The sequence below is a fragment of the Camellia sinensis genome, chromosome 4 (assembly GCF_055761805.1).
Source record: "Camellia sinensis isolate YWXY chromosome 4, ASM5576180v1, whole genome shotgun sequence".
Lineage (NCBI taxonomy): Eukaryota > Viridiplantae > Streptophyta > Magnoliopsida > Ericales > Theaceae > Camellia > Camellia sinensis.
In genome coordinates this window covers 52,895,291-52,960,110 of record NC_138964.1, presented here as the reverse complement: position 1 = coordinate 52,960,110, position 64,820 = coordinate 52,895,291, and the positions used below count along the sequence as shown (strand labels likewise).

The window sequence follows — 64,820 nt, the reverse complement described above, 5'->3', positions numbered from 1 at the left end:
AAAGAGGGGTTTGTTTAAAATTTCTCTGGTTTGGTTAAAATAATTTTCTATGGTTTAAAATTGTGAACAAACACAGAAATTTGTGAACAAAGCCATAGACATTTCAATTTTCTCTGGTTTGAACCCAGAGAAATTCTTTGGGAAGTCCATAATTTCTCTGGAGAAGTCTAGAGAAATTCTGGGAATTTTTCTGGACAGAATTTTTCTGGGATCGAAATTTCTTTGGATCGATGTTGAGAGACCGTAGACATTATGAAAATATTAGATGTCCTTTATGCTGTAAAATCTTAATATCAGGGACCCTAAAAAAAAAATCCCTTTGAATTTGTTATTCATTAAATATGTATATCTTAATTCAAATTAAATATTTTGAATCCTTTTTTATTCACAAGGACCTGGATGAGAAACTCTCACATCCGATTTTGTAGAAGAGATGGAATTTAGAAAAAGACCATCAACTACAACTGTGATATACTCTTAAGGATCGCCTCATATATCCAATTATTACCTCTAAAAACCTCTCTTTCTCTCTCTGAAAACCTCCTCCCCGGGCCTCATTTTGGGCCGGCCGGCCGCCGCCTTCGGCTATGGTGGTTGGCTGGCCCAGTTCTTTCTTGTGTTTGTTTGTTAATTTCCTTTAATAAACTTGATTTCCCCCATTATTTTCCCACCTTGGTATGCTTTGTGGGCTGCTGCGGAGTTGTGGTGTGTTGTTATCATCTAGGAATGCCTGGATTAAGGGTCATTATAGAGGAGGAGGTTGGTTTGGACTGGCTCGAGGACGTCCAAATGTGGTTAGGATCTTCATTCGTGCGCTCTTTCGCGAGTCGGAGCTTGAGGGGTGAACTATGGTTCAGAATTATGTAGTAGTATCGATGCTTTGTTTGGGGTATCATAGGTGTCATTCTGCTTCTACCATAGTTCTGTCTGGTGTTCATTCGAGCGCTCCTCTTCGAGTGGGAGTTTGAGGGGTGATCTTCGTCCAGATGTTTGGAGGTGTCTCAACGGTTGATCGGTGTTTGGGTCGTCATCTTACGAGTTTTGTAACGGTTGTGTGAAGGGAGGAGTCGGCACAGAGGTGGACATTTCGGAGTAGTTGGCCAGCAAGGGGTTGGACAAGGAGGCGTGGGTGAGTTTGGGTTAATCAATGGAGGTGTGGCCTTGGTTGATTCCGGTGGTGTGGCCTTGGTCATTGGTCGTTGGCTATGGAGTTTTTCCGGTGGGGTGGACAGCAGCATTGGCGTTGGTCAGCAGCATTGTGTATGAGCTGTCTTGGCGTGGTGTATGAGCTGTGTTCAGGTGGGTGGATGGCCTTGGGAGTGCAGCATCATAGGCGTGGGTGTAGGGAGTGCAGCAGCAGGTGTGTAATAGCATGGGAGTGTAACAGTGTTGTCTGGAGTGTAGTAGTGTTGTAGCTGTGTAGCATGGGCGTGTAGCAGTGTAGCAGGTGTGTAGTAGCATGGGTGTGAAGCAGTGTAGCAGCGTAGGTCTTGGGCTATTGAACTTAGGCGAATAAAATATTCAGTTTCATAGGCGTGGGTGGTTGGCCTTGGGAGTGCAACTTGGCTGTTAGAAAAGTTTTTTTAGTTTGTTGTTTAGAGGTATTGCTAGAGCTGTTTGGGTTTTTTGGTGGGTTGATTTTGTGGGGGAATCATGTATTTTAATTTCTGTTAAGTCCTTCTTAACTTTTATGTTTAAAAAAAAAAAAAAAAAAAAAAAAAAATCGTGAGGCCAAGGGGTTGGTTGTATGGTTGCGAGTAGCAGTAGTAGGGGTATTTTGTACCTTCCGAATCTCTCTCAGTGCATTTCATCTTCCTGTACCTTTAATTTCATATTGATTAATGAAATTTTTCTTTGCTGATCAAAAAAAAAAAACTATAACCCCAAAAGAACTAGATTCCGTAAACAACATAGAGGAAGAATGAAGGAAATATTTTATCGAGGTAATCATATTTGTTTCGGAAAATATGCTTTTCAAGCACTTGAACCCGCTTGGATTACATCTAGACAAATTGAAGCAGGGCGTCGAACAATGACACAAAATGCAGATAAATTAAGGGGCAAAATTGAAAACAAAATTTCATTCAAAACAAATAAAAGGACTTCTCACTAAACTATTTCACAAAGGGTGGATCTCTCACCAATAAAAAATATATACTGGACCTAATGTCTTATACCATCCTTAGATTAGATTTATCACCAAATTACTATTTTGTTTATTTATTTATTATTATTCATTTAGCATGGTCTTCAATAAAAAATAATTTCCTAGAGTTCAATAGAAAAAAATATGCACCATGTAATTATCTACACGGTAATTAAACTTCAGGAAAAATGTAACCACACCACCGAACCCAATTATAGTTTCCCTCCAATGATTATCACCCTTTGGGAATCTCCATAATGCATTTTATTTGAAAGGCCAAATTTTATTTTGATCCATATGCAGATTGTACTCCTCTTATTTGAACATAATCATATAGTCCTTTTGTAATTTGTAAACTGAAATATACTATTAAAAATTTAATTAAAAAAACTAAAATATTCTTATATATAAGTAATCTAAGTATCTAAACTACAAATATTTTTGTTATTAGCTTTGGAAGCAAAATACACTTTAACCCCTTATCCTTTATTCCATATGCTCCTTAAATTTTGAAAATGAGTATATAATCTCTTTATATTTGGCATATGTTTCACATTTACAGTTAAGTATATTTAACGGTTCATTTTGGTTCACAAACCATAAAGGGTTATGTGGTTATTTTTGAATGAGATGAGTAATTTGTACATAGACAAAAAGATAAGAGAATAAAGTGAAATTTATCATATTTAAAAATAGTTATAGTTGTACATTATTCTATAATTTCTACAGTGCAATTATGTGCAAGGTAATTAATTATTTTTTTTCTCTCATGCATTTTTTTTTTCTTTTTTCTCAATTAAATTTAGATACAACAAAGTAGAAAACTGAACCTCACCACCATCCGTAACAGAAAGCTTGGAGTCGAAAACCAATTGAAAAATCTAAAAATTCCCGAGATGTTTATTTGTGAGTATGTATCAATTTTAATAAGTAAATAACAATCCCAATCAAACAATTAAAGACAAATCGACACAACGATTCAACGTGGAAAAATCACAATTGGAGCGCTTCCAATTGTGATAAAAAACCACAGGCCAAAGCTACAAAACAATCCACTAAGAAGACAAAAAGAAATTACACAAGTGTACTCTCAATTACCAAGTGAATCCATGCCCAAATTGAACTGATCCCAATGTGCCTCTTCCACCACCGTTTTCACCTCGGAATTGTTTTGTCCAACGTTGAATCTATAACGCCGATGTCAAATCCACGACAATGAGCCACTCCAGAATCCACCAAAACTTCAGGCCCAAATTCCATAGAATCCACTGAAGAACAACTCTTTCTTTTGTATTGAATAAATAAAATAACCCCGTTTGATATAATCTACTCAATTCATGATATAAACTCTTATAGATATCAAAGGAAATAAGCAAAGAAACTCTAGATGAAAACCCTAATACCCAAAAAGAAGATCTGGAAGCCGTACCCTAGAAACTGACTTAATCGCAGATTTATAGCAAACAGAATCGCAATCTCCACTCGAGCGCAGGAATGGCCGCTCGAGCGGTCTGACTAAAACGCGTGTTTCACAACAAGGATCTACGCTCGAGCATAAAAATACAGCTCCTAGTATTTTTGCAGGTGAGTGAAACTTTTCAAAGGATTGCATCTTCGCTCGAGCGCACAATCGACCCCTCGAGTGGTCAAACAACCGTTGAATGTGTAGAACTCGTCGAGTACTATATATCTGTAAAACATCGCGTTGATCGGATATCGATAGCTACGTGATCAAATTAGTTTTGTATATAAAAAAAATGAACGGTGAAAAATAAACGGTTGACAGAAATCTGATCCGATAAAGTAACTATTGATATTCGATCAATGTGATTGTTCACAGGCATATAATACTCGACGAGTTCTTTACATCGAAGGGTTTGGATTATCAAAACGGGACTCGTGGTGGGCCCCCACGGGCCCAATAGCACCCTCCAGACCGATCACGGACTAGAGGGAAGCCAATCCCTTAAAATTATATATATATATATGCAAGAATAATGTAAGAGAAGACGAAAGAGGATATAAACGACTTTTTCTTGTTAACTTTAACCACGTTAATGTTGCAATTTCTCCCAAGTTTATAGAGAAAGTCTCTACTTATATTTGAACAATAAAAAGGTAAACTGCACTAGGGGTGGACATCGACCCATTGGCCTGCCCAACCTGCTCCGCTCAGCCTTATTTTTCTAGGGCTTAAGAAGGTTGTTTTAACCCATGAGGCTAGGCTGGACCAACATTTTTAGCCTGAAACATTAATGGGCTGGGCTTGGAATTTATACTTTCAATCCAGCCCAGCCTGGCCAGCGCGCTGTTAAATTATTTATTTATTTATAACACATTAATATATATATATTTTTTTGTTAGGATCTAGATTTTGTTTTTGTTGATTTTATTGAAACTCACATTTATGGTGATGTGTGATTGAATTTATTTAAGAAATCCTTCAATTTATACACAAAATCCTTCAATTTATAATGATGTCAATATATTTATTTAAGAAATATAATGTGTGATTGAATTTACTTATGGAATGATTTAACTCTTTTTTAACATATAGCCCGATGGGTGAGTTCAGGATTTATAATTATTTTTTTGGATCGGGTTTGGACAGATCATGAAGGCCCGATGTTAGAACTAGGCCAGATTTGAGCAAATACAAAATCCTTTATTATGTAGTGCCGGTCTGGTTCGAAACTGGCCCGGCCCGATGTTTGTCTACCCCTATTAACCACAAGGGGATAAAATTAATTTTATCCTAATTTTTATGTTTACCATACCAAATTTCAACAATAATAAAATATAGGGTTAATTCCACTTTTCACCCTTGTAGTGTGATTCAAATTTCACTTTAGTTCCTATAGTTTGCAAACTTCACTTTACTTCCTATAGTTTGGGTTATGTGAGGTTTGCTCCTAACGTTTGGAAATGACCACATAATTCTCACGTGATTTGTGGACTGAAGTGCACCGTTAAACATTCCATCCAACTTAACAGCAAGTGTGAAACATGTAACATAAGGGGGTTATATGCTCATTTTCAAATTTCAATGGGGTATATTGCTTGCTTATTTTCAAATTTCAAGGGGGGTAAATTGCACATCAAATAAACAAATTTCAAGGGGGTAAATTGCACATAAAATAAGTACAAGGGGTTATAGTGCACTTTATCTTCCAAACAAATGTCGAAAATATAGGGGCATTTTAGTTTTTTTATTAAATCGTTAACGAACCTAATGGTACACTTCAGTCCACAAATCACAAGAGGATTATGTGGTCATTTATAAATGTTAGGGGGTAAACCGCATATGGTCCAAATCACAAGAGGGTAAAGTGAAGTTTGCCCTAGTCTCAATTTGAATAATTTGATCTCTACACGTTAGGTCTAGTTTTAATTTGGTTAGTCCGTCTAAATTTTTGACAATTTTGTCTACGTGTACAACTTAGAAATTTGATAAATGTTCCAAAATTATTAATTTTAACATTCAATTTAAACGGAAGAACCAAATTGAAACCTTAAAAAATTGACAATTGTTCCAAAATTATTAATTTTAATCTTCAATTTAGACGAAAGTACCAAATTAAAACTAGACTTAAAATGTAAGAACTAAATTATTTGAATTAAAACTGTACGGATTAAAATAAAATTTAAATCAAATTACAAGAGTGAAAAGTGTCATAAATCCTAAAATATATAATACACTGCCGAAGTTGCCTTTCAAGTTACAAATGAGTCATATCTATAAAAAAAAAAATTACAATGATAAGTCATAATTAACCCAACAATAGGTCATAATCAAAATATCATAATTAGAGTTGCATATGACACACCATATAATTTTCCTACTAATAAACATTATCCATTTAGGTGGACTGTCAAAAAAAAAGAAGAAGGGATTAATTGGTGATAAATCCAATATAAGGAGGGTGTAAAGCACTAGATCCAAGAGATATTTTTTTATTGATGAGAGGTCCACACTTTGTGTAATCGTTTGGTGGAGAACATTTTGTTTTAAATTTTACCCTTTGACATTTTTTAATATTTTTTATTTTTTTTATCTATTTGACTTTTCGTTGACTATACGTTGAAACTATTGAAATTATTTTTATCTATTGAAATTTTTTATCAATTAAAATTCTTATTTGTTCAAATTTTTTATCTGTTCAAATTTTCTATCTGTTCAAACAACAGATCATCAACGAAGAAATCTTTTCCTTTCAGATTTAGATCTAGCTAATTGCTAATCAGAGACCTCCATTGACAAAACAAAAAAAAATCCTAAAACATCTCTAACACGCTTTCTGTTTCATCTCTATCAATCTGCATATCAATTTTATCCAAAATAAAATTGACTATTCCATTCTTCCCTGGCCACCAGAGAGAGAGGTAAATTTATCTACATCAAAACAATGGTGGAAAGAATCATGAAATTCTATTATCACCTCGGTTCAATTACAGAGCTTCCAAAGACAAATGCATACTACTATATACAAGGTTTTAAAAAGCGGCCGCAATCGTTACGTAACGTCGTTACGTAATGGTTGTGGTGGTTTCCGCCACCCGTTACGGCCGTTATAGTTGTATGATGGAAATTCACATGTGTAACAGTCGTTTCGGTATTATGTAACGGCTACAACGGTACCATAACGGCCATAACGGTTTTTTACACACCATTACACCCTTTTATAATATTTTGAATAACACTCGAGTGATTCAAGCTCAAATTTTTTTTTATATGAATTTATTTTCTTTAAAAATTTTAAAAAATTTTATTTCAATACATTAGCCTGTAAAATAAAATAAAATTAAATATATAAACAATAGTTGTATTTATTTTTACAATCATTTTATTTAATATTCAATTATAAATATTTTTTATTTTGTTACTGGAATGTGTTGTTTAAAAAATATCTTTAAAAAACTCAAAAATATTTTTTGTTTATGGCACAATTTTTGTTTTTATAATCATTTCATTTAATACTTAATTGTAAATAATTTTATTTAGTTGCTTGTAAAGTGTTGTCTAAAAAAACGCCTCAATTTTTATTTATTTATTTATGGCACAACTTTTATTTTTAATCATTTTATTTAATAATTGTGAATATTTTTTATTAAATTAGTTCAAATATTGGTCAAAAATAATTTGTAAACAGTACATTAGCATGTAAAATAAAATAAAATATATAAACAGTAGTTATATTTATTTTTACAATCATTTTATTTAATATTCAATTATAAATATTTCTTATTTTGTTATTGTAATGTGTTGTTTAAAAAATGTCTTTAAAAAACTCAAAAATATTTTTTGTTTGTGGCACAATTTTTGTTTTTATAATAATTTCATTTAATACTTAATTGTAAATAATTTTATTTAGTTACTTGTAAAGTGTTGTCTAAAAAAAGGCCTCAATTTTTTATTTATTTATGACACAATTTTTATTTTTAATCATTTTATTTAATAATTGTGAATATTTTTTATTCAATTAGTTCAAATATTGGTCAAAAATAATTTGTAGACATTTAAAATCAATTATTCTTAAAGTCATTAACTTGAAATAAGATGTAAAAAACTTCTTTTGTAGTGATTTGAAAATATGAAATATATTGGATCATACTTAAAAATTAACAAATATTGATCAAAATCTATTTTAAACTCTAATAAAAGTGATTCTAGAAACAAAAATATGCGTACCGGTAAGTTTTCTTCAAATTGTACGAAAAAAAAAAAAATCACGGTTCCGATCACCGCAACCGTTATGCTACGGCTTTTATATCCTACAACAGCAACTGCATCACCGCAACCGTTATGATGACCGCAATCGCTTTTCGAGACCTTGACTATACACTATTATTGACCAGCTAATCATAGAAGTTACAATCCCAAAAGTCGAAAAACAGAATATAAAAAATCACTCCCTAGTCTATGAATCTCAAGAGTTTTAAGGCTCCAAGCAACTACTATTAAGCACTAAAAACGAGTGATTTTACCATATAGGAGTGTATCACCCGCTCTTGTTATTCCCTTAAGAGCTTTCTAAAATAATGCATAAATTACGAGTTTATCAATTTTATCTATTGCTTACTGATTATTCAAATACACAAACAACTATTCAACAAATCAGATATATATAAACATTTATAGCACTAAGGTAATATATTAGATCTATACACATATTTTTCTATAAATGGTGGTGGTGGCCGTGGTGATGGCGGTGTGGTGGTGGAGGTGAGATTGGTGGTGGTAGTGTGGTGACATTAATAAGATTTTAGTTTGAAAAATATTTGCTACATTTTGAAAGTGAAACATTTCATGCCCAAATAAGCTTGTTTTTTGTTGACCATGAAAAATATTTTTCGTTGATTTTCATTTTCCATTATATCAAACTCCAGAAAATATGGACCAAGCAATAGGCTCGAACCCAAAATCTTCAATATGAGAATCATCTTTACTACTTGAGCAGCACATAACATATTTATTTTTAAATCAAAATTAAAATTTATATTTTACAGATTTAACAGCACACTTGTCGATAGACACACACCTATTAATATATATATATATATATATACATTCTAATCTTTGATACTGTATCTTCAACTTCCCAGCATTACGTAATACATCAGCTTGACCACAATTCACCATGACTCCAAAAGTTGCGCTGCCTAGATCACAAATCAAAGATAGCTCCAGTTACTAAATTCCGTGAACATGCTAGATTTGATGCGCATGTCAGCCAAATATATTTTGAAAACCATATATGCTTATTAGATAGCTTCAATTAATGAATGAAAACGATGAAAAAAAAAATAAAAAATGAAAACAATGAAACCACTTATGGTGTTTCTCAATTTTAATGGGGAAGAATTTTCTTCCATCCACTGTTTTACTAGAGGGCTGTTTTACTAGAGGGGTGTTTGTTGGGGTTTATAGAGCCACCACATGTCTTATTTTGATATATAATTTTAAAAAATTGGATTTATTCGATAATCATAATTATATGTTTTCATTACATTTGTTTGAAGAAAATGAATAATAGGTATAATTTTGAAATTATCCATTCATTTTTTTAAAGACCAATATGAAAAAAATTATATGGATAAAAATATGGTATCAATCTAAATTTTATCGTGCATGATTTAGACAAAAAAATCATACAAATTATACGATTTAGATCGTCGAAATGAGATTTATAATGTATCTGACGAACCAATTATCACACTTGTATTTCAAGAGTAAATTAGATAGAACTCCTTCCCATATTAATAATAAAAAGTAAAAACATGAAAGTGGGCTAGTTTTCTTCAAATTTTAAGAGAGGTCTATATAATTTACTCTAAACTGTACAACCAAACACCTAGTTGTTTTATGCATTATTTGAGAAGAGGGGCAGAAGGGAATATAGGTGTTTGGTTGTAGAGTGTGAGCTGTCTAATATTGTTTAATATAGTGTGAATAAGAGAATAGGGGTTTAGTTGTACCATTTAATTTTCTAAATTCTTAAATTACTATTTTTACACATTAGATTAAATTTTCACTGTACTGATTTGCAGAGATTGTCTTCAATTAGCTTATATGAACAGAAATAAGAAGCTATAGGGACCAAATAGATGCATCTATTAATTTAGGAATGAAGTAAAAAATGTGACTATAGTTTAGGGTATAACAAAATATGACAATTTAAAAAAATTTCATTAAATACAGCAAAATATGAAAATGTATTGAATTTTCATATTTTTTTTATTATTTGGTGAATTTTTAAAGTTTTTGTTTTCACAAATATTACTCTTTTTAAGTGTATATAGATTTGGTGTATATAAGAAATAAGAAATAATAACAAAATATTAAAAAAAATCACTAAAAAGGAAAAAAAAAAAAAAAAAACTCAAATTTCTGAAAAATAAATTAAACCAAATAAGGTAAATATAATTTTTTCATTCATATAACTAATGAATACTGATGCAAATAAGCTAAGTATAACACCCACTGTAATTAGGAGAGGTCGGTGTAAATTTACCTAGCCAAGCTCTCATTCTGTTATTCATTATTTGAAGTAGAGAGAAAGATGGGGGTTTGGTTGTAGAGGGTAAGTTGTCTAATATTGTGTTAGTAAGAAAATGGTTATACAATTTAAGTTGTCTAAATTGTAAAATTATTTTTTTAACCATTAGATTAGATTTTTCTCATTAATGATTCGGACAAATTGTCTCCAATAATCAGACCATATGAACTAAAATCTATATGCAATTAATAATTTAAGAATGAAGTAGAAAAAGTGACTATAAAGAAAATTTCAAAAAAAAAAAAAAAAAAAGACTACTAAAAAAGTGCCCAAGTCTGATACCTCTTTCAATTCCAGCCATTAGAGTCAATAGCAAACCTTTATTTTCACTACTCATTTATTACTTCCATGATTTTACTTTATTTTTATTTTTCGCAAGATGATTTCCAATCAAGTGCTTTGTATAAACATCAAAGGAAATAAAATAGCTTTATTTTGCATGATACAAATATAGTGCTAAGAAACTGAAAAAAGACTAGATAGCAACCATAACCAAGCCATAGTTTTTCATGATCAAGCAAAAGAATGGAGAAATTGATTGTAAATACTTACCAAAGGACACCACTTGCATTGGCTAATTTCACCTTGCTCTGTTCCTGTGAGAATGCTTTTTAAATCTCTTTCCACTTTTGTTTCGTTCACCTTCAAGGATCCTCACAAGCCATTGAGGTTTTCCTCTAGAGAACATAAAATATCCCATAACAAGTCCCCACACCAACCCACATATATAACCTGGTACTATGACTTCCCAATTGAATCCACTTGAAGTATTGTCCTCTTGGTAAAACATCAAGGGTGGTGGTTGTGGTGTCCTTGGATTGCATGCATTTAACAATGGAGGTCCACATAATGCCCAGTTGTCAATGTAGGAATCATTTGAAAATGTATCAAATTGGTTGCCTTGTGGTATCGATCCTATTAGTTGATTCCGCGAAAGGTTTAAGACTTCAAGGGATTTCAAATTCCTTAGTTGTTGAGGGATCTCCCCAGTGAGGTTGTTGGAAGAGAGGTCTAACCATTCGAGCATTGTCAAATTAGCAAGAGATGCTGGTATATGACCAGTAAGGCTATTGTGAGACAAGTTGAGCCCTCGGATTGAATTTAGCTTTCCAATGATCTGTGGAATTTCACCTTCGAAATTGTTTTTCGATAAATCAATTGCAGTGAAAATGGTTAGGACTTTTACCATTTCTAGGATTGATCCTTTGATTACCATAGTCAAACAATCATTATAGTAATATGTTGAAGCTGAATGACTAGGCGTCCCTAAGTATTGCAATTCAAAACTAGCTTCGTCGACATTCATCATAGCATTGAGATTCTTGAAATATTTTCTTGGCAATTGACCAGTAAAATAATTGTTTGATAAATCCATAACTCGCAAGTTGGGGAAGGGAAATTTGAACTTGGAATTCAGTATAGGTCCATGGAATTTGTTAGATCTCAAAATTAGAACTTGTAGAGAAGTTAAATTTCCCAACCAATATGGAAATTTATCGGAGAACTTGTTATGTCCAAGGTCTAGCACTTGTAGCATTTGGCAATTCTCTAAAGATTTTGGTACTGGCCCCTCAAATCCATTGCTATCAAGGTTGATAGTTTCGAAGGAATTTTTCTTCGCAAATGTATTAGGAATGGTGCCAGAAAAATTATTCTTCCGCAGATCGAGTACAGAGAAATCTATGCTGAAATTTCCTAAACATTGTGGAATAGAACCATTAAAGCTATTACTAGATAGGACAAGAATTTGAAGGGAAATTGCATGACAGAGCATGTCTAGCTCACCACTGAAATTATTTGATGAAAGAATGAGACTAGAAAGGTTCACGAGTTTGAAGGTTGAACTCGGAAACCTACCATGTAGGTTGTTATTGCTCAAATCAACAATAGTTAAATGAGTGGATTCGAACTCTTTTACATGGCCAGTCAATTTGTTATTACTGAGGTTGAAGTAATCCAATGCTGGTAAGCTGAAGACCCAAGATGGAATTGTACCGTTGATTAAGTTATCACCTAAACTTAACCACGTTAGATTTGGAAGTCCAATTATTTGTGATGGAAGAGGTCCTCTTAGCTGATTATTCGACAAATCTAACTTGGCAAGTTTTGTTAGGTTTGCAACCAATGATGGAAATGGACCGCTGAAGCTATTTGAATCAACAAATAAATAAAGAAGATTTTTTGCATTAGGTAAAAAATCTGCGATTTTACCTTCAAAATTATTACACTCAACTCCCAAGTAGACGAGATTTCCAAGGTTTGAAAGTGAAGATGGGAGCATGCCAGTGAAATTGTTATATTCGATGCCTAAATAAGTCATTTCCGTAAGGTTTCCGAGCGACGTAGGGATGGATCCATAAAAATTACAACTATAGGCAGCCAACGTTTTCAAAGACTTCAAATTCCCAATTGAGTCCGGTAGTTCTCCAGAGAAATTAGTGAGTGAAAGCCCCAAGTACTGGAGAGGACTGCTCGAGTTTATAAACTCTGGAAAATAACCAGTGAGATCTGAATTATACGATATACGCAGCTTATTCAGATGTGGAAAATGGAATATTCCGTCAGGAAATTTTCCAAGCAATCCACACAAACTAAGATCGAGAAGTGTTAAAGAAGTCAGATTGAGCAAGGAATTGGAAACCACTGAAGATATGTAAACTTCATCAAGATTAAGTTCTCTTAACTTGGTTAAGTTTTGAACAAGTAATTCAAATCCAGGTTCTTCCAACCTCAAACCATCATTGTAAGCGAGATCAAGCGAGACCAATTTGTTCAGAAAGGAGACTTCTATAGGGACTTTGCCAGAAAAACGAGAGTCAGAGAGGTTGAGGTGTGTCAATCTGGTGAATCGACTAAATTCAGATGAGATTCGAGACATACCAAAGTCATTGAAAGCAAGGTTGAGGCTTTGGAGGTGAGGAAAGTAGTAGAAGATGGTGGTATTGGGGTGGATGGTGCCGTTGAGCCAGCTGCAACTGAGGTCGAGGCCAATTACTTGACTTGTGTTGTTGTCACACTCGACCCCATCCCATGAGCAACAATCAGAACCCTCCTTCCACGACTCCATCTTCGGGTAAGAAAGGATTCCGACAGAATCACAGTAACCGTAGGAAGCATCATTATTGAAGGAAAATTGTTGCTTAAATTGGAGCAATGCAGAGGTCTGTTCTTGAGTGCAGAGTTGGGCATGCAAACAAGTAATCTGGAAAAAACAAAGAAACAAAAAGAGGTGAAAGAGTTGATTGTTAGAGACCATCTTTGCACCTAGATTTAAAAACAAAGGTTGGAATGCTTGCTGACTATTAACAGTGGAGAGGCCAAATGCTTTATAGGCAAATGTAGGTGCCCTGCAAAGCCTACAAACAAGTAAAGACTTTGACTAGTCAGTCTTTCATTGATGTCTACAGAGCTGGACCCCCTAACGCGTTTTTCACTGATCAAGGAAGACTTGACTTCATAAAAGTGGATAATAATCAATGGCTTAAAAGGACAATACATCACAACATATTATACATAACATAATTATAATGTTTTGTAATAAACATCACAGCATGTTATAATTTTTATCACTGAATTAATTTGTAACATTTCTTATCACAAATAATTTGTAACATTTACGCTACACCGTTCATAACATAACCATAATAATATGTAATTTTGACTTTCGGATGTATGTCATAAATTTGTTCATTCTTAATTTTTAGGCAAAATGACATAAGACACTCCCCACAAATTATGTGACTTTTACTATAGAAAATCGTAATTTTGTTATGACAAAAAGGTAGGTGCATACTAGCATTTTGTTAAAAATTGTGTGAATTACTAGCAACTTTTTTAAATAAGGATCACTATATATCACTTGTTCTTTTTTACACATTTTTATATCACCAGCCAAAATACATGACAAGGTATCATTTGTTTATATTAATTTCTTAGTAATTATCTTCAAAAGTAACTATTAATAAGTATTTGGCAGTACAAAATGATAATAGATAATCTACAATATATAACATTTCTCTTTTTAAAAGGTATCATTTGTTTATATTAATTTCTTAGTAATTATCTTCAAATAAAGTAACTATTAATAAGTAACTGACAATAAAAATGATAATAGATAATCTGTAATATATAACATTTCTCTTTTCAAATTCACTTGGCAAGTAGCTAGTAAGTGAGAGACCATAGATAAAATGAACTTTAAAAAAAGTTGGAGCAAGGAAAAATCCTCTCCAGTCCAATTTTTGGACTAGAAGATATTGTTTGCACCTTTGGGGTCTATTACAAATCTAATTTTAGTGATGTAAGTTGTTCATCTTGTATGCTTTAATTAGTCAAAAAAATTAAAAATTGATATGATAATTGAAGCTACATCAATTTTTTTTTTTTTCTAAAGGAACATTTAAGAGTTGATTATGAGACAGCATAGTTGATTAGATCCCATATTTGGAAAAATTATTTGGTACTTCATGGGTGCCGCCTATCTATGCTCCCCATTAATCATCATACATCATATCCCTTGCTATTTCTCAATTATTCAATACAAAATCATGAATTTCACCTTCTTCTCTACACAAAATTTAAAAAGCACCACATCGCCGTGACACCAACAAATAACTTCTCTCATATTTGCAATGCCAAGCCTACAAAACTAAACTAGTCTTCACTCATGTCTATAGAGCCCCTATAGTGTGTTTCACGCGTCAAGGAGCACTTTGACTCCATAAATGTTGATCATAATCAATTGCTTAAATGCAATAGTGGGTGTTTGAGGTTTGTTTATTTGGTCACTATGTTTTTAGTTTATTTTCATTTTTATTGAATATTTTAATTTTTTTTTTTAAAATTTTAAGTTTCTAAATTTAACTTGATAAGACGAACCATAAAATTTAAAAAAGTCAAAAAAAAAAGAGAAGACTTTTTGGCTTTTTTATTACTTTGGAATTTTTTTATAAAAAATTATTTTTTAGATTCATTTATATAAGACTGTAACGCCCCGAAAATTGGGCATGCTATATCTATTTATGCAACAAAACCCACTTGATAGACAAACACATATATATAGCTAACTAATCCATATGCCCATTCCCATTAAATCCCAAATGCCAATTCCAATCCCAAACATGCATTTTACAACAAGTATGAAATGGAAGTCAAATAGATAATAAGTGTCCTACAGGCTTTCAAATTTATCCAAGAACATTCTTGGTTACACAAAATAGAGTTTCAACTCAACACAAATACAACCCTGGGCTTACATTCAACAAATAACAATAAAACAAAAATGAAGCCTCAGCTCCGAGTCCTTCCAAGTCACTGCCTTGATGGAGGCATAGCACCTGTACCTGAAATGGTTTCCTTTATAGGGTGAGCCACAGCCCAGCTACACAACATATGAACAATGACAAGACTAAAGAGGAGTATGCTCATGCCATGCTCATGATAAAACAGTTTATCTCTCTTTTTATAAAGCATGCAATGCTGAGATGCAACAATAAATATAAAACCATTTCCATTTTAAACCATATCTGTTACATGAATATGGGCCTTATGAATTTCTAGGTGAGTGTCTGCAAGTAGGCCCTAATGCACTACCACTATCATTTTTACCAGTAAACTGGAAGACTCGACACCTAACTGCGCGGTTCTATACCCCCTACCCAGATTCACCAAGTATTCATCTTTTCGCAAACAGATACATTTCCAAACATTTCTAAAAAACAGATACATTTCCAATGAAATGAATGTAATGCAACAAATGAGGAATGTGGTTCAATTTACCTAAGTCTCATGCATTTATACAACAATCATGGCTATCCTCCACCGATAGCCCAAATCAGATATTTCTAAACAAATATTTAAACAATTAAATTCCAAAAATTTCGATAAATACAATCTATTCCACATCTCATCAAATATGAACAACTACACTAGTTTTTATATCACAATCACATCCGGTAACCTCTCAAGGTCCATTTCTAACTGTATTGATTTTATTCTAACAGATACATTAAGCAAAATAATACCGTTAATGCCCAAGAAAACATCATTTTCTTTCCAAACTCATTCTCCAAGCATTATTCAACTATGACATCCTATTTTGATCAAAAGCCCCAAAAGTTAAACGTAATTCTTTTGTTTTCTTTAAAAATGCTCTTTTGGTCGCAAACCGGTAAAAATTTCAAAACCGATCGAGTCGAAGTCTGTTTTTGTTCAAATTTAAAACATAGCTCTTTCATAACCTTACAAACGTATTCCAAGTTTACAATTTTGCAATTTGGGCATCAACTCTTTATTTTTCTCAAAATTTCTCTTTTAAGTAAATAATTCACAAATTTTCCAAAAATTCTAATTGAATTATATACAACTCTAAGCTCCGTATAATCAAGTAAAAGTGCATAAAGAAGTGTAGGAAAAATCCCTACCTCAAGCTAGAATAGAAAACAAGCAAAACCCCAATTTTCGATTTTGTCAGATTTTAATCTCCACCGGTCAAAACGTTGCTCTTACCAAGCTTTTCACTTTGGTCTCAAGAACATGGGTTTAAAACCTGAACAAGTGGAATTGCAGCCACACATGCAGCAACATTGTGTGATGATTTCTCACATTCCCTCCAAAGAAGATTATGAGCTGGAATGTCTCCATAACTGAAACCAAGTTCAGCCAATCTCTGTGAACACTAAGCAAAATGGCGACTCTCATCATCAGCAACATGAGTAAAATCAGCAAAAAAAAAAAAACCCTCTCCAAGAAGTTCAGAGTGTGGCGAAAATCGGCCAACAGAATCCCTGCCAAATCAATAGCATTCAGCTCCACATGAGTAAGATTATGGAGCATATAAGCATTGAGAGTATATCTGTGATTCCACACTAACACAAACAGCATATATGCCCCAGTTTTTGGTGTAATTGTTGTACAGATGAACTTTACCAAATCTAAGACGAGGTTGTCTTTGACATGTTCCATCAAAGAAACAATGGTGAATGGTCACTCTAATGCATCTGTCACCAAACTCATTCTCCCCATTATAATAATGGCTCTATTTATTCAACAAGCAATTTGAAGGGCATCATGCAGTCTAGCTCTGTGAGTTCACCATCTTCTGGTTTAGGAAGGAGCACAACTTTGAAGAAACTGTCTGCTTCAAAATCTGACCAGGATTTGGCTTCTCTTAGATCTCCACATTTTGGAGTATTTCTATAATGTATATGACAAGGTCCCTAAATTTTTTCAAAATTCTTTTGGTTTTCCTACATTTCAGGAGTATTTTTACAGTGTATATGGGATATGGGATGACTATTCATATATTAATATTATATAATAGCATCAGTGTGTACTTTGGCACCAAAAAATATAATATAATATGTAAAAGCATTTTTTTTTCAAATATAAAAATCATAGAGGTAGATTTTTTTCATTCGTTGCAAAAATATAAATAAAATACCAATTTAGAACTTTGACATAGGCTCTGATTGATTTGTGAATATGCTATTTTGTGGTTAATATTAAAATACGATTTGTGGATATGTTATTTTGTAGTTAATGGTGGTTGGATATTAAATTGAATGAGAAAGTGAATTAATGTTGCATTTGCTATTTGAATAGGAGTTATTATTTCATATTAGTGCTATTTTTTCAGTTTTAATACAAATATTTTTTTAGTTTAATCACATAAAATTAGCATAATTTAAAAAAAAGAAAAGAAAAAGATATGACGGTGTTTAAAAAACGTCGCTAAAATCATAGTGACGTCATAGTACCGTTAGGGTAGGACATTTGGTGGCATTTTTAAAAATGCCGCCTATTCTAATATAGCGACATTTTTTAAACGCCATAAAGCTATAGCGACGGCTGCGTCATCGGCGTTTGATACTAAATGTCAATTAAAAAATTAGCGGCGTTTATAGCGCCTTTTCTAATATGTGAATTTTTCAGCAGTGTGTGTATAGCATATTGAGAACAATCAGCCCCATCTCTCTCCTCTAGAAAATATTCTTTACACCTTTGACCCTACTCCAGCACCTCCTCTTTTCTTTTAGTAGACCACACCACCTTTTCTCTACAATCTCTCTTTTTTTTTTTTTTTTTTAAACATTTTCCCACCGAAAGTGAGCAAGTCCCAGCTAGCCACTCTCCCAAAGAGAGAGAGAGAGAGAGATATACTATAAAAATCCTTCCCACTCAAATTTTTCTTAGCCTCCATCTCTCTCTCTAGAAAATATTCTTTACACCTTTTGACCCTACTCCAGCACCTCCTCTTTTCTTTTAGTAGACCACCCCACCTTTTCTCTACAATCTCTATTTTTTTTTGTTTTTTAAACATTTTTCCACCAAAAGTGAGCAAGTCCCAGCTGGAATGTAACCACTCTCCCAAAGTGAGAGAGAGATATATTATAAAAATCCTTCCCACTCAAATTTTTCTTAGCCTCCATCTCTGTCTCTCTAGAAAATATTCTTTACACCTTTTGACCCCACTCCAACACCTCCTCTTTTCTTTTTAGTAGACCACACCACCTTTTCTCTACAATCTCTCTCTTTTTTTTTTTTTTTTGTTTTTTAAACATTTTCACACCGAAAGTGAGCAAGTCCCAGCTGGAATGTAGCCACTCTCCCAAAGTGAGAGAGAGATATATTATAAAAACCCTTCCCACTCAAATTTTTCTTAGCCTCCATCTCTCTCTCTCTAGAAAATATTCTTTACACCTTTTGACCCCACTCCAGCACCTCCTCTTTTCTTTTAGTAGACCACACCACATTTTCTCTACAATCTCTCTTTTTTTTTGTTTTTTAAACATTTTCCCACCGAAAGTGAGCAAGTCCTAGCTGGAATGTAACCACTCTCCCAAAGTGAGAGAGATATATTATAAAAACCCTTCCCACTCAAATTTTTCTTAGCCTCCCTCTCAAATAATTTTCCACCACCCCAAAAACATTATCCTCATGCTGACCATACACACCAAACAATCACTACCACATTTTTTTTTATTTGATTTGATTTTTTTATTTATTTTTTGGTCTTTACAAAGACGGCCCAAAAAATTAAAAAATTTTGACATAATTTTGAAAAAGAAAAGGATGAATTACACTAACGGTCCCTGTAGTTTGACACTTGTGTCACTTTGGTCCTTAACCTTTTAATTGTGATACATTTAATCTTGAATTTTGAATCACGTTCCAAATAAGGACAATTGAAGACATTTTTACACCATTTCAAGGCAAAGTTGTCAATAAAATATAAACTAGTTTGACAAAAGTAAATGCCAAAAATTATTTTTAAATTTTTAAAAATTATTTTTACTCACCAAAGATAAAATTATATAAAAATAATAAATCTTTTTTTATTTTTTATTTTTTTATTTTTTTACCAAATTAATTTTTAGTATGTTTTTGGATGATGATCATGTAATGCGTGGTTATTTTTGTTGATATTTTTGGATAGTTATCATGTAATAGATAGTTATATTTGTTGTTAACAAATATTTTTGGATGGTTATCATGTAATGGATTGTTATTAGATTTTTAATGTATAATTGATATGTTTAATATATGAAATGCTTTTAATTTTAGATTTTTTTATTTAATGGATTGGTTCAATAATGATATCAAAGTTGTCACTATATTTGATTTTTGAAAAAATAAAACTAATTTAATGAAAATAAATGTCAAAAAAAAAATATTTTAAAAAAATATTTCTACTCTCCCAAAAGATAAAATTATAAAAAAGATGTGTTTTTAATTTTTTTTCAACAATTTAATTTTTAGTTTTTTAGAAAAATTTTATGAAAATAGATTTTGAAAACCAAACTAAACAAAACTTTATAACCAAAAAGGTTCCAACATTATTATTAAAAAAATGACATTATATTTCAAACAACATATAAGTTAACCAATACAAAATAAGTTGTATGACAACTTTATCTTTCAAATTGAACAACAATGTCTTCAATTGTCCTTATTTGGAACAAGATTTAAAATTCATGGTCACATGTATCACAATTGAAAAATCAATGATCAAAATAACACAAGCCCCAAACTATAAAGATTGTTAATGTAATTCGCCCAAAAAGTTATTAAAGACAAAAAAAAAAAAAAAAAAGGAAAAAATTTGAGGCTTTTTTATGACAACCTCATCCTTAAAAAGACATACACCAAGACCTGGAAAATTCTATAATATACACTCATTTTTGGGTATGTAACTCATGCCTAGTTATAACTTTTGTGATTTTTTATTTTGATCTGTTGTGGTGTTAGTCTCTTGTTTTTTTTTTTTTGGTTATTACTAAAGAGTTTTTTTTGGTTATGCCTCAAGTGATTTTGATTATAACTCATTGTGATATTAGTTATGACTTATTATGGTTATTATTTTGGTTACAATCGAAGATGTGTTTTCCTATACCTCAAGTAGTGTTTGGTTATGACCTATTATTATTTTTAATTATGACTTGAAATGATTTTGTTATGACATTTGTGATGTAGAATAACCCCAAGGGAAATTCTATAGTACACACCCATATGCATCTTGTTACGCATTTTTGTGGTGTATGTTACGTAATTTTTGTGATAAATATAATGTAATTTTTTAGTAGAGTTATGATAATTTGTGATTTAAAAATGAAGTTATGTGTTTTATGGTAATGTTACTGGTAATGCTACACATTTTTTTTATCTAAACATTTTTTAACAAACAAATATGTAACATTATCACAAAAATACGTAACATTATCACGAAATTCGTAATATTATGTTTCAACTATAAATTGTAGTAACTCTACTAAACAATTATGTAACATGACCATAGAAATATATAACATGCATAACAAAAATATGTAACAATAATGCGTATACTGCATATAGCATGCATTAAGTGAGCGATGACTGGTAAAAGACAAGCTCGAGCGGAAAAATCCTCTCTAGTCCACTTTTTATGTTGAAAGATGTTTGGATATGTGAGATTTTAACGGGTCAAATTTTGGTGATTTGCATTATTTATTTTGTACGTATTAATTAAAAAAATTAAATTAATTTGATAATTGACCACATGACTTTTTGATATTTATTTAAAAAAATAATTGTCATTAACATTTATTTTCTTAAAACAAACATGATAAAATTATTTGGATATAATTATCATTTTTTTTTTCATAGAGCATTTGACAACCCATAATGTGAATAATGGAGAAAGCAGAATGCCTTATACCCAACATGGAAAATGCTATGGTGTGCACTCCTTTAGAGGTGTATACCATATGCACCCTACTATAAAATGTATAATTTTATTTTAAAATTTTGTAACATTAATTATAAAATATATAATCTCGTCACAAATTAGTGTAACAAAAAAAATCGTAATCAAGCCATAAAATATTGCAATATGAACCACAAAATTTTGAACATTTTATTATGTTAATTTACGACAAGATTATACATTTTGTAATTGATATTACCAAATTTTATAATAAAATTATATATTTTTGTCATAAAATACATATGGTATACACCCTTAAAATAGTACACACATGATTTTCCTCCAAAATATTGATGCAATGCAAAACCAACAAATGACTTTGACTAGCTAGTCTTCATTGATGTCTACATCATGATTATCAAAATTCCAATTATGATACTAAATGACTTTGACTAGCCAGTCTTCACCAATATATACAGTATGGTTATTAGAATTTCAATTTTACTAGTAGGATTTTAAAATTCTACAATTGACACAATGCAAACCGACAAGTGACTTTGACTATCTAGTCTTCACTGATGTCTACATCATGATTATCAAAATTCAATTATGATATTAAATGACTTTGACTAGCTGGTTTTCACCGGTATATACAATATAGCTATCAGAATTCCAATTTTACTAGTAGGATTTTAAAATTCTACGATTGATGCAATGCAAACCGACAAGTGACTTTGACTAACTAGTCATCACTGATGTCTACATCATGATTATCAAAATTCCAATTATGATGCTAAATGACTTTGACTAGCTAGTCTTCACCGGTATATACAGTATGGCTATCAAAATTCCAATTTTACTAGGAGGATTTTAAAATTCTACGATTGATGCAATGCAGGCCGACAAGTGACTTTAACTAGCTAGTCTTCACTAATGTCTTATCAAAATTTCAATTATGATACTAAATAACTTTGACTAGCTAGTCTTTACTGATATCTACAATATGGTTATCAGAATTCCAATTTTGCACGATCTTAGTTAGATCAAATGATTCGAATCATCCTAAGATTTTAAATATTATAGAATCTTAAAATTATTACGATTCTAGTTATAAAATCATATAGAATTACACTAGGATCTTGAGTCTATTATGATCTCGATCCTATCAAATTTTTTTCTTGTTAGTTATTTCCTATATTTATATATATGTGTGTGTGTATCTGTACGAGCATGAAATAATTTGTCTCGTATATTCCTGTTGATCAAGTTTGCACTCCTCCAAATGTTGTCGTTTTATCACTTGAAAAAACAAACGTGAGCTAGTCGGCAGGTGTATGCCGAAAACCCCTCCAATGCCTATGTCAGCAAGTAGACAATAGACAAAAAGCTCTTTGTATTCGAGAGTCAGAATTGCAATACCTGAGATTGAGGTTTGGTTTGAGCTTTTGTAGATTCTGCATGGCACAATCCTAATAGGACTCTAACTCTCCAATGTAGAGTGCTCCTAGGAATCACATTCCCAAAAGATCATGCTTATCATTTAACACCGTCCTCATTGCAAGGCAAGTAAGATGGCACAAGTCTTTGCTCGACTTTTTGCTATGCAACTAGACTATCTTTGCTCTATCCACCAATGGCTTAGCCATGCAACACACAGCGCTGTGAAAGCTGACATTACATGGCTCTCCTCCTAGCTCGGCTCTCCTCTCTGTTTGACTACCTTGCTTGGTAGCTCGACCATAGCGTTGACCGCCACTAGGAAGTAGCCAGGTCCCGTAGCTAGGTCCTATAGCTAGGCCTCGTAGCTAGGTCCCATAGCTCGGTCCTCTAGCTAGATCCCGTAGCTAGGTCTTGTAGCTAGGTCCCATAGATAGGTCCCTTAGCTAGGTCCCATAGCTAGGCCCCATAGCTAGGTCCCATAGCTAACTTCCGTAGCTAGGTCCCGTAGCTAGGTCCCATAGCTAGGTCCTGTAGGTAGGTCCAATAAATACGGGCATTTACTAGTTCGATCAAACATCTTTGACTGCCAGTCTAACCTAGCTTGGCCCAATTTGGCTACACAAATTATCCTCTCAATATCTATACAAAAAATTTGACTATAAATTATTTTTTAAACATCTCATCTAATTTATATTGTCATAAAAGATACATTGTATCAAATTTATCATGAGTGATCAGGCCATAGGTCCATTTTATAGACTTTTAAGGGGATAGATTCAAGCGCCTTTTGTTTGGGTCATAAGGGCAGACATATATTTTGCTTGGGTTAGGCATTATCAATACAAATTATGTACATTATACGTATTATTGTTATCCTCACCATTGGGTAATGGCAATGTTATCTTCGCCATCACCGTTCACATTTTAGGATTTGTCGAACACATCATCCGTATAAAAATCAAGTCGATCGGATAATGGCAATCATGTGTTGAGATCGTTTTGTATAGAAAAACGGACGGTTAAAAAATAAAACAATTTATACAAAATTGATCCGAACACGTGATTTCCGCTATCCAATCACTACAAGAATTAACACTTTTGGCAACAAAAAAATTGGTCGCTAAAAGTCTATTTTTGGTCGGCAAAAGTTATTTGCGACCAATTTTTTTGGTCGCTACTTTGGTCGCCAATTGAGGGTCGGCAAAAGTAATTCGCGACCAAAATTTGAGTTGGTCGACAAAAATTAGATTTGCCGACTAAATTTTTGGTCGCTAAATATTTAATTACCGCGACTAATTCATTTTGTCGCTAAAACACTTTGGTCGCGAAAAGTGATATTTTCCCGACCAAATATCTTAGTCACCAATTGACACATTTCGCGACCAAAAAGTTTGGTCGCCAATTGTGACATTCCATGACCAAAAAATTTGGTCGCCATTTGTTACTTTTCGCAACCAAAACTTTTGGTCGGCAAAAGTGAGTTTCCATGACCAAGAGCTGTGTTGGTCGGCAATAGATGTATTTTTTGCGACCAAAACTCTTGGTCGGCAATTGTATTTTTTGCGAAAAAAAATTATTTATTTGTCGCGACTAATAAATTGGTCGCCAAAGCAGGAAAACAATACACTTGTAATTCCTAATAATTCATTCAATCCATAATAAACCTATAATTTTAAAGCATCATTCAAATTAACTGAATCATTAACATTCGACACAATACATAATTCATTAACATTCGACAGAATACAACTATTCTAAGTTTTCATGCACTAGTCACATCCATCTAGCATAACAATTTGAAACATAACTATTTGTTATTCATGCGCAGCTATCAACAAATAAAACTACTAATATTTGTTATCCATACACATCCATCCAAAAATATTTAATCCTCAAAAAAATGCTTATACTGCCAAGTAGTCTTGTACAATTTAGCTTCGTGAACTTGTTAAGAAATATGTTGGGGAGGGTGCTATCTGGTTCGTGAACTTTTGATCCACTTTTCCCAACTTTTGATCCACTTTTCAATGATGGCCCCATCGATATTGTTTTAGCCACTTCAAATGTTTAGCAACTTTGTCCTATGCATATCATTTCCCTGTCAAAATGCCAAACATAAATGTCAATAAAATTTCCTTCTAGACACTGAAGCACCTGTACCGCCCAAGCGTAACGCATCGTGGCCAAACAATTAATGAAATCAAATATAATTACCAAGCAAATAAATTTAGATTTTATCACGGTGATAAGTCATTCCACACGAATCAACAGCTTGTTGCTTCTACATTAGAATGCATTTATTAATGAAACTAGAACAATTATTGAGCAACTGTATGACATTTGATGTGTGAAGTGCTCTTTTTCTCATGTTCTTTTCTTTATGGAACTGGGCGATCTTAGAAATCCAAAGCTTTTTTTACTTACATTTGAGTAAGCAGGGTGAACAGAGCTATGGGAGCCTTATTACCCTGGCTACCCTTCCCGAGGCATATGCCTGCTTATCAACAATTGCTATATAGACTAATTGCTAATTGCTATATAGATGATCTACCTGCTTATCAACAAAACATCAAGTCCCATACCTATAAATGCAGATTCATCAAATATGACTTAAACCAATAGGACTCCAAGTTTTTAATTCGTTGATAACCCAATTGTTCTCTCCTTTAAAATAAAAAATCTCAACTCAAATACATGAATGAAAATATATGACACCCCCAACTGGTGTTAAGGAAACAAAAAAAGGGCCAAGAAATAAGCAAATCATCTAATTCCTTCAGAATAATTGCCATGTACTGATGTATATTTAACATGTTATTACAGCAATCAAAAGTGATTATAGAGGATATGGTACCACCTTTGCACAGTCACCGAGCCAGCCCATGATACTACGAGCAGCTTGAAACATCTTTCGCAATGTAGTCAATGTGATCTGCTCAACCAGAAAAGAAGAATATTCTTACAATGAAGTTAAAGCTAAATGAATGAATCCACGTAAATATGAGTTGTCTTTATTGGACTGACATTGGAAAAGAAAAACCTCCCATGCTATTATGCATGGGATACATGATGCATCAAATTAGCAACCTGCCCCTGCTACAGTCCAAGTTATAGTCTATTTAAATTTTTTGTAACATGAGGACATGTGACTTTCTTGTTTTATTGGCTACTTAAAATTGACATTTGGCATGTGTGAATCCATGAGACAGATGACTTGAGAAAACAAGGATCCCACAAAAATTGTTGAGCATGGACACTTTTAAGAAGGTTTTGACATGACATGCACCGCTGGAAATGAGGGTTTTAGCGGCGTTTAAAAAACGCCGCTATAGGTCTCAAAAACGCCATCTAAACATTTTGTGACGTTTTGCGCCAAGCGTCGAAGATGCGGCCGTCGCTATAACTTTGTGACGCTTTAGAAACGTCGCTATATTACTATAGGCGGCGTTTTTATAAAACACCACTAAAAGTTCCACTACGACATCACCATGCTATTTGGCGACCTTTTTAAAACGCCGTCGTACTCTTTTTGAAAAATCTAACCGTTGATATAATATTTAGCGACGTTTTTAGAAACGCCGTGAAAGCCTCTTTTTTTTTAAAAAAAAAATTTGTGCTAATTTTATATGATTGAACTAAAAAATCTGAAAAATAACACTAACATGAAACAATAACTCTCATTCAAACATCAGATACAACATTAGTTCACTTTCCAATTCAATTTAATATCCAATCACCATTAATCACAAAATAACATATTCACAAATCATGTTTTAACAAAGACATTAACCGAGAAAGAAGTGTTGAGCTATAATGATTGATCCAAACTTACACAAGAGATGGCAAATTACTACCAAGAAAATTATCCCCAACTCAAGATATCACCAAAGTAAGAAACTATTGAACTTCACTAGATTGCATTTCAAAAATCTATTCCTGATTGTAACATAAATTTCAAGTTTGGATGAGTTAAATTCAAATTGATTCAAATTGATGAGAGAGTTCACTGTTAGTCTTCATTGGTCTACATACCTGCATCAGAACATAAATTACAATCAGATTCACCAAAATAAACATAAATTGAAGAATTTGTAAACTTAATTTTCTTAATCACTTGATTGCATTTATTTATTTTTAATTGTTTAGGTAGAGGTGGTTAGAGTTTTGCTCCTGACACAAATCTATGATTTAAGTTATAACTTTACTCCTTCAATAGTATTTAAACAAAAACTAGGGCTAAAATTTTTGTTTTCGTCCAGAATTGAAAAGAAGCTTTAAAAACAGTTTAGGTTTGAACAGAAGGCTCTGTTTAAGGGATTCATTACATTTCTTTATTTATTATTTTTCCAAAAAAAACGAAAGCCCATCAATATAAACTTTAAGCCTATTGTTGACAATTGTAATTGAGCTCTATATTCCCTTTCTTAATTGGAATCCCAATTTTGTGCATTAACAACAAAAGTTCATATGCCAGAATCCTCTCTTTAAAGAGGACCTACAAAAATTTTGTTGTGTTATAGAGATTAGGCTATCAAATCCCAAGGATTTTAACAACAGCAAATTATTTTCACAAGCCCATCAACATAAACTATAAGCCTACTGTTGGCAAGTCACCAACCAAAAAATGAAGGGGAAAACACTGACCAACCCACATACCCTTATCTCAAAATGCAATATTTATCACAATATTCAGTAACATAACTAAAATGGCGATGACTCAAAGGAGAAGAAAAGGCAAAAGTGAACCTGCAAGAGAGTCCAAGCATGCTGCAGTAACAGGGCAACCTTCCATGTTCAATAGAGAGAGCTTGAGCAAACCTACAATGCACACAGAATAAGAGAGACTATTATTACAAAGAATTGCAACACTTGTTTGCTTTTCTTGTTGATAAATGAAAAGTGCTTCATTTGTGTTTTGAGCACAAATGAGGATTTAATATCGAAAATGGCAAGCATGATAAAATAACTTACTCGAAGTAATTGCCCTGGAAGAATGTAGAAACCCGGAAGAAGAAGATAATACAGCTGCTGGAACGCCAGTTGCATTCTGTGATGAGATCATTTGTAAAGACCGAGAGACAACTGGAGGCAAAGAACATCTTAGATGTGTAAATTAAAATAAATAAATAAAACCAATAAAAGAATAATTTTATTGAAAACAATACATACAATGCCTTCTAAGGATGTACAGACGTCTATAAAGCTTACTTCAATCTGATTTATTCATTTTTCGAGGAGACTTTTTATTTTTTGGTAGATATTATAGGAGTTACATTTTAGGGAAGGGATTTAGTTTTGGGGTTCTTGTGTCTAATTAATTTTTTTTTCTTTTGCTGTACAGGGGTGACACCCCCTTGGTGTCCATCTGATACAGTTCCGTACTTATTCATAAAAAATAAAATGCAATGTAATACCTTCTGAGGATTAGGAATATCACTCAAGGAAACATTTGAAGAATTCCCAGGGGGTGAAATTGGTTTTGGTGTAGTCATTGGTCTTATTTGCAATGACTGGCCACCTCAACTCAATCTACAAAGGACATGGCTGTACATGAAGATACAGAGATATATATGTTGTGTGTGTGTGTGTTTTCTTTTTCTCAGTTATCTTATATGTCTTTTACATAAGAATTTAAGAAGATCAGGTTGAATTTTCTTGTAACCCTATTTGACTAAGTAAGATAATTGCAAGTACATCCATTCTTCATAATACCATAACAATTTTATAGAACATCATAATAAATTAAAAGAACAAGGCTCTTTTATTGAAGCCAGCTATGGCTTCTAGCACTACTGGCGACAAGAAAAGGAGGCGGAGAACAAGAAGGGATCTTGAAGAAGATTGAAGCATGTTAGGGCTTTAAAATAACATTCCATTCTAACAAAAAATATCAAACACAATAATAGTTCAACTAAAGTCAATCCAACAAGAAATAAATTTATCAAACTGATTGGTGTTTATGGGGTCTAAATACATTGCATGGGTCAATAGAAGAAACTAATTTTATACCTCCACCATCTCCACTGTAGTGGGAATAGAACCACTGTGGGGATCAGTAAAAGAACTGCTGCCTCCATTTGATATCAAGTGGCTTGATGATATTCTAGCCAGAGTATGCTCTATAAATGCAATAAGCTCTACATGAGTACCATGTAAATGAGATATTTGCAAAATATGATTGCAAAGCAGTGGCAGATCCACCAGGCGGTCAAGAAACTGCTCCAAAGTCAAGATTCCATAAGCAAATACCTAGGAGGGGAGAACATTATTAGCTTTCTATTTTATTTTATTTTTTAAAATTTATTGCAAGCTAAAGATAAAAGCCAAACATGAAAGATTAAAAACTCACTTTTGTGTCTGGAGGTTTACGCAATGCCTCCAACACAGTATGTACAGCTATACTAAGTGTAAGATTACTCAGAAGCTGATGCTTTATTAGGGAACCTCGAAAGTAATCACGAAGCATCAGGTTATATAAACCAAAAAAAGGTAAAAGACATTCATTACAACAATTCTTTTCCTGATTAATATTGGGTGAACCTATTTCCAGACAAATTTGGCAAGGTCCAAAACAAAATACAGCCTTGTCAATGCATCAAACAAATGTTGTACTGTGCTCTGGAACCAACCAAAATAGCTTTGGCAATAAGGTCAGTGTTAATGTTTATTGTTTAGTTGCATATGTTCAAAAGTCATAAAACTAGCAAAGCAGAGAATAGAAATTGGGCTGCCTCTTAAGAGATCATATATACCTGTGACAGAAGGTCAGAAGCTACAATGCTAACCCTATGCTGAATAAATTCTAAAGGGTGCCTCTTAAGAGTAAAGACGTCAGCAGCACACTTGGCTGGGTTGGGGGGGGTGACAGGATTCACCCATAGGAGCTTCCATAGCGCCTACAGAAATGAGCAAGTACAAATGTTACAATTATAGCAATTGGATTTCCATCCTACACCATATCAAGTAATAACATTGCCACTGAGCATACTATGATATATACACCATATCAAGTAATAACATTTCCTCCTCACATGTGGAGACTATTTGGCTAAAGGATGTCCATATGACTTTCCATCTTACATGACATGTACAGCAAAAACTTCTATTACATGAACAAAACTATGAAATACTGCCAAGTGTCATTTTTATGTATATGTTCACCTGAAGATTCTACAACCACAAAAAAATTACCTGTCTTAAGATAACAACTAAGCATTTGATATCTTTTATTGACAGTGGCTTCTCCTGCTCATAAAACTCCTCATTATCAACTATCATAAGCATGTGCCTGATCCATCAAATAAGTGCGTTAGACTTATTCCCTCAACTTGTGCCATAAGTTCAAAACCTCAGACATACCACATACTGTCATCAAATTAATTCAGACAACTGTAAAGAAATTACGATCAAAACTGAACATAGAAGCAGCGTTCTTACTTGTACACAGGGCAGAAAACTGACAAAGGTAACAGCCAGCCAGGTGCATCTCCCGGCAGATATGATAATTGCCCAGACAATGCTGACCACATCTGATTCTCATGGCATCGCTTCATGAATTTCCATATTACAGGAACAAGCTCTGTTCTATAAGCTAGTACAGTCATAACACGCTCAAGGGGTAAAATGTTAAAAGTCACATGCAAGAAAGCACAAGCAGCACCAACAGCTACCACCTCTTTACCATGAGCCCCTTCTTCATATGAACCATTGAAATCGAAACACTACAGCAAAAGTTCAGCATGTAGCAAATTGAGGTAGGACACCTCGATTGTAATTTAGTCGTTCCGATAAGAAATAATCACTTAAATTGCAAATTGATTGTAATTTAATCGTTCTTGTTTCTACTTGTGAAGATTGAGCCAAAACTGAAGAATCCTGGTTGTTCCCTATCAACCATGCAATGATAATTATGGTCAAACATGGCTATTTAAGCACAATCCTATAGGAATATAAATAGAACATAGGAATTAACACAGTGCAAAGCTATAGCATTGAATATTTTTGAAATGGAATTACCTCAACATTTCTTAAGCTGAGTGCGCTATCAACATCATCTGTTGTCAACATTTCTTAGCATTGAATATATATATATTAATTATGGGTCCTTGTGAATGTTGACTTGATGTTGTGTAAGATAACTCTTCACAGTTTTCTTCAAATGAAAGTAGAAAATTTAGGAGCCCTTTCACAAAATAAAACGTATCTGTACATAATGCAATAAGGGAAACTGATGACCACAATATTCGAAAAAATAATTAAAAAACATGTAAGAAAAATACCTATATTCACAATGCTCAGGCCATGCACAACGAACTTTTCCATAATCCCAATAACAGTCATCTTCCCTCAAAGGTCACGCTTAGCTGTTCCATGTAAAATTTAAGAGGTAAAACAATTTAATGAAACAAAAAGAACTAAGAAAGAAGAGATCCACCTTTTGTAACAAATTTTGATTTTGAATCAGGATAGTTATCATGCCACATCTCAAGCCACAATTCCCGCATTAGAACTGGAGATCTAACAATGTGCCTGTGATTTGCTACATGAAAGCAATTCCAACTAATTTTAAAGTGCCGTTATGATTGATAAAGAGAAGAAACAAACTAGAGTAAGAAAAGAACTAGATCTATCTATATGGGTCTTAGTTCTTTCCTAATGTTTAAAATTGTGAGGAAACTATAATACGGTCAAATGTTTGTGGGCTGTGGTATAATCTGTAATGCTATTACTCAGATGAAAGGAAGACAGAGAAGCTTTTACAACATTTTTTTCACTATGCTAAGAGAATATCAGCATAAATTGTACTTCATGTTCTTGTGGAATTTAAGCGAGCTAACGTTATTTCAGCAAAGATTATTTCATATTTTTTTTGTTGAATATGACCTTAAAATGCAAAACTTGCTTTCCACAACCCGTGACCTTGAGATGTAGCCATAATTTTTTCTTACTATTTTACTACCCTTGGAGCACAAACCAAAAACTCATTTATTTGGCTATAAGGTTCATTCATCATGTTTAAGGGAAATGATACATACAATACATGTGAACAGATAAATATGCGTGAAGTGTATAATTGATTGCTAGATACATTTACTTTCTATTAACAAATAACATATTAGATATTAGATAAAATAAAACAATGAAAAGTCTAATATTGCAAACCCAGACATTTTATAACACTCATTCTCAGCAAAGCATTTCCTTTAAGCCAAGTGTAAGTATTTACTGAGCCTGAAATCCTTTGAAGCCACTGTTGTCCAAAATTGCATACAACAGTTAACGTGATTTGTAAGACATTTTACATACCCTTGTCAAGCTCCCAAACTGCTGTTCTCTTTCCAGGAAGACTGTCAGAGTCTTCATAATAGGTTATGCACTTTATAGTTAACCCAATTGAGCAGTAAGAGACAATTATAAATCTTACGGCCATAAAAAAGAAAAGTTGCAGTCCTTCAGCAGGCCTATTAGCTTATTTCTCATGTTCTCAATGATCCAGGAGTGGTTACTATGTTTTATAGTTTAAGGTCCCAAACTATGAGATATGCTTTCTAGATAGGGCGGAGTGAAGCAGGAGGGTAAGAGAAAATGAAAATGAGCAGAGATGGTTCTAAAACAGCATGTCAAGTTTAAAAAATGAGCATACTAATAAACTAAAGTCAGTTGAAAAATGATCATTCTCCAAAGAGTGACAAAATAAACAATTTATTTTCAAATTACATGAAGCACAAACAAACAATTTACCAAAACAAGTCCAATTATGTTTGTAGGTTGCTCATAGTAGACTGGCACTCTTCTATGCCCTTTCTCCAAAATTAAATTCATCAGCTCCCTATTAGATATCAAGCATCATCATATATATGATCAAAACAAAGTTAAAAAAGACTTCAAGTAAACCTTCTATTCAAAAGTTTTCCAAAGCATGCATTACCTGTCAAGCTTGGCATTGATATCAACAGCAAAAGTGTCAGATATGGGAGTCATGGCATCACTGGCTGTTTTCTCAGTAAGCCCAAGTGCTCCAGCAATAATTGTTGTCTCATCATGTGTGAGTTCTCCACGTTTTCCAGCCTGTTTACAGGTAATCAGAAGACTATCAAGTCACAAGATAAAACAGAAGGAAAAAGAAGCTCTTTGCAATGGAGTTTGAAGTGAAAAATAAAAATGGGATAACATTAACTTCGGGAGACGTTTTTATAGACGAGAAAATTAAAATTCCTGCAAGCAGCACATTTTGTAGGAAAAAGGGAGGAGTATTGGATGGATGTTTTAAGGATTCCTCAATTGGAGACCTTTTTTTTCTTTTGGGTGTGGGTGGGTGGGTGGGTGGGTGGGTGGGTGGGTGGGTAGGAGGGGGATGGACCAAATTGCATCATAAATAAAATAAAAATAATGTCGTTAGTTCATAATACTTTCACAAATGTGTCTACTTACCTCATTACCATGCAAATCAACTAGTGTTTTCAACTCAACTCTACGGAAAAGTGCTACATGTCCATGTCCTAGCAGAAAATCTAATAGCTGAAAATCACAGACAATAAGGGTAGCCAAGAAGACTAATTAGAAAGACCAACCAATGAATTTGCTTTAAATAATGCAATGCAATAGTGCTGAGCAAACACAAGTACCTTGCTTATTGGATATGCTACAGGAAAACAAATCCAAACAAGAACGCGGACAAATGGGGCTACAGCTGCACCAATAGCCAACCCATGTCTAGAACAAACAGATTGTGGTATAATCTGTTCACACAGACTAGTAGTAATTAGCACATGCAAATTCACCATGCTGATTTAACCAGGAAAATTGAAACATCATGATGCGAAAAATAGATTTGAGTTTTCTAAAAGCACTTCTTTAGAAAATGTATCCATGCTACAAGAACATAACTCAAGTTTTCTAATAAGCACTTTTTCTATCAGAACAGATGGGCAGACACATTCAGATGAATTCAGACTAGCATTTATTTATATTAAAAAAATATATAGAATGGCAATTAAACAGAAGAGAGAATACATATAGAACAGAAACTCTTCAACTGCCTTCTCTCTAAGGCTTCCCCCAATTCTTGATCCTTCTCTGCACAAATGAAAATCAACAACCAAATCAACATTGTCCTTTCATAATGAAAATGCTGAAAATGAACCAGATTTTTAGAAGAAAATTTGTCTATCACTACAACTCCTTCAAAACACTGATTGTAAACCCAAACACAACACTAAAAATATAGAAAATAACTTATTATTTTTAAATATTTTGGGAATAATTACCAATAAATGTAAAAGCGATGATGATCGAGGCTTCAATCAATGCATCGCCATAGCCCTAATGCGGGAATCAGGTGATGCTCACCTTAGTAGACGATGGTGTTCGCTCCCCTCGCCGGTGCAGATGGTGGCGGCGGTGGCGCTTCGAAATCAAGAGAGAGAGAGAACTTCGAAATCAAAATCGAAATCGTCAATCGCTCAGAGATTGGATCTGAGATGAATCCCCAACCGCTCTGAGATTGGATCTGAGATAAATCACCAATCGCTCTGAGATTGGATCAAACGGGGCCGCAGAAGGTTGATTCGATCGGTTGAGAGAGATTAGTGTTTAGAGAGGGTTGTGAGAGAGAGAGAGTGAGAGTGAGATCGAGATCGATCCAGAGAGTGAGTGAGAGAGTAAGCGAGTGTTTTGGGTCCTTGACCCAAAATAAGACATTTGAAGAGAGAGAGAGAGAGTGAGAGAGAGAGAGAGCGCGCGCGCGTGGGAAAGTTGTACATTTGCGCGTGGGAGAGTTGGACATTTGGAGGCGCTTTAACACGCCCTCTCTTCTAAAAACGGTATCGTTTTATTTTTAAAAAAATGTGGCGCTTATCAAACGTGGTAAAATATTGAAAAAGATGACGTTTAAAAAAACGTCGTTAAATGAACGTCGTTAAATCTCATTTTTCTTGTAGTGATGACATGACACGACACTACACTTGTTAGACACACGTCCAAACATGTCCAACTATTTCAAAAAATTTCTATATTTGGAAGTGCTTCATACACTTGAGAAACACGTGTCTATTTCTTAGACACACTTGAAACACATTATAACCATGAATAAAACAACATGAAATCCAAAGATAAAAGGTAAAAAAAACATCAATTTACACCTATTCTCCTCTTTTAGACTTTAAAAATTATTATCTTTGAATTATTTAATCATATATATGACATTTAATAATTCTTTATTCTTATATGTCATATAATAAATATACAAAATTATATATTTTGCACAAGCGCTGGCATTTTTTGAAAATTTTCGTGTCGTCTTGTCGGGGTCATGTCACCTGTCTGTGTCCATGCTTGGTCCAGTCTGATGTTAATATACACAAAATGCATTGCATACAAAAGGCTATTCCATGGAGCAAATGTTATGCTCTATAAATAGATGCAAGACTGAAGAACTGTCAATGATCCTGCCCTTACTTTTGCAGCATAACAGGCTGCACCAAAGAGCTCTGTATCATCTGCGATGGCATTACGTTCCTTCAACCTTCTCTTGATCTGATCCCGAGCACCAATGTAAGTTACACCATACACTGATGTCATCACTGTCTGCTTCACTAATTTCCTGTCCACCTAGATTATTGCCACTTATCAATCCAACGTCACTCATAGAAAATAACTAACTATTGGGATAATTAAGAAAGATGTCAATGTGCAGCGAGAAAAGCACAGTGAAGAATATTACCGGTTTTATTTAAGTAAATAAAAATAGCATACTAAGCAAATGACAGTATCTAATATGTTGGGCATTCAGAGTAAGGACTGCTCCCAGAGAAGAGTTCAAGCTGTTTGGGATGTGGCATCTATTTGTCTTATGTGATTGAGGGAAAGGAATGGGTGGTGCTTCCCACTCACAAAGTCAAAAAAATCAATGCTGAGATCTTTGTTCTTTTGGTTTAGAGAGTACTTCCTGTTGGGTCTTGTGGACCCTAATAAGTACTGTTCCCACTAACCTGTAACGTATTAAACGAATACAAAGAGCTTCTCTCAGGTTTCCCAAATTACACAAACCTGCCCTATCATAATGGTCGGTTAACAGCCCTTAACACAAAATGTGCTTTTACTGTTTGGTTGGTGGAAGTTTATTGATCAGCTAGATTCAGTGATGATAAGAGCAATACAGAGAAAGAAGTAATCAAAAAACCAAAACCAAACCAAAAAAAATAAAAGACAAAAATAAGAGAGAGAAACAAGCAACTCGTCACAAAGCAAGGTTTCTGTTGCTTTCTTCAACCTTGCTCTCTATCTCTCTCTGTGTCGGGGTGGTGGATTATGGTGTTTGGGCTCAATCACTGCAGCTGGGTTTCAAATGAGAGAGAGAGAGAGAGAGAGAGAGAGAGAGAGAGAGATGCTCAATTAAATTAAATTTCTTTTTCTTTTTCTTTTTGTCATGGGATGTGGCATAAATGAATTTGGTAGTAGTATCATATTTTCCTTTGACACGTGGTGTGGGTATAACTGACAATGTCTGCTTGCATTGACTAAATAAGGGTAAAATTGGCATTACAAATTAACAAAGTGATGACATTATATTTTTCCATCATTCTCATTGATGGTATGTCAACAGGGGGACGCATATACATAATGTTATGTTAGATGTAAGTAAGAGAGGGCATATTTCAAAAACACAAGGAAATGGCCGGAAAACTCAAGGAGGTCAATGTAATTTACTTCACTAATAATGATTAGTAGTCATAGTAGACGTGGTAGTGGTACCAACCTGATTGATTAAAAGCCTTGCACGCAGTGCATCTGGAAATACTTCAGGATCTTTCTGAGCATCTTTCCTCATTATATCTAGAACTCTGCGTGGCAAATATGGCATTTTTCAACATGCAATTGTCAACTGAAGTGATTTAACTCTGTTCATATCTATAAAACCTGAACGAAAAAATATAAGCTTCTTGCATTGTGAAAAAGCTACTTACCTAGCAGCTATTCCTAAGTAAACACCAGCAGGTTTTTCTCCAGTAACCAAATTGACAACAGTTGCTCCCAACTGAATGAAAAAAATCCATCAGAGAAGCCAGAGATAGGCAACAAAACAGGAAACAAATTTCTTTTTTTGGGTCATGAATGGATAAAAAGTTTACATTTTTTCTTAGCTCCAACGAAATGAAAGATGACATTTCTCTGGCTATATTTCTCCATTTACTTTGATGCTAACTGTTGCTAAATTTCGTAAAAGCAATGAATATTTAACGAACTTTCATAACTACTGGTCTCAGCTTCTTATACAGTTATTAAAAGCTTATGGGATTGTTGATTGATTGGTGAAGTGAACAAAACAACCTATCAAGCATAAGAGAGTGGGTTCAAGTCCTATCATAGCAGAGCGAACGTGTTCGCAACACCCCAAATTTAAAGTGCCAACATAGCATATGAGCCTTCTTTTCCTAAGTTTTCAAGTACTTAATATCTCTGGACTGTCACTTCAGGTAGTCAGGGAACAGGTGGTACTAATAAATGGATCGGGTTTGGTTACTCAGGAAGTTATGATGGAGTAGTACCAAATAAGTGGATAGAAATAATTGGCAAATGACATGGAAACCCACAACTCATACACAAGTAGCTTATTAGCAATCAGGCTTCTTTAGAATGCAGATCTTAAAGAAGAAGAAAATAAACTCATGGATTTACTTACAGTTCTTTCAAGGCCCTTGCGAACTAGTGGGTCGCATTCAATGACACCATATCTTCTGCCGATGTTCCTGTTGAATAAAAAACACAAAACCACAATATGAAGTGTTGAAGACTAGCAGGAAGTTTGTCTATCAATAAAACAATGAAAAATGGATATTTACTTTTCTTTCACTACAGTTTTTAATGAGTGTATAAACGCAGGTCGAATATCAGGTGGACCATCAGCTAACTGATCAGCCCGAGGCTGTATATAGGCAGTTTGCAACAGTAATTCAATTAGACAACTCCCAACCTGAAAAGTAGATGAAGGATTGAACCTCTATATAATTCAGTTGTCACAATTATGGTTGGTGCCTAATTGTCCAGGGCGTAATGATAACATCTTAATAACATCTTACACCTAATCTGGTGGCTCACCTCTCCAAGTAACTCGTAATAGATTATAGGACCAAAACATGACACTAATAGGCCCAAGTGAGACAATGATAGGCTGTCAAAAACATAGAAGAGATGGGAGAGGAAGTTGACATAGAGTTTTATTCTTAATAATCTGTTAGGTCTTAGCCAATAATCCTTTGTGAATTCACAAAGGTATATTCTTGACACTGCAGAAATATCTGAAATAGAATTAATTTATAATTGGAATCTACCCTCATTAACATGTACACACTTTTTCAAGAGAACATGTGATAAAGCATATGTCAAAAGAAAAACAAGACAATTTACAAAAGTTTCATAGTCCATACCTGCAAGGCATTTTCATGAAATTCATTGTGCACCTGCCTCAGATGTGATCTTGGCAACTGGGGAAAATAAAAAGCACAAATCACTTGCATACTCAGTAATTCCCATCATCGTGAATGTCTTCCCACTGCTTGTTTGTCCGTATGCAAAAACAGTAGCTGAAATTTATGCCCATTATTTGACATAAAGAAAATTGTCAATGGAATTCAAGTGAAATTCAATATCAGGAAAAATGAAGAAGCAAAGAGAAATAATACTCACAGTTAATACCACTGACAACTGAAAGAGCAATGTCCTTGGCTTCTTTCTCATACACCTCCTTTGTGGAGCAGTCACTCCTAAATACTCTATCTAACAGCAAAAAAAAGAAAAAGAAAGATCAACACGAGTATCCAAGCCATGACACCAATGCTGATATGAAATTGTAACAATAATTCTTCGTAAGTTGCATTCAAACTTAGGTTTCTCAAATCTAACATTCTGAACCATATGCAAAGCTTTACGTTTAACAAGAAACTTCACAACTTAACTGTGGCAATAGATTCTGTAAAATTGATACCCAGACAGACTGAATTTGAAGGCCTTCAAGCCTTTTACAGTTCTTTTATTCAAAATTAAACAAATAGTGTATGGACAAACTATATTCTCAAACTACAGTAAAACATGATTAGCAATAATACTTTTTATAAAATGCAATTGTTAATCACGTTTTTTACTTAACACATACCACTATCTGAACTACCTTTTCGCATTATATAAAAAATGTGGTTAGCAATATTTATTTTTTGGGTGCGAGTTACTAACCACGTTCTAACATAATTTGGGAATAAAGTCTGTTCTACACTATTAATTTAATTTTAAATAAATAAATACTAATGTAAAAGAATTAAAGACCCTAAATTTGAACCCTCCTGGAAGGAACAGTTTTACAAGGAAAATTCCAATAGAACCGACTAAATGAAGAAAGAACAAAAATGGTTTCCTATTTTCAGACATTTCAGATTTGAATCATCAACCACAGTGGCTCAAATTCTCTCCCACAAAAAAAAAAAAAAAAAAAAAAAAAAAAAAAAAAAATACCCACATAGTTTAACACAAACTTCTAGTCTTGGATCTCTAAGTTCTTTTATGAAACTCACTGTGTTGAAATTTAAGCTTTGAAAACATTTTTTGAATTTCAAAACACAAACTCAAAAATTTATTGTATTTTTTTTATTTTAAAAAGCATGACTTTATAAAATAAATAAGGTTCACAAAATAAATTCACAACTACTGGATTTATAAATAGGGAATATAATTTGAAATCACATAGGTTTGGACCATTGCTTTCCTTGAAGCCCAACAATAGTAAAATTTCTTTGAACACCTCACCTAATATCCAAAGTAATCCCATCCTTAATCTCCAATGACTAACTCAAACCCCCTTCTCTGTCTGCTATGGTGGTGCTGAGGGTGGTCGTGGAGGCAAAGGAATGGGCTGTCGGTGGTAAGGAAGGCCAGGGGTGAGGCTGTTAGTGGTGAAGGGCGGTGGCAGAGCAGCGGGGCACAGGGATGGTGGTGTTTTTCTGATTAGGTTGGGGAGCAGAATGTGGATTAAAGAAAGGTGGGGATTAGAGAAAGGTAGGGGTCCAAAGAATTGAGTACTCGTATTTAGAAGCTCCCTTTTATGACAGATGGTCTTCTATACACAAAAAATGAAGCAGTTCTGAGTTGCCTCTGTAGCTCTCACAAGAAATCACTTCACTTGAAGCCAGTGGGCCCAAAAACTTGAGCACACAAAAATCAAATACCAACTCAAACTTTTAGAGGATCAAAGAAAAGAAATCAAAAATATCATTTAAATAAGTTTTTGGTACAGAAATAAATAGGCAAAAAAAAAAAAAAAAAGAAAGAAAGAAAAGAAAAGAAAAGAAAAGAAATCTCTTCTGCTCAAGTAAGGAAGAATTGTGTTTCCTTATATACAAATTTGAATTCCACTCTTCTTCTTCTTACCTTAGGGATCTCTTTGGCTTGGTTCACTGACCCTTCGCATCAAACTTGAGTCTTGAGTGCTTAGTCATTTCATGATAGCTCATTCACTAGTGTTGTGTTGTTTACTTGCATCCGCATGTGCAATTCTCAAGTTCTTTGTGAAGCTTCTGGAAGAGGAACAAGAGAGAATCTAAATAAGAAAAAGTAATAACTATTTATAGTTCTATAGACAATAAAATGCAGTGTTTTTTTTTTTTTTTTTAAACACAAACTTTTCATGTCTTCGTGAAGACTAATGAGATGGTAACTAGCTGAAAATGTATAGGTAACTCTACAAGTCAGCTTAAAATAAATTAATCCTTTAAATATACATATGGAGTGTACAGGCATTCATGTCTACACGCTTAGCCACAATACTAGTGTTCAAAGAATATCATGGACACATAATTAATAACATTTACCCTCCCTTATGTATTATATCCCACCTGAACCTGATTTTGGAGGACTTTAATATGTTGCACTGCCAAATCCAGCATATCGGCGTAGCTTGTTTGCTGCAATCACAATTTTATAATTCAGATCACATATTAGATTGTGTGGTCAATACATTTATAGGTCAAAGTAAAGTATTGAATAGAGGTAATTGCTAGATCACCACTAGTTTTAAAAGCTTAAGTTGATATGAAATTGGCCCAACAATTTATATCAAACTATCCAACACTCTTGCTCATGTACCACCACGTGCAGATGCAAGGAGTCATACATAGAGAGAAGTAAACTGCAAATGAGGAACAAATGTAAATGAGAGACTTGATCCCAAAACCTTCCTCAACTTAAGCTCTGATACCATGTTAGATCACCACTAGTCTCAAAAGCTTTAGTTGTTAGGAAATGAGCCCAATAATGCATATCAAACTATCCAATAGTAATAGCATTCACGCTAACTAGTGGTCATACATTATGGTATTTGGAATTCTTTCCACATCAACATTAAATTTGTTCTATGTTATGCATTAAACAATAACAGAAGAATAAATGATTAGGATTTTCAGTTTTCCCATTGCTACATCTTATGTACTACATGTTGTACATTAGTGAATAAATGCTGCTTAGACATTATGACAATAAAACTCATCTTGTGTTCAGTCAATCTAATTATACTTCAAGTAAACACAACTACAACAGTGACTATTGTACAAAATGCACAGCAGCCACCCGAGTCCCATACTATGGTGGCAAAAAAATCTATATCTAAATGTTGATAGATTCAATGAAAATGATGTAAAGTTGAGGAGAACATGTCTTTTTCAATATATTTGCAATCCCAAAAAACAAGAAGCACATAACCAACAACCACGACAACAACCGAATAATATTGCAGAAACACACAGCACCCACAGCCACTACCACTACAACAATCTAAAAGGAAACCCACTCACAAACAATAATAAAAAAGAACAAATCACAACTCAACCTCTCTCGCAACAAATCTGTTTCGATCGTCGATCAACGTCATCAAAATATAAAACTATTGCTAATGCCTTGCTAGATGAGGTGCAAGAGGTCTAGATCGAACTAGAGGAGGAACAAGGCCGGCCCTGAGTTATTAGGGGCTATGGCGAATTTTTTAAATTGGGCCCTTCATGTATTATTACTTTAAAAAAATATTGTTTGGATAAAACAAAAAGGATAAAAATTTATTTTTATTGCATTACAATTTAACAAAATTTAGATAACAAATATATATATATATATATATAATAGTTGAACTTCAATTAGTTGAATTGAATTTTTTTTTTTTAGCTTAGCAATGCTATAAAAACTAAAATTAATTGGGGGTAAGGATGAGAATTTTCGACACAACTCAAGCAATATATAAAATTAGAAAGTTAGGATTGACTATTTTTTAACATGAATCTAAGTATGACACGACTCAATAATATGAATTATTAGTTATATATTTTAATGTTCACTAAGTGATGCCATAACATTTTTTTAATCTTTTATTTAACTCCATCTAACTGAATAAAAAAGTATGTAAAATAATAATTAAAGCTAATATATTTTTTTCATTTAAGATATGTATTTTTTTATTACCTATTTTAGAGTCAATCTAATAAAAAAAAATATAGTAATAAGGTACAATTTTTTTAATTAGAAAAATGCAATTGAATTAAAATCAAACATTCTATGAATAATTTCATGTAGTAGAAATAAGTTTTATAAAATTCAACTTATGGGAAAAATTTTAATCCCTTCATACACTTGCTAAGTTAATTTTAACTAAAATCAAAAGTTTTCACATTAGATATCAATTAGACACAAATCAAAATAACACCATACAACAACATGAAAATAAATGAATTGAACTAATATTAAAGTAACCATAAAATAAAACAACATGATACACTCCCCTAATTGGGGGCCCTAAATTTTGTTCAAAATTGGGGACCCGAGGCGACCGGCTTAGTGGCCTCACCTCAGGGCCGGCCCTGAGGAGGAAGTGTGAGAAAGGAAGCGAGAGAAAGAAATACCTGCTCAACAAGTGTAAGAAAGATCAAAACAGGGGTGAGAGGAAAAAAATAGAGGGAGGTTGAATTGACACTCCCTCTCCCCTTGGAAGACAATAATCGAAAAAGGATGATGAAAACAACAGATTATAAAGCTAGCTAGAGTCTCACCACACACTGTTAATGTTGGGTGATTATTCAGTACTCCGGGAGTATGGACACGTGGTGCTCCATAAGATTTTGATTGGTGGAGAGACACAAGGGCCCACGATTTATGTTGGAAATGGGGGGACAACATGGGGCTAACTAATTGATGATTGGTTTGGAGTATGGACACGTGGTGCTCTGGGAGTATTGAATAATTTCCCGTTAATGTTGTAACGTTGGCGGGTAGAGGTCACTTATGATAACATAGAAACACTTACACTAAAAAAATAATATTCATTTAGTACATATTAAATGGTTGCATTGTTGTACGTTTTAACCTTTGGGAGTATAGTCTATTTCCTTTCAATAGGTCTCTTACTCTCCAAATATTAAAAGTAATTTTTACAGGTCAGTCATATTTTTAAGGGTTATTACCCAATAGGTTTTTAATGAAAACTCTTTTACCTATAGGTCCTGAACATTTTTGTCTATTCCATTTTTGTCCTCATGTTTTATATCCAGATCTGTGAAATGAAAGATGAAAAAAAAAAAAAAGCTCTGTCTCTACACATTCCTCCATCAATGACCGTCACCATCTTTATCGTTGCCAACCACTGCCGCCTCCACTGTCATCACTGTCGGCGACCTCAACCAGCATCTTCTTCCACTTTCACCATTGCTTCCACCTCCACCGACGTCTTCACCTTCACCTCCACCGTCGTTGCCGACCACTGCCGCCTCCACCTCCATAGTCGTCGTCGCCTCCACCTCTAGATCTAGGATCTAGGCTCTTTGTTGTCGGGTCTTCTCTCTTTTTCTCTCTCTCTTTGTATATTGGGGGAAGATCCTAGTAATAAATCTATTTAAACCAGTGATAAATTTGTTTAACTAGTGATAAATCAGTGACAAATTTGTTTAAACCAGTGATAAATTTGTTTTTGTGAATTTATCACTGTTTAAAACCACTAATAAGTTCGTTTTTGTGAATTTATCACTATTTAAACCAGTGATAAGTTTGTTATTGTGAATTTATCACTATTTAAATAAGTTTGTTTTTGTGAATTTTTCACTAAATTTTTTAAGTTACAGTGTTGAGTATAGGAGTAAAAGTAGAAAACATTGTTTGAACCAGTGATAAATTTATCACTATTGATTTTTTTTGTAAATTAGTGAGCGTGTATGTATCACTGATAAGATTTTTTCAGTGATAAATTTATCACTGCTAAATTATTGTGAATTAGTAAGTGTGTGGATGTGGTTTTGTGAATTAATGAGTGAGTGTGTATGTATGTGAGTATGAGAAACAAAAAGAACAATATATAAGGAACAAAAGGAAGACAACATACACAGGGGAGAGCTCGTGAGCAACTTCTTTGTTTCACACATGTGGTGTGATATTGAAGGGTAAAATTGAAAACGGAAATAAGACAGGACTTGGCTAGTATTAATTTACTTCTATGGGACCGGCTGGTAAGTTCCCCATAGTAAAATTACTTGATGACAAAATACATTGTCTTATTCCTTTTGACCCAATAGTGCATATGATTGATAGAACGAATCTTTCAAACTTAAGTGAATCGTACCCAGTGTCAAAAATGTGGATTCAAATCCTTGTGCGAGTATGCAACTTACCGTTATATGATTGAATAGTCTTGCTATATAGCACCACTTAAGGGTGACATCTGGGGTCTCGGCTCTTGAGGCTCCGTTTGATTAGAAAGAAAATTTGGTAGAAAGTGAAAGTAAAAGAAAATAAATAGAAAAGAAAATATATTTTCTTGCAAACATTTGTTTAAGATTTAAAATTTTGTAAGAAAAAGATAGAAAATTTTAAAAGTTTAGATATAGATAACTCACACATTCGCTGGTTTGGCATCACCTACAAAAGTCAAAAAGTCACTAAAAAAGCAAAAAAAAATTATATGGTTTACCTTGTTTGAGCGGAAAAAATAAAAAATAAAAAAATAAGACAAGTTGACTGACATGCACGGAAAGCAACAGTGTAGCTCAGTGGGGTGCAAAAAAAATAATAATAAAAAAAAGAAAAGAAAAAAAAACAGTGCAGCTTAGTATAATCATGTCACGACCCAAACCCGCCCCTATGGGTTTAGCACCGTAACCGGCCAGTAATCCAAGATTACCGAAGGCCTGCTTAATAGTAATAATAATAATACAGAGTACAGGGGCTGACGGAGCCAAAACAGTAATAAGTGATGTCCAATGAGTTGTGACAGTCTGTATGCAAAAAGACTTTTCATATCATATACACATTCAGAACAAAACAGTACATACATACATCATATACAGATAATCAGGTTAGGGACCAAATCCCTACCATAACAGTACAGTACAGGTACACATATCATTCAGTCTATACAGTGCTACAAAACCAGATACAAAAAGGAGGAAAACTAAAACACCCCAAAAAACCCTAGCTTGAAGGACTTGGAACCTCTCAGTGAGGCACAGTGCTTGGCTCGACAAAACTGGAGTTTACCCTGACGCTTCTAGCAACGGTCCGGTGCCTGTACACCTACATATATATATGAGCTGTGAGTTAAAGCCCAGTGAATAACATATGCGTAAAGAGGTTAAGAATGAATGTCTTTTCAGTATTGAAAACAGTCAGTTATCAGTATAACAGTCATTCAGTTTGTGGCTCACATTTCATGCCATAACAGTTATTCAGAAACTAGAATAGTCATATGCGGTACATCCAATAGCAAAACAGTACAGTAGGTCTTAACAGACCGAGCAGTCAATGATGGCCATCAGTAATGGTTCCAAACATGGGAACTGACAGAGATCTCTGTAACAGTAGCAGTAACAGTTCAGTAACAGTAAATTGCTATGAATGCCATGAATGCAGTTCACAAATAGGACAAACATTCATTCAGTAAACAGTGTCATTTCATAAAGCAGTACAGTCATTGTTCAGAAAATAATCTCAATTGAACATATCTTTACAACATTGTTACTCACAGAGTTCTGGGCTACAGATAAGCTAGTACGCGCCCTCGGATGCCAACCCTACACAGTTACAGAATGAACACACACTAAGCTACACAGTTGGGAAATAATAACTTAATCCCTATCTTGACTCGGTGTGGTTCTACATCAATATCCTCATTAAGATGCCTTAAACTAGGCCTAGGAATGCCTAGGATAGAATGAGGATGCGAAGATGCACTTTAAAATACTTTTCAGAATTTTCAGAAAACAGGGGTCTCGCTCGAGCGTGGCTTTCTACGCTCGAGCGGACATGCAGACAAATGAACCTCGCTCGAGCGTAACTTCCGTCGCTCGAGCGGACTGCAAGTTACAGTAAAAGTACTGGATGCACAAAAATCACGCTCGACGGGCGCTCGATCCACACTCGAGCGTGAGACACAAGTCATCGCTCGAGCATGAACTCTCTCGCTCGAGCGGACTGTAAACACAAGCAAAGTACTGGATACACGCATTTCACGCTCGAGCGCCACTTTCCTCACTCGAGCGGACTGCATGAACACAGGCTTACGCTCGAGCGTAGAACTCCTCGCTCGAGCGTGAGTCCAAAATCTAGAATTTCCAGATTTGAACCTCAAGCTCAAAACTCACTTCCAATGCATCAAATTTGATCCTTTTGGGCTAATTTTCTAGAAAACACTTGTAAACTCATAGTATAACATGTTTTGAAGATCAATTTGAGAAAACAAAGCCCAAAGGTAGTTCAATTAAAACACAATTTTCAAATAAACTTCAAGAACATAATTTACATGTAACATGCATGTGTTCAATCAAATTCAAAGCTTCAATTACTTGCTCAAATGAGCTCAATTGCCTCAAAAACAAGATGAATTCATGGACTAAGCTCAAGATATGAACATGCATGTGGAATTTCATGAAGAACAACCTCAAAATGCAAGACCATGCACATGCATGCATGGATTAAGCTCCAATTCAACATTATTAGGTTAACTCAAGACTCAATTCATCCATAAATCAAGAACCATGCAAGAACTAACTTGAATACATTAATGAGAGGTTGAATATCCTACCTTGGGTTCTCAATTACAAGTCTAGAAGCTCAATTTGCCAATTATCTTCCAAAATCTTTAAGCCTCCAAGCAAATCAAGATGAAACCAAGTTTTTCTCCTAGCTCTCTCTCTCTAGTCGGTTTGGTGCAAGCAAATGAGCTGAAGAAATGATGTATCTAATGTATAATTCAAGCCTCAAAATATGATATGAAGTGGGCCACTAAGTGGCAAAGTTGTAAATAAGGCCAACTCTTGCAATTTAGCTTATTTAATCTAATTTAATCATACTAAATCACATTTCAATTAAATATACCATAAAATCATATAAATCTTAATTAGCACAAAATATCAATCAATTTCAGATTCGGCTGCCAATAAGGCCTTCAATTTGCAGTTTAAAGCATAAAACATGAACATATAATTTAACAATCAACAGATAGAATTGCATTCAAACTAGCACAATCAATCAATCAGTTTAGTAATTCAGTCAGTCAGTCAATCAACATGCTTAATCATGGATTAGCACTAATCAGTAGTGTTATCAGTAAACAGTGGTGAGGGTTGTTACAAATGACGTGGCACAATGTAAGCCACAACTTCATAAATAAGTACAAGTTGACTGACATGCATGGAAAGAGCTCTCAAATCAGAAGGGTAGCAATGTAATTTTGCTATTTGGTACAATATTTTAATACATATTTTTTTTTGTAAAAAGTCAAAAAATTATCCCAAATATACATCTTTTTTTCCTCTACTTTTTTAGCCAAAAAGTCAAAAAGTACATTTATATAAATCATCCCCAACAACCTCAATTTTTCTTGTGTCGTGTTTTTTTTTTTAAGAAATAAAAATTAGTTGCAATGCTAATATGGGTTGTATTTTCTTATACTTTCCGATCACCTCTATGTGGTTAGGCATTTTATTCCTTTTGTACTGACCTATTCCCTACTAGTATGTAGCACTCTGTGAATTTAAAACAATAATTTTTTTTTTAAAAAAACTACTTGTTAAATTCTTTTATACTAAGTTTAAAAAAAGAAATTTAAAATTCATTGAAAGACAACTTTGTCAAATGGTATGTAGATCATGTTAGAAAAAATAAAAAAATAAAAAAAATCCATTGTTAAATAGGGAGTGTTTTTTCATTGGGTTTTTCTTTTTTTTTTTTGGTTCTTTATTGAACTTTTTATGAAAAAACTCAAAAACAATTTACACTTTTAAATTTTACTCAATTAGATGAACTAAAAAAGTAATAAATAAATAATTTTAAAAAATTCTTTGAAGATAAAAACAAAAACAAAATCCAAGGCAAATTCGATTTTTGTTGTTGTTGTTGTTGTTGTCATCATCGTTGTTGTTTATTTTTATTTTTATTTTTTATTTTTTATTTTTTGTATTTGGTAAACTTTTTAAAAGAAATTTAAGTCCATGTTTGGTCTGTGTTTCAAAAAAAAAAAAATAAAGAAATTTGTTTGAAAAAGTATAAACTAATTTGATAAAAAAAATATTAAAAATATAATTTCAAATTTTTAAATTATTTTTGGCCTCTCAAAAGATAAAATTATATAAAAATGTTATATATTTTTTATTTTTTTGTCTCTTTCCACAAATTCATTTTTTGTTTTTTAGCAAAAAAAAAATTTAAAATTAAATTTTAAAAATCAAACCAAACATGGCATACTTTTTCTTACCGTTTTTTAAATTATTCTTCACTAGACCAACTAAATAAACAAAATAATAACAATAATACAAATTTAAAAATATAACTAAGAAGAAAAAAAAATTAAAATACGTGTATAACTTTTTTAACTGAATGCTAAACGAAACCTAAATAAATTGCAACCAAATGGTTAGAATGTTTTTGGCTTAAAATATAGCGATCCCGATTTTTGACGTGGCTTTTATGGCGTTCCGGACTCAGGTCTTGTGATTTAATATTGTTATTTATGACTTTTCCTCTTCTTACAGTCTTTGAATTTGAGTTTTGGAATGTCTTGGGCGTGTTCATAACAGGGTGTCAAGAACCTTGCTATCTAGAATTTTGGTCTTTCGCTCGAGCGGGCCTTCTTGCGCTCGAGCGGGGTTTGCAATCATTCAGTACATTGTGCATTTGCAAAAATACTGCAGAAGTGTTTTTCACGCTCGAGCGGAGTTTCTTACGCTTGAGCGGGTCTGAGCTCGAGCGGCCCCTCTGGCTCTCGAGCGACTGTCTGAAGTCTGTAAAATACTGGGCGAGTGTATTCTATGCTCAAACGGGTCTCATTGCGCTCGAGCGGGTAGTGCCTTGCTGTTGTGTCTTTGCGCTAGAGCGGCCTTTATTGAGCTCGAGCGGGTCAAATTTATGTGTCTGATGCTCGAGCGTCAAACTTTCTGCTCAAGCGGACTGTGCGTATATCAAATCGCGAAAGTGACTTTTTAAATCACTTTTTCTGTCCTTTCTCTCTCTAAAACTTTCCAAAACCCTAAGTTGAGAGCCTCTCTCTCTAAAATACTCTCTCTCTCTTTCTACATTTTGACCTAGATCTAGTGATCTCCTCACCCTTATTCTTTTGATAAAAAGATTGAGCTGTTCAAGATCGAGCTGTTCAAGATCTCCATTTTCATTCGAGTAGAAGTTGGTTTCGTCATCTTTGGAGTTAATCTCTTGCTTGGCTCATCTTCTCTTCTTGAGGTAGGGATATTCTACTCTCCTATATGGGTTTTAACATAGATGTTGGTCATTTTGTATAAATTGTGTGATTTGGGAATTTTGGGTGAAGTTAGGGTTCGAGTTGAAATTATAAAAGATGGGTTCCTATTGTTGGGTTCCATGTGTATGTGGGGTCTTGGAAATGGGGTTGTTTGTGTATCATGGGTGAAATTTGGCCTTGAGTGCAATACTTGAGAAAATGAGAAGAATGCCCTAATTTGAATTATATGAATTATTTGTTTAAATAATGAAAACAATGTGAAAATATGAAATTGGTTTGAGATCATGAGATTGGAGGAAACTATAATTAAATGGTGTAGTTAGATTGATAAATCACTCACCTATGGAAAAATTGATAAATTATCTGTTTGATAGATTTATTTATCTGTTTAGAAACATCTGTCTTGGGCTATCGGTAGAGGATAACCATGCTTGTTATAGAAACTACATGATGATTAGGTAAATTAAAACTAATCAATCGGATTATGTCATTGAATATGACGGTGTGATTAAACTATTGTAAATGTGAATTGATGAGTCATTGTATATGACGACGTGCTTAAATACATTGTATATGTATCTTTGTTTGAGAGGAGATAGGGGTTGCACTCCATTGTTTGAGAGGAGTTAGGGGATGGACTGCATTGATAATTAAGTTGGCCGGAGTGTCCAGGGTGAAAGTCTCGAAATCTTATATATAGTTGGGTGCTGGTTCCCTCGGACGTAGTTCCGTAAAATGGCAAGTGAATAGAAGTGTATGAATGATGCTTTATGATTGAAGTGTTGATAAATGAGTTGTAGTCTCGTTTCGAATTGTTTGAATAACAATGAGCTATGTAAATGAATTGATTTTGATAAATAAAGGGAAGTGGATTGATTAGGATATTAATGTTGATTTGTAGTGGATTTGGTGTAAGTTGGTTTATAAGTGTTAAACATTTATTGGATGCTAATGTTTGAGTTAATTCTCATATGTTGTTTAGCATATCTCTACTAGGCTTTGGCTTACTCTACTTGGGACACCATTTTTCAAGTACAGGTGATATGCCACCTCCAAGATCTTAGCTTGGGAGGTTTTGGAGTTGAAGACTCCCTTTTGTTATTTGTTTTGATGTTAAATGTATATTCAAGCCTAGGGCTTTTTATGTATAGAGCTAGGACTCTTTTTGTTGTAACCAAGTGATGAATTGGAAAGCTGTAAACCCGTAAGGCATTCATTTTGTTGCTAACATGTAATATCCACCATAATACAAACACTGATGAATGAAAAGATGATATTTCTAGTATGTTTTATGGATTTATTGAATGGTTGGATTACGTCTTTTTTTGAAGGCGTTACATAAAACAAATATCTACTTTACTTTTTATGTTGGGTAAATTACAGTCACCTCCCCTAAGATTAAAAAAAATATATAATTAATTTCACAATTTTAACATAATTATACTAATTTTTCTCATGTTTTTAATTTATATAACACTTAGGCATATTTTTTATTAGTAATTCATTAGTTATATGGATTAAAAAAATGACGTTATCATATATTTTTTACTAAAATTTATATTTATCTTTATTTATTTCAATATCTACTCATATTGACATTAGTTTTGGTCTCGTAACTATACTAAAAAAGATATTAGTGTAATTATATTAAAGGATTTTGGTAAGGATTCATTAAATACACTTACAATCTCCACTATCATAAAAAAGATAAACCACAATAAATATATTTTGTTAGAGACTAAATTACTCTTTTATTTAATTCCTTCTATTTTAACATTACACACTTTTATAATGGAGTTTTTTTTTTTTTTTTTTAACATTTTTATCATAAAAACGAGATAAATGCCATTATTTTTAAATAACATTTCATGGATTTTTTAAGAAATTTTAAAATGCCATCTATTTTTAATCATTATTAAATTATACCATGTAAACAAAGTGAATCTAAAATTTGAAAATAAATAAATAAATAGCATATAATTTTTTTTATATTTTTATAAAAATAAAGGACATGAATTTTTTTTTTTAAAAAATACAAAAATTATATGTCCTTTATTTTTATTACACCATATAATTTAATTATGATTAAAAATAGATGACATTTAAAAAAATTTAAAAAAAATCCATGAAATGTTATTTAAAAATAAAGGCATTTATTTTGTTTTTATGATAAAACAAAAGTATAAAAAAAAAATAAATAAATAAATAAAACTCCATTATGAAAGTATATAATTTTAAAATAGAAGGAATTAATAATAAAAAGATAGTTTAGTCTTTAACAAAATATATTTATTATATTTATCTTTTCTATGATAGTGGAGGTAATTAAGTATATTTAATGAATTCTTAACAAGTGCCTAAGGCACTTGATAACAAAACCCAATTTTAAAAGTCAGGGCTAATTGTATTCTCTAATTTACCCATTTATTTTTATTTTATTCTACCGAAATCAAAAAGAAGTTCAATTTGTGCCATAGTGGGGTGATGATCCCCCAATAATTGTGAACGCTTTTGGTGAGAAACCATATGAGGAAACACAGATGAAGTGTTTGAAACAGGAATTTAAAAAGACAATAAATTTAGAAGGAATTAGCTTCTCTATCATACTGGAGGATACTGTTTAATTGTTGTGGGTTTTGATTTAGGCCCATCTTAATAATCTAAACCATTCAATCTGTAAAACTTGTCAAGTATATCATCTCTGCAAAAAATTACGTTGATTGGATATCGATAAACATTTTATTAGATCACATTTCTGTCAATGGCATCATTTTCAAAATAAATTGTGATAGAAATGTGATCTGATCAAGTGGCTATCAATATCCGATCACCATGATTTTTACATGGGTGATGTACTCGATGGGCTCTGCACATTGAACGGTTTGAATTATCGAGATTGGCCCGAATTAGAGACCAAAATAGACCAACACTACCCTTCAGTCCAATAACGGATTGAAGAGGAGCCAACTAACCTAATCAAATGAAGTGTTCAAGCTTGATACAAGAATTCGAAAGGACAAACTAAAATATATCAATTCAATGCCTAGCCTATTTTCAAATCCCATATGGGTCTACCCAATTTTTTTCTTGTGTCAACAATGGCAATTTCATTCCCATCTGGATCTACCCAAATTTTTTCTTGTTTCAACAATGGTAATTCACAAAAAGAGTAAAATTCAACGTTGGTGGCAAAATATTCGAGACCACAACCACCACCCTCACCAACGGTGGCTGTAATTCGTTCTTCGCAGCCATGTTTGACAACATTTGGAACCTTCAAACCCATAATTATGCTGCTAATGATGATGGTGATTAGTTTATTGATTGGAACCTAGATTGTTTCATAGTACTCCTCGACCTCCTCAGAACAAGGGAGCTCTATTTCCCTTCAAACATCCCTGAAAATCTCTTTCACAGAGAAGCCTTGTTCTACAGCCTCCTCGACAACGTCTGTGTTGGGGATTCGAGATCCCACCCAAGTTCCAAAAATCATACGAAGCAAAAAACAACACACACACCCAAATGGGACACAATATTTTACGTGATTCAACCCAATGCCTATGTCCACGAAAGTAACCGGAGATTTATTATAAATGGAGATTACAAAGAGACTACAATGGAGGATGAGGGAATCCACATCTTCACTCTACTCTCACTAGGCTTCCCTCTCACATAGAGGAAGCCTCTCTCTGCCTCACTCTCTCATGATAGTCACACGTCTCCCTCTCTCACACAGAAAGAGACTCAACTTACTCACATTGAACTCTCTCAATGGTTTCCACCCTCACACTGAGTTCATTCCTCAACTTCTCTATTTATACACCCAAGAAAAAGAAGGCTGGAAGACACTATCCGTAAATCACTCCAAATTTGTTGTACCAAATTCAACACCTCTAACAACTGTCTGTGTCATTCCTAACTTCTTCATCCAAACTCGAACTTGGTTTTACATGAGTAGAAGAGAAAGAAGACCACTCCTCATATGGGGTGATATCCAACAAATCACTCTCTCAACCTATGTGAGGTGAGCTACAACAAAAACCACTGCTAATCTTGTCACGCCCAAAATCTAACATAGTTTGCATCTCCTCGCTGAGACGCCTGCATCTCCTCGCTGAGACGCCTGCATCTCCTGCAAGTAGAGATAATACACTGGGGGAAATACATAGATATAAGAGAAGGAGGGAATCTTACATCCTCAACTCAAGTCACACCACTCATTAATTCTTTTTTAGAGAGCCTTTGCTCATATCTCCTACAAATCTCTTCCACGCTTCTTTGTCTCGGATGTTTTCACCTACTATGCTTGAACTTGTGTAACCAAGATATCTAGCACTCCCTAATTGGATGCCCTGCACCCTCTGCCTGGAATGTCCATGGCCATACATCACCCTGCATAGCCAACACTGGAGCAAAATAAAACACCCTTCGTGTTCCAAGCAACACGCCTTGCTTGGTCAACTTCCTCTGTCTTCTTTGCTCGGAGTTTTTACCAGTGAACTTTTAACAACTCGTTGCTGCATACTCTTCTCGCGGCTTTGTACGATACTCTAGCGTACTATTACACTGTTGCACCTCTACATTTATGCTCTTGCATCTAGTAAGCTCCTCTACAACTATTGTTCTACATGTTTACATACTACCAGTAGTACTCGTATTCTATTTGACAATAGCTCCCACTGTCACAACATTCCCTTGAGCCTGTACTGATTGCTAAATCATCTGTCCGTCAATGAAGTGGACTTCCTCTCTAATTGAACCAAATCTTCTGATCAATTCTGAAATAATCATCTACAATCCTCTAATCACGCATGACCAATCATGATATCCCTTGATCCGCCACTTGATCAAGCTTGATCTCTAATGATCTATCTCTCGATCTGCATATGGTCGTCCAATCTAATCAGAATCTGCCTATTCTAACCTCTTCAATGAATTTGCAGCGTTCTACACACATCAGATAACTTTCCTCCGGCTATTACAGATGAAAAACTCCCACGTTTTGACAATCTTCAAAAAACCCTTAAGAATCTCACAATTCTTACCACACGGTTGCGTCTAGAACAGTTGGTTCAGCTAGAACCAATCTTCGCTAGACTTTCGGGGCCCTCACTGAAGAACTTCCCGAAAGTTGGGTCACACCACAAATTTCTAAAATTTGGGACTCTTTGCAATTTCCAGAAACTCAGGGAATATTCCATATATACAAAGGAATATTTCGTTCACCCATCAACCACAGTCTACTTGTGTCAACGCTAATGGCACCACTACGTCATCCTCCACTCAAAAATATTAATTTTTAGGGCGCAGCTAGGGAGCTTTGAACCCCTGACAAAATACAAACTACAGCGTCTTATCCACTCTGCCAAACGCACACCTTGTATTTATTATCCCTCAAATAATATTTAATCACTTTGGCTTTGGTGAAAGTTGCTCATCTTCACTCTTTAGACGATTGTGTGGTACGTGTCCAAGAGTGGCCCTTACTTGCTAATTTCAGAGGGCGCTTAAGCTCCACCCTAGTCTTCGATTGGGCTTATTTTTCTGGGTTTGGACTCTTCTCTTCAAGACCTTCCTCCTGGTATGCTTAAAACTCGATTTTGAGTAACTTGATTTCTAGGACATTTCGGAAAAAACACTCTATTTTTCATCCACATCGCTAATCAGTTTGTTTGGTTTTGGTTTCCAGAAAACACTTTTCAGAAGATTCAATTTTTTTATTTTCCGTATTTTTTTGTTTTCAATGATTTTTTTTAATATTTTAAGCAATTTTTTTTTTAAATTTTTTTATACACACTTAGCATAAATACACTTAAAAAATTATAATATTTGTGAAAAAAAAATATTTAAAAAATTCACTAAATATGAAAAATAAAAAAATACTAAAATTAGTACATTTTTCAAAATTTTGTGTATTTATTAATTTTTAAAAATATTTTTTTACAAATATTTTAGTATTTAGGTATATCTAAGTAAGGTGTATCTAAAAAAATATAAAAAATACTTAAAATTTTAAAAATATTCACTAAAAAAATAAAAAATGAAAAATAAAAAACTCAATTTTCAAAAAATTGAAACCAAACACACTGAATTGTATTTTCTAATTTACCCTTTTACTTTTATTTTATTTTACTGAAATCAAGAAGAAGTTGAATTTGTGCCATAACTTGTCAATGTATAGTATGGGGTAATGATCCCTCAATAATTGTGAAGGCTTTTGGTGGGAAACTGTATAAGGAACATAGATGAAGTGTTTGAAACAGGAATTCCAAAAGACAGCAAAATTTAGAATCCCATATAGGGAAGCAAGTGTTGAAGCTTGATACGAGAATTCGAAAGGACAAACTAAAATATAAATTTAATGCCGACCCTGTTTCCAAATTCCCATTTGGGTCTGCCCAATTTTTTTTCTTGTTTCAACAATGGCAATTCACAATAACATACAAGTAAAATTCAACGTTGGTGGCAAAATATTCGAAACCACCACCACCACCCTCGCCAACGCTGGCCATAATTCCTTCTTCGGGAAAATGTTCGACAAGAATTGGAACCTCCAAACATATAATTCTGCTGATGATGATGGTAATTACTTCATCGATCGGAACCTAGATTGTTTCGCAGTACTCCTCGACCTCCTCAAAACAGGGGAGCTCTATATCCCCTCCAACATCCCTGGAAAACTCCTTCACAGAGAAGCCTTGTTCTACGGCCTCCTCGATAACATCTGCTCTGCTAAATGCGGCCAATTCAATGGCAACAAACTTCAATTTTCACACTCCGTGACAGACCAAGTTTAAAAAAAGAAATTTAAAATTCATAGGTTCCGTTTGATTAGAAAGAAAATTTGATAGAAAGTGAAAGAAAAAGAAAATGAAATGAAGGAAAAGAAAAGAAAATATATTTTATTGTAAGTATTTGATTAAGATAAAAATTTTGTAAGAAAAAGATAGAAAAATTTAAAAGTTTAGTTATAGATAACTCACACATTCAATTTTTCTTGTGTTTTTTGCAAGAAATTAAAAAAAATAAAAAATAAAAAAATTAGTTACAATGCTGATATGGGTTGTACAAGAAAATTAGTTTTCTTATATTTTCCACCACTTTCAAATTAAAAACTCATAGAAGTTAAATTTTTTTTCATTCTTTTACTTTCTACCTATTGCATTCTAAACAAACTGAGCTTGAAAGACAACTTTGTCAGATTGTATGTAGATCATGTTAAAAAAAAATTATAAATTTCTTAAAAAAAGTTCCATTGTATGATAGGGAGTGCTTTTTCATATATATATATATATATATATATATTTTGGTTCTTTATTGAACTTTTTGTGAAAAAAATTCAAAAACAATTTACGCTTTTAAATTCTACTCAACTAGATGAACTAGAAAAGTAATAAATAAATAATTTTTAAAAATTCTTTAAAGATAAAAGCAAAAAAAAAAAAAAAAAAAATCCAAGGCAAATTCGATTTTTGTTGTTTTGTTTTTGTTTTTGTTTTTGTTGTTTTGTTTTTGTATTTAGTAAACTTTTTAAAAGAAATTTAAGTCCATGTTTTGTTTGTGTTTCAAAAAAAAAAATTAAGAAATTTGTTTGAAAAGAGTAAAAAACTAATTCGAGAAAAAAATATTAAAAATATTTTTAAATTATTTCTAACATCTCAAAAGATAAAATTATATAAAAATGTTAAATATTTTTTTATTTTTTTGTTTCTTTCAACAAATTAATTTTTTTTTGTTTTTTAGCTAAAAAAAATTAAAATCAAATTTTGAACTGATTGCCAAACGGAAACTAAATAAAGTGCAACCAAATGGTTAGAATTTTTTGGCTTAAAACAAATATCCACTTTACTTTTTATGTTGGGTAAATTACATTCACCTCCCCTAAGATTGAAAAAAAAAATATAGTTATTAGTTTCACAATTTTGACATAATTACACAGACTTTTCTCATGTTTTTAATTTGCATAACACTCAGGCCCATTTTTTTTATTAGTAATTCGTTAGTTATGTGGATTAAAAAAATGACGTTATCATATATTTTCTACTAAATTTTATATTTATTTTTATTTATTTCAGTATCTACACACATTGACAGTAGTTTTGATCTCGTAACTATACTGAAAAAGATATTAGTGTAATTATAGTAAAGGGTTTTGGTAAGGATTACACTTAACTATCTTAACAATAAATATATTTTGTTACAAACTAAACTACTCTTTTATTTAATTTCTTTTATTTTAACATTGAATAATGCTATATGCACTAATTAGTGTACTAACTAGTATACCAATTGATAATGTGGCATAATTTAAGATGTTTTTGATATTTGTAATTTGTATAATGAGTGTGATCAATAATAATGTCATAACTAGTATCGGTACACTAGTTAGTATACTAATTAGTGTATGTAGTGCCACCGTTTAACATTATACACTTTTATAACGGTGGTGCTACATGCACCAATTAGTGTACTAACTAGTGCACCAACTAGTGTTATGCCATTATTACTGACCCCACGTATTATAAAAATTACAAATACCCAAAATCTCTAAAATTATGTCACATTATCTGTTAGTATACTAGTTAGTAAACTAATTGGTACGTATAGTATTATTCATTTTATAATGAAGTTTTCTTTTTAAACTTTTTTTTATCATAAAAACAAAATCAATGCCTTTATTTTTAAATAACATTTCATGGATTTAAAAAAAAAATTAAATTCCATCTATTTTTAATCATAATTAAATTATACGATGTAAAGAAAAAGAATCTAAAAATTGAAAAAATAAATAAATAAAGAGCATATATATTTTTTTTAATTTTCTATAAAAATAGAGGACATGAATTTTTAAAAAAAAAAAAAAATCACGAAAATTATATATCCTTTATTTTTATTACGCCATATTATTTAATTATGTTTAAAAATAGATGACATTTAAAATTTTAAAAAAAATCCACGAAATGTTATTTAAAAATAAAGGCATTTATTTTGTTTTTATGATAAAACAATTTTTTTTTTTTAAAAAAAAACTCCATTATAAAAGTATATAATGTTAAAATAGAACGAATTAAATAAAAAGGTAGTTTGGTCTTTAACAAAATATATTTATTATATTTTATCTTTTCTATGATAGTGGAGGTAATTAAGTGTATTTAATGAATTCTTAACAAGTGCCTAAGGCACTTGATAACAAAAAGAATAATACTATATGCACCAATCAGTGTACTAACTAGTGTACCAATTGATGATGTGACGTAATTTAAGAAATTTTTGATATTTGTAATGTGATTAATGAATGTGGTCTATAATAATGTCATAACTAGTGTTGGTACACTAATTGGTGCATGTAACACTACCGTAACAAAAACCTATATTAAAAATCGGGGCTAATTGTATTTTCTAATTTACCCTTTTATTTTTATTTATTTTACCGAAATCAATAAGAAGTTCAATTTGTGTCATAACTTCTCATGGGTATACTATATGGTGAGGTGATGATTCCCCAATAATTGTGAACACTTTTTGTGAGAAATCGTATAAGGAAACACAGATGAAGTGTTTCAAACAGGAATTAAAAAAAGACAGTAAAATTTAGAAGGAATTAGCTCCTCTATCGGACGGGAGGACACTATTTGGTTGTTGTGGGTTTTGATTTGGGCCCATCAACTCGTCGAGTATATCATCTCTGTGAAAAATCACAATTCTACACCCAAATCATAACTAAAAAGAAAATGAGAAATGTTAGGAATCATGAAATTTTTTTCATGAAAATGATCATGAAAGATTTGTGACCCTTAGATTACCTTGATCAGTGTGTGGTGCTGTCAAGTCCCAAACCCACCCCTAGAAGTTTGGGCATGACCTCTGCAGAAATGGACACTTAACCTGATATATAACATAGGGGCCTGAATGGAAGCATTGATTTCTATGATAATATATAAGAAAGTATGACATCCATTGAGCTTCTATTACCATGCCAGGATCACAGACACTGCATAAGATGAATGGAGCTAAGGAAATACACATTTGAGCTAGTTATATACATATGCACATACAGATCTAGCCCCAAGGTTGGGCGTATAACAAAAACATCATGTACATTTTTTCCTAAGTCAATAACTAGAATGCAAGCCATCATCTAGCAAAACACCACAAAAATATACGGTTCCGACAAAGTGCCTGGTTATGCTTAGGCTGACAAAAGTGCGATGGTGGCAGGACTAGGACCGACCTCCAGGTTGGTTACCTACAGAAATAGAAACAGACATAACATAGAGTGAGCCAGGCTCAGTGAACAATAGTACTTGAATGCTTCAATAATCAATTAAAATTGTAACACATATAAAAGCGTAAGTAATGCAGAAATTATGTAGTTAGTCTGATTCTGTACAAATTTGCAGAACGACTTTGTCGGTTCACAACTTCACAGATTGGCCCTTGGCCTGATAGGTTCACATATTCACAAATTAGCCCTTGGCCTCATAGATTCATAACCAAGATTCATAACTTCACAAATCGGCCCTTGGCCTTTTGGATTCATAATTTCACAAGTTGGCGCTCGGCCTCATAGATTCATATTTCAAAAGTTGGCCCTCGGCCTCAAAGATTCATATTTCACAAGTTCTTTCGATGTTTCCATAAGTTCACACTGTTTCTCAATTTAATAATTTCACACCGTTTCCCAAGTAGCATACATGTTAAACATAACGTCAATAACAATAATTGTTAACGTCATTAAGGTACAACGATAGTACTATTACTCACTATGTTGCGGCGGGGCACTAGTTCCTCCTAAAGCGTGTCCTACACATACATAGATATTCAAATTAATTCCCCTTTTTCCTGTTAAATCAATCCCTGACTCGTTCTACTTCGACTGAATTAACGAACATCAAAACAACATCAATTGCAGGTTTCGACAACATTAGAGGATCCAGCACGTAAAACGGAGCAACTCGTGTTTTCCAGTTTGGGTCGCACGTGCGGCTGTGAGCCCCGCACGTGCGGCAAAGGGTCCCGCACGTGCGGCAGTGATGCTCCGCACGTGCTTTTCTAGCAGTGTTCAAACACCCAAAACTCACCATTTTTCCGCACGTGCGGCCATGACTCCCGCACGTGCGGCGTGGGTTCCCGCAAGTGCGGCAATGACCCCCGCACGTGCGGCGATTTGCTACATTCTGCGGTCCGAAATTCCATCAACAATCCCACTTTGATAGGTTTTTATAAAGGCCAAAATAAGCTTATACATTGCTAGACTTTGGTTCCCAAATCATGTAAACATGAACTACAACACATATCAATCCTAATATAAGTTAGATCATTAATCCAAAGCTCATATACACACTCAATTTCATGAGATTCCTAACTTTACACACACATAAACTTATATACACAAAGCCATGCCACATAATTGAATTCAAGCAACTCAATTGAAGAATAGATTGTAACTGCTTATAGCTATTTCAAGTTAAGTCAAAACACTCACATTAACTTCCTACACACACCTAGAACCACAATTCCAACCCTTGAGTGTCATGATTATGAGGATATCTCCCACTATTTAAGAAAAAGGAGAGTTGTAGGAGTTAATTAAGATAAACATCTACATACCTTATGCTTAAGTTTATCAATTTTCCAACCTTCTCGATGATCTTCTCCCACTACCCTTCAACCTTTCTCTCCCTCACTCTTCTCTCAGGAGCTATTTTGAGTTAGGAACTTTTTGATCAAATGGCCAAAGAACACACACATATATCTATAAGAGGTGAGGTGAATAGGACAAAAAGTAATTGTTTAATCATCCCAAATTGAAATTTCACAGAAATGCTCATTATTACTTAAAAATTATGCTGATTCCAATTGTATAATCAATTTTGGATTATCAAGCCTCTAAGGCTCTCAATTTCTGAGTCAAACATTCTAATTGTGACAGATCTTTTCCTTACTAAACAGATATGCATTCCTAAACATAGAGTTCACTTAATTAAACTTAAGTTCACATGAAATTTCACAATGAGCACTTAAAAGCACAAAAGGTAGGGACTGAAATCATACCTAAATCATATACGAGGGTCGGGTTATTACACTCTCCCCCCCTTAAAGAAGTTTGGTCCCTCAAACTTGGTTTATCTTACGATTGAAACAAATGCGGATACTGATGTTGCATTTCCTCTTCTTTTTCCCAAGTTGCTTCGGTTCCGTAATGCTCTTGCCACTCAACCTTTACCATTGGAATTCCTCGGTTTCGTAACTGTTTTACTTGTCGGTCTAGAATTTGAATTGGTTTCTCCTCATAGGTTAATGTGTCATCCAATATGATCTGTTGATGATCTATGATATGGGACGGATCTAGAAGGTATCCTTGGAGCATAGAAACATGGAATACGTTATGTACTTGACTCATATTTGGCAGAAGGGCAACCCGGTAAGCTACCGGACCTACCCTCTCCAAAATTGGAAAGGAACCAACATATCAGGGTGTTAACTTACCCCTTTTTCTGAATCGCGGGTGTCCTTTCATCGGGGTGACCTTCACAAAGACATAACTATCTACTTCAAACTCCAAATCCCGTCGTCGGTTAGCCGCGTAACTTTTCTGCCTACTTTGAGCAGCTTTCAATCCTTCCCGAATAATTTTAACCTTTTCAGTTGTCAACTGAACAATTTCAGGCCCTAGCAATAATCTATCTCCAACCTTGGCCCAACATACTGGAGAACGACACGGTCTTCCATACAGGGCTTCATAGGGTGCCATTTCAATACTCGAATGGTAACTATTATTATACGCGAACTCTACCAAGGGTAGGTGGGTCTCCCAACTTTCTTAGAAATTCAAAACACACATTCGGAGCATATCCTCTAGTGTCTGTATCGTTCTCTCGGATTGTCCATCTGTTTGCGGATGGAAGGTTGTGCTAAACTTTAATTCTGTACCCATTAATCGTTGCAAACCTTGACAAAATCTTGAAACAAATTTTGGATCTCTATCTGACACAATTGAGACCGGAACACCATGAAGCCTTACAATTTCATTCACATAAATTACCGCCAGTTTATCTGCATTATATTGAGTCTTCACTGGTGTAGACACCCCATTTTTGACCGTCCTCAAGACTTGGGCGTCATCGTTTGAACACTCGATGATCATCCATATTTGTGTTTGTTTTGAGATCTTGGAGGTCTCGGTTGCATGCCTTGCCTCAAGACCTCTCGACTTGTTTGTTTTGTGCTTGGTTGTGGACCAAACACTTGTGTTTTTGCTTCTAAGGGCAGGGAATGGCTTGTTGGCCATCCCCACACCTCACCGGCCATGGCTTGAGGCCACCGGCCCTGTTTTCTTGCTACCGGCCAAAGGCGTTGGCCGGTCGGCATTGTTTTTGGTCAGCCGACCATTGTTTTGGTCGATCGGCCACCATTTTTGGCCGAGACCTTTTCTTTGCCTTTTTCAGGCCTTATGCATACCAGCTGTGCCAGCTGGTAAGCACAAGCCCTGCCCTCTATACACATGTATGGAGGATTTGCACCATTTGTTTTAGCTTCTTGAGGAAGCTTGAACCTTTTGAACCTTTGTTTTAGCTTCTTGAGGAAGCTTGAACCTTTTGAACCCTTGTTTTAGCTTCTTGAGGAAGCTTGGACCTTTTGCTCTAGCTTCTCCAAGAAGCTTGAACCTTTGCTCTAGCTTCTCCAAGAAGCTTGAACCCTTTTGTTTCTCTATAAGAGAGGCCCTCCATCTCCTTTAGAAGGGTTCTAGAATTGCTCTAAGGCAAAAACACATATATCTCTCTATACCTCTACATTTTAGGCTTAGAAAGTGTTGATTCTTGGCCTATTGCACCATAACTCTTAAGCACACACCTCCACCATTGATCTAAGGTTCTTGGAGGGTCTTGAGAGGTCTCAAAGAGCTGGTTTTTGGTCCAAGAAGCTGCTGGTTTTGCTGAAGCTACAAGGGTAACACACTATTCCCTCTTTTAAGCTTTATTTTGCTCCATCTTTTAGCCATACTTGCAAGCATATTTGAGCTTTGGTGTAAACTGAAAAAATTCTTATTTTGAGGCCCTTAACATGTTTGTTTAAGATCATTTTTCCGTTGGGGGTCATCTACCCCCTTGCATGCTTCATTTTACCTTGTTTTGAGCCATGCCTTAGAGCATTTGTGTTGGCCTTTTAGCCACTGAAATCCAGTGGCTAGCATGCTGTTTTGAGTGCCAAAATCAGAGAGGGGTGACCCTCTCTCTCCTTGTTTTGTTTTCTAGCATTTTTGGCCTTACAAAAAAGCCCTTATTTGCATGCTTCCAAGCCATGTTTCAGGCCATTTTTGATGAGTTTTAAGACTTGCATAGGCTCTGTCCAGAGCTTTTTTTGCCATATTGGATGTCCATCTTGCATGTGTAGAATAACCCTCTTCATAGCATATCAAAGGAGCATCTCATTCTTGCATGCATTAACCATGTTTCAGTGGGTTTTTGGGTTTTATTTGGCATGTCATACCTCTGACTTTTGCTGGTTTAGTGTCCTCTTGATTGCCTCACATGCTTGTAGTGCAAATCCTCTTTATTAGCTTACATTGCATGCTATTTTTGCCTTTGATTCTAGCACTTTTTTGCCATGCCTTAAACTGATTTTGTGTATGTTTTGGACTGCCTTAGCTCTATTTTTGGGCCTCATGGTCGAATGATATTTGCTATGCATGGTTGTAGTTCAATACCCTTGCCTAGCTTTGAGTTTTTAAGCCTACTGCATGCGTATTTTGAGGTGTTTGCATGTTTTAGTATTATTGTGTATGATATTTCAGAGCTTATTCATTCGCCATCTTCCCATGTTTATCACTCTCTAAGCACATTTGAGAGTTGTGCTTGTATGCCCCATTTATGAGCCATTGCATGAGCTTCATTTTTTTGTGCACTTCAAGACATCATCTTAGTCCATTTGGCCCCTGATTTGGGCCTATTTGAGAGCTTCCCATATTGGTTTAAGTTCATCGTTTGCATGTTGTTACATACTTGGCTTATTAACATGTTGTTGCATGTTTAAGTGGTATTGCATTTGGCATGCACCTCTTGTTAAGTTGCCTAACATGTTGTTACATGTTTGCCTCACATGTTGTTACATGCTTGAATGCTGTCACATGCCTTGCATGTTTGCATGCTTGTTTAGGTTGCATTGCATTTGGCATGCTTGTTACTATTAGCCTTGCATGGCATTGCCATTAACATGCTCACGTTGCATTAGTTT

General features: G+C 33.8%; 3 protein-coding genes, 1 long non-coding RNA gene and 1 pseudogene across 10 annotated transcripts; 1 reads left to right on the top strand and 4 right to left on the bottom strand.

The window, feature by feature from the left end:
- Positions 1 to 7,293: 7,293 nt before the first annotated feature.
- LOC114268673 (uncharacterized) lies at positions 7,294 to 13,502 on the bottom strand. Its single transcript, XM_082924888.1, has 2 exons — positions 10,756 to 13,502; positions 7,294 to 8,806 (listed from the first exon to the last, which is right to left on the bottom strand). The coding sequence occupies exon 1, from the start codon at positions 13,457 to 13,459 to the stop codon at positions 10,784 to 10,786; it is 2,676 nt and encodes an 891-aa protein (XP_082781014.1). The 5' UTR covers positions 13,460 to 13,502; the 3' UTR covers positions 7,294 to 8,806; positions 10,756 to 10,783.
- Positions 13,503 to 26,534: 13,032 nt separating this feature from the next.
- LOC145788965 (E3 ubiquitin-protein ligase UPL6-like) lies at positions 26,535 to 31,999 on the bottom strand. Of its 6 annotated transcripts, XM_082924881.1 has the most exons (11): positions 31,260 to 31,999; positions 31,105 to 31,188; positions 30,842 to 31,028; positions 30,263 to 30,546; positions 30,017 to 30,113; positions 29,578 to 29,721; positions 29,175 to 29,255; positions 28,835 to 29,074; positions 27,797 to 27,872; positions 27,572 to 27,643; positions 26,535 to 26,857 (listed from the first exon to the last, which is right to left on the bottom strand). In XM_082924881.1, exons 3-11 carry the CDS (start codon positions 30,890 to 30,892, stop codon positions 26,850 to 26,852), a joined length of 1,053 nt encoding a protein of 350 aa, XP_082781007.1. In that variant the 5' UTR covers positions 30,893 to 31,028; positions 31,105 to 31,188; positions 31,260 to 31,999; the 3' UTR covers positions 26,535 to 26,849. The 6 variants fall into 6 exon arrangements, with proteins under 6 accessions (XP_082781007.1, XP_082781010.1, XP_082781011.1 ...); XM_082924884.1 differs by having other exon boundaries at positions 30,263 to 30,711; positions 30,842 to 31,998; XM_082924885.1 differs by lacking the exon at positions 30,842 to 31,028 and having other exon boundaries at positions 31,105 to 31,998.
- A 1,319-nt stretch (positions 32,000 to 33,318) lies between these two features.
- LOC145824635 (uncharacterized) lies at positions 33,319 to 34,470 on the bottom strand. 2 transcript variants are annotated; one of them, XR_014366469.1, is made up of 4 exons: positions 34,093 to 34,470; positions 33,839 to 33,901; positions 33,451 to 33,564; positions 33,319 to 33,343 (listed from the first exon to the last, which is right to left on the bottom strand). It is a non-coding gene; the product is annotated as an uncharacterized LOC145824635 (long non-coding RNA). The 2 variants fall into 2 exon arrangements; XR_014366468.1 differs by having other exon boundaries at positions 34,175 to 34,466.
- Positions 34,471 to 35,109: 639 nt separating this feature from the next.
- LOC145823759 (DNA-directed RNA polymerase 2A-like) lies at positions 35,110 to 38,261 on the bottom strand. Its single transcript, XM_082923278.1, has 7 exons — positions 38,251 to 38,261; positions 37,922 to 37,994; positions 37,666 to 37,748; positions 37,506 to 37,572; positions 36,790 to 36,860; positions 36,582 to 36,666; positions 35,110 to 35,434 (listed from the first exon to the last, which is right to left on the bottom strand). The coding sequence occupies exons 1-7, from the start codon at positions 38,259 to 38,261 to the stop codon at positions 35,234 to 35,236; spliced, it is 591 nt and encodes a 196-aa protein (XP_082779404.1). The 3' UTR covers positions 35,110 to 35,233.
- Positions 38,262 to 56,008: 17,747 nt separating this feature from the next.
- Positions 56,009 to 56,383, top strand: LOC145823758 (BTB/POZ domain-containing protein At4g30940 pseudogene; annotated as a pseudogene).
- The last annotated feature ends 8,437 nt before the right edge of the window (positions 56,384 to 64,820 follow it).

Bases quoted from the DNA above. Each gene is read 5' to 3' on its own strand.
- LOC114268673 (XM_082924888.1), bottom strand. From the start codon at position 13,459: ATGGTCTCTAACAATCAACTCTTTCACCTCTTTTTGTTTCTTTGTTTT.
- LOC145788965 (XM_082924881.1), bottom strand. From the start codon at position 30,892: ATGTTGACAACAGATGATGTTGATAGCGCACTCAGCTTAAGAAATGTT. The intron at 30,547-30,841 runs GTAATTCCATTT...CTTTTGCTGTAG, and splicing joins TCAGCTTAAGAAATGTTGAG to TGTTTCGATTTCAATGGTTC. The intron at 29,722-30,016 runs GTAATTTTTTTG...TCATTTCTGTAG, and splicing joins TAGTTGTTATCTTAAGACAG to GCGCTATGGAAGCTCCTATG.
- LOC145823759 (XM_082923278.1), bottom strand. The intron at 36,861-37,505 runs GTAAGTAAATCC...TTTTTCATTCAG, and splicing joins GCAAGGGCCTTGAAAGAACT to TTGGGAGCAACTGTTGTCAA. The intron at 36,667-36,789 runs GTAAGTAGCTTT...TTTGCCACGCAG, and splicing joins TACTTAGGAATAGCTGCTAG to AGTTCTAGATATAATGAGGA.